Source organism: Carcharhinus amblyrhynchos, chromosome 6, assembly GCF_965287045.1.
Source record: "Carcharhinus amblyrhynchos chromosome 6, sCarAmb.v2.hapA, whole genome shotgun sequence".
Taxonomy (NCBI): Eukaryota; Metazoa; Chordata; class Chondrichthyes; order Carcharhiniformes; family Carcharhinidae; genus Carcharhinus; species Carcharhinus amblyrhynchos.
The window spans coordinates 95,365,122-95,437,210 of record NC_137329.1 but is presented as its reverse complement, the minus strand read 5'-3'; positions in this window follow the sequence as shown (position 1 = coordinate 95,437,210).

The following is a 72,089-nucleotide window of genomic DNA, read 5'->3' as shown; positions in this document are numbered from 1 at the left end:
GCCTGCCCTGCCATTCAATAAGATGTCCCTCCTGCAGTTAGTGCTCATTGGAGTATAATTTGGCTGTGGGCACATCCCCTCTGACTCTTCAAATAGCAGGAGGAGAACCCCAGCCATCCCGACAATTCAGGCCATGGTTTCACTCATGGGAAATCCTGTTTAACAAATTTATTAGAGTTTTTTGAGTAGAATAGATAAAGGAAACCAGTAGATGTAGTATACTTAGCTTTTCAAAAGGCATTCAATAAGGTGCTGCACAAAAGGTGAATAGGCAAGATAAGGGCTTCTGGAGTTGGGGTATTATTTTAGCATGGATAAAAGATTGATTAATGGATAGAAAGCAGGGAGGGGGCATGAAAGATGCTTTTTCAATTTGGCAGGCAGTGAACAGGGCTGTGTACTGGAATCTCCTTTATTTACAATCTAATTAATGACTTAAAGAGACATAGTGTAATGTTTCAAAGTTCAAGTGTGCAAAATTATGAGGGGCATGGACAGAGTGGACGGTCAGAAGCTTTTTCCCAGGGTGCAAGAGTCAATTACTAGGGGGCATAGGTTTAAGGTATGAGGGATAAGGTTTAAAGGGGATGTACAAGGCATATATTTTACACAGAGGTAGGTAAGTGCCTGGAACTCGCTGCACAGGAGGTAGTGGAAGCAGATACTTAGTGACTTTTAAGGGGTGTCTTGACAAATACATGAATAGGATGGAAATAGAGGGATATGGTCCTTGGAAAGGTAGGGGGTCTTAGTTCCGCTGGGCAACATGGTTGGTGCAGGCTTAGAGGGCCAAAGGACCTGTTCCTGTGCTGTAATTTTCTTTGTTCTTTGTTTGCTGATTATACCAAACTAGGTGAAAGAAAAGCAGCGAGAATGACACAGAAGGACTGAAGAGATTTAAACAGGTTATGCGAGTTGGAAAGAAGATGGCAGATGCAGTATAATATAGGGGATTGTGAAGTCATTCACTTTGTACAAACAAAATACTATTTAAAAGGTGTGGAACTTGTAAGTGTTGATGTTCAGAGAGACTTTGGGATGTGCTCATACAAAGAATGCAGAAAGTTAGCGTGCAAGTGCAGTAAGCAATTAGGAATGTCAATGTCAGCATGTTTGCCTTTATTGCAAGAGGAGTGGAATACAAGAATAAAGAAATCTTACACAGGGTTTTGATGAAATATCATCTGAAGTACTGCATGCTTTTTTGTACTCCTTATTAAGAAAAGATAAGCCTATCATCTAATCATAGAATCCCTACAGTGCAAAGGGAGGCCGTTTGGCCCATCGAGCCTGCACCAACCACAATCCCACCCAGACCCTATTCCCATAACCCCACAAATTTACTCTGCTAGTTGCCCTGACACTAGGGTCAATTTAGCATGGCCAATTTACCTAACCTCCCAGCCACCTGACGAAGGGACAGGCTGTCCCAAAAGCTTGCGGCTTTTGCTACAAATAAACCTGTTTGGACTTTAAACTGGTGTTGTGGGATTTCTTTCAGCTTTGGACTGTCAGGGGTATCCACATAGACATGGGGAGAATGTGCAAACTCCACACAGACAGTGACCCAAGGCCGGAACATACCTAGGTCCCTGGTGCTGTGAGCAGCAGTGCTAACCACTGTGGCACCGTACTGTATATTGGATGAAGTCCTGCAAAGGTTCACTAGATTGGGCCCTGGGATGAGGGAATGTCCTTTGATGAGAGGCTGATCAAATTGACCCCATACTTTCTGAAGTTTAGAACAATCAGAGGCAATCTCATTGGAACCTCCAAAATTCTGAAGGGGCTTGATCAAGTAGACACTGCTGCCTGGGGAGTCTAAAATATGGGGACAGTCTCAGGAAAAAGGGCAGTTTACTTAGGATTGAGGATGAGTGTGGTGGCTGTGGTGAGTGAAAGACTACTGGACACAGCAGGCTACAACCATGATATCCAGTCTAGAGCATTGTTCAGGGACAACCTCAGTTGTCTTTGTAAGTTCTCTTTAAGGCTCAGATGATGATCTTGATATCTGATTTTGTTGATGGATGTGCTTCACTTTAAGATTTGTCTTCTGCTGATGATGTTGCTTGAATGAGGGCCACTATCCATGGGAGAGGAAGCAGCCTTTATCATCTACAAGTTATTCACTGACAATTACACACCATCTCTTTAAGTAATTTTCTTCCTCGGGGAAGTCAGGGAAGGTTCAATTTCAAAGGATGAGTGCTTTGCTCTTCTCTGCTGCAACTCTGACCACTGCCCTGGCCATCAAATGTTACACACCTTGACTCAGAGAGATTCAATGCCTCACTCGTCCTGAAACCATAAAATCCTGCCTGAGGTCAATGGACCTTTCCGTGGTCCGCCTCTCGCCCACTCCAATCCCTGCTGTGGGTGAAATGGTAAAATTCTAGCCTGTTGGCATCCTGGATGAAATAAAAGTAGGGAGGTCTTGCTGCAACTGTACAGGGCACTGGTGAGGCCGCAACTGGAGTACTGTGTGCAGTTTTGGTCCTCGCATTTGAGAAAGGATATATTGGCCTTGGAGGGAGTGCAGAGAAGGTTCACTAGGCTGATACCAGAGATGAGGGGGTTAGCTTATGAAGAGAGATTGAATAGATTGGGTCTGTACTCGTTAGAGGTTAGAAGGCTGAGGGGGGATCTTATAGAGACTTACAAGATAATGAAGGGGCTAGATAGGGTAGAGGTAGAGAGATTCTTCCTGCTTAGAAAGGATAGCAGAACTAGAGGGCACGGCCTCAAAATAAGTGGGGGGGGGGGGTACAGTTTAGAACAGAGTTGAGGAGGAACTTCTTCACTCAAAGGGTGGTGAATCTCTGGAATTCTCTGCCCGTTGAAGCGGTGAAGGCTACCTCGCTGAATATATTTAAGTCATGGGTAGATAGATTTCTGATAGACAAGGGAATTAAGGGTTATGGGGAGAAAGCAGGAAAGTGGAACTGATCCACTTCAGATCAGCCATGATCTTATTGAATGGCGGGGCAGGCTCGAACCTGCTCCTGCTCCTATTTCTTATGTTCTTATGTAATCAGGCTCCATAGCAGTGGTGGCCCTATTCCAGCACCAAGCCACTCTGGAAAGAGGAGCCTCAGTTACTAGAGCCTTTTATACCCCAGAAACAGCCTACAACAACCTTTCATTTACACTGGCTCTCACATTGAATCTAGCAAAAGCCTTATAATATGAGAAAACAAGGCAAGGCTGGTGTGAGGAAAGAATAGGATGGCTTATGTTCGGTTCGAATTGTTGTAATAAGAGAGAAAATACATTGTATTTTGTGTTCAGTTATTCATGGAAATAAATGATAGTCATTCGGGAAAATGTGTGAGCTTATTTCATGCTTAGCTGGAGGTTATAAAAACTGACATGGTTGAATAGAGCTAAAGAGGTCTGACGCACTGTGAGGTCTTAGGATGGGTACTGGATTGAAAGATTTATAATTCATTGGAAGGCAAGGGATGAGAAATGATGACAATAATTGCAAAGAGAGATTTAAATAGAATATTTTTTGACAATTTATGCTCCGATGCCCTTTACTGCTGTAACTGCAGACTCATATGAACGATAATCTTCTCAGTGCTTCTGCCTCCAAATCAACTCCCCAGACACCTCCCTGTTCAGAACCTTCTGGCCTGTAAACTTGTGCAAACTGTCACTATGTGAAATACGGACTTGGGAGCATGTGGCTTAAGCCTCTAGATTTATTGGAACAGAGAGGGCTGCCCATTTTTGAGCTCCTATAATAATTCTCTGAAACACAGCTCTTGAAGAAACATATGCCTCGTTGTGCTGCTCCTTAGCAGCAGCCAGCAGAGATGTACTCAATTACTGACAAACTATCTGATTACTCCAGATATGGTTATTTGCTTTTGGGATGAGTGATTTCAACAAGGCAACATTATTTACTCCTCTTTAGTTGCCCCAAGAAGGTGATGATGATGAATCTATCCAACCTTTTGCACTAAGCTGCACGATCTGTCATGAATTGGGGAAATTTGGGCTTTTCAATCTTGCAAGGAAGCAGCAGACAAGAATCAAAAAGAGAAAGATAATAAATGATTCAGAAAAGGTGCTTTGAACCAAATTACAACTGAGTCCATGACCATCCGAAATCTACTCCTCTGTGCTGGCCAAGTGCTTAGGATGCCAAAGTCCTGACTACCAAAGCAAATCCTCTTCACCCAGTTCAAGGAAGGCTCCCATACAAGAGGAGGTCAAAGAAAATGCTTCAAAAACACACTGAAACCTCATGAAATGCCCCACAGACATCAATGCCTGAGAGACCCTTCCTCAGAAGAAACCTACTTGACGCAATCTCCTGATTGAAAGGATACAATTCTTCGAGGACACTCGACAGCAAGAGCAGGCCCGGCAAAGGAGCATGAGAAAGTGATACCAGCAATCTAGAGTCCAATTACCAAGATCACCTCCCGAAAACACCCGCCAAGTGTACAGTCAAAGATTTGGCCCCGAGATCAGACTTATCAGCCACGCAAGGACCCATAGAACCCACGTCCAATAGCACAGAGTTTCTTAGGTGGACAATCATACTCATTAGTGAGTGATCACTGAAGAAGAATAAGATCAACATGCGGAATGGACTTGAGGAACCATCCAGCCTTGCCTTACTCTCTTGACACTCAACACAACGGAACTCACTCTGACCTGCTGCCTCTTTTTCCACTTCCATAACTGCAGTGGATATCCCTTTTACATATGTAAATTAGATTTCTGCTAAGCTTCCATCACTTATAGTGTGGAACAGTGCAGGGCATCCTAAAAGGGGAGAGTGATAAGAAAGAGGTTGTGGTAAATGTTGGTACCAACATTATAGATAAACTGAAGAATAAGTTCTTGTATCAAGAATTTGGGGAGAGAAGCCATAGATTAAAAAGCAGGACCTTTATAGTTGTAATCTCTGGATTACTCCCAGTGCCATGTTCTAGAAAGTATAGAAAAATAGGGTGGACGAATGGGTGGCTCAAGAGTTGGTGCAGGAGGGAGGATTTTGGATTCCTGGATCATTGGGACTGTTTCTGGGGAAGGTAGAATGTGTACAAGTGGGATGGTCTGTACCTGAACCACAATGGGGCCAACATCCTTGCAGGTTTGCTAGTGTTGTTGGGAGGAGTTTAAACTACTTGATGTAGTTGATGTAGGCAGATGGACTTCAACGCGGATAAATGTGTTGTCGTCCATTTTGGCAGAACCAACGGGATGAACGAGTACACTATTAAGGGCAGAAGTCTGAGTAGTGTTGAGGAGCAGAAGGATCTTGGGGTCCGGGTCCACAGGACTCTTAAATCGGCCTCGCAGGTGGAGGAGGTGGTCAAGAAGGCGTATGGTGTACTGGCCTTCATTAATCGAGGGATTGAGTTTAGGAGTCGGGAGGTAATGCTGGAACTTTATAAGACCCTTGTCAGGCCTCATTTGGAGTATTGTGCGCAGTTCTGGTCGCCTCACTATAGGAAAGATGTAGAAGCTATTGAAAGGGTGCAGAGGAGATTTACAAGGATGTTGCCTGGACTGGGAGGCATGCCTTATGAAGTTAGGTTGAGGGAGCTGGGACTCTTTTCCCTGGAGAGACGAAGGTTGAGAGGCGACCTGATAGAAGTTTACAAAATGTTGAGAGGAATAGATAGGGTGGACTCTCAGAGGCTATTTCCCCGGTTTGAAATGGTCGCTACGAGAGGACACAGATTTAAGGTGCGGGGAGGGAGGTTCAGAAGTGATGTTAGGGGTAAGTTTTTCACTCAGAGGGTGGTGAGTGAATGGAATCGGCTGCCGTCAGTGGTGGTGGAGGCGAACTCGCTGGGGTCTTTTAAAAGACTTCTGGATGAGTATATGGGGTTTAATGAGATTGAGGGTTATAGATAGGTCTGTAGGTTGGTAGGTGATGTGGTCGGCGCAACTTGTGGGCCGAAGGGCCTGTTTGTGCTGTAGTGTTCTATGTTCTATGTTATGTTCTACTTTGGCAGGGGAAGGGGGCACAGAGTATTAGTAAAATAGAGGCACATCACACTATAGTAAAGACAGCAGGTCAGAGTGAGTTCAGTTATATTGAGTGTCAGGAGGGTAAGGCAAGGCTGGATGATCTTACTTTAATGCCAGGAGTGTAATAGGTAAGATTTAAGGGTGTTAAGAGTGTGGATTGACACATGGAATTGTGATATTTTTGCTGAAGGAAGGACAGGACTGGCAACTCAACATTCAGAGGTATAGGATCTTCAGAAGAGACAGGGGAAATGTAAAAAGGGAGTTGGTGTTGCACTTTTAATTGAGGAGTCAATTACTGCAAAAAGGAGAGAAGGTATCTTAGAAGGGTCTTAAAATAAGATTTTGTGGGTAGAACTTAGGAATATAAAAGGGGAAACTACATTACTGGGAGTGTAATATAGGCCCCCAAAGAGTCAGCTGGAAATAGAGGAATATATAGGCAATTCACTGAGGTGTGTAAGAATAATAATCAGGTGATTATACTAGACGATTTTAATTTCCCTAACATAAATTGGGATTATCATAGTGTAAAAGAGCTTAGAGGGGACAGATTTCTTGAAATGTGTTCAACAGAGTTTATTGTATCGATAGCTAGAGGATACAACAAGGGATGGAGCATTGCTGGATCTGGTTCTGGGGAACAAAGCTGGGCAAATGTTCAATGTGGCAGTGGGGGAGCATTTTATTAAAATAAAGTAGGACCCCTGGCCAAAGTTGACCAGGAATAGGCCCTTATGGGGAATTCTGCCACAGAGCAATGGGGGGAATTCAAAAAGGAAATGGAGACAGTACAGGTCCAAAATGTTCACTATAGGGCAAAATGTAGGAGCAGTAAATTCAGGGAATCTTGGATGTCTTGGATAATTCAGGACTGAACAAGGAAGAAGAGAAAGACCTTTAGGAAATCCAAAGGGAGCAATTCAGCTGCGGCCCGAGAGGAAAACAGGGAGTGCAAGAGGGAACTTAGGAAAGCAATTAGAGAAACAAAAAGAGGGCATGAGAAAGGATTTGCAAACAAGGTTAGGGAGAATCTTAAGATATTCATAAATACATTAAGAGGAAGAAGTTAACCAGGGAAAGAGTAGAGCCTATTAGAGACCAAGGGGACAATCTATGTGCGAAGCCACAGGGCATTGAAAGGGTGTTAAATGAATACTTCTCATCGGTCTTCACCTTAGAGAAGGAGCACATAGGTACAGAATTCAGGAAAAGGGTCTGTGAGGGCTTTCAGCAGTTTGACACAGGAAATGAGGAGGTATTGGAGGCTTTGACGGGCTTAAAAATGGACAAATCCCCAGGTCCAGATGAATTGCATCCGAAGGTTGCTGTGGGAGGCAAGGCAGGAAATTACAGGGGCTCTGATGGAAATTTTGAATTCCTCTCAGGGCGTGGGGCAAATGCTGAAGGCCTGGAGCGTGGATAGTGTGGTTCCACTTTTCAAAAAGGATTGCAGAGATGAACCAGGGAATTACAGACTGTTGAGTCTCATGTCAATGGTAGGGACACAGTTGGAAAAAATTCTGAAGGAGAGAATTAGTATCTACTTGGAAAGGCATGATTTAGTTAGGGATAGTCAGCATGACTTTGTCAGAGGGAGGTCATTCCTAATAAATGTGATAGAAGTTTTCTTAAAAGTGATAGAGTGAGTGGATAAGGGAAGCTCAGTTGATGTAGTTTATATGACGTTTAGCAAAGCCTTTGACAAGGGCCCATGCAGGTGACAGATTGAGAAGCTTGAAGTACATGGAATTCAGGGAAAAATGGTGAGAAGGGTCCTAAACTGGCTTAGTGATAGGACACAAAGAATGGTGGTAGAGGATGTTTAAGTGACTGGAGGCCAGTGTCCAATGGCATACCACAAGGATCAGTGCAGAATCCCTTGTTGTTTGTTATAAACATAAATTATATAGTTGAAAATGTGGGAGGTATGTTAAGTAAATTTGCAGATGACACCAAGATTGGCAGGGTGGTTAATAGTGAAGAAGAAAGTTGTAGGTTACAGGAAGGAATAGATGGGTTGGTCAGATGGGCAGAGAAGTGGTAGATGGCATTTAACTCTGATAAGTATGAGGTGATGCACTTTGCAAGAAGTAACAGGACAATTAATGAATGGTAATCGTCATATGCAAGGATATGGGACAAGTGCTGGAAAATGGGATTAGCACAACTTTAGTGGTAGGCTCAATAGGCTGAACTCTGCTGTACGACTGACTCTATAACCACAAAGAAATTCCCTATGAATTCTATGGATTAGTTAGCAGATGCCCCGATGGCCTATATTTATCTTGTGTTTTGTGAGTAAATTGAATTCTAACTCAAAAATAGTTTCTATAAAGTGCATCTACTCATGGTGGAAGATGAAGCTGAAGTTTATTCATTACATTAGCGGATCACAGCTTTATTCATCCACAATACCCTGTGATGGGTGGAAACATCCCAATACAAGATATTTTATTATAGTTAATACTAGCCCAGCTGCTCACAATCCATATCTTTGATTATCAAATAATACAGTCAATAAGCATCATGACTGAGTTGCTCCATGTGTGGGCCCAATTAATAAATTAGGCTATTCAGCTATTTTAATTTGGGCTACTTGCATATTCATAACATCATAAACCATACACTCTATCCATTGTACTGTCAGATTTAATAGTTCCATAATGATCCAGTGATATTTGTTGGCACATTGGTAATATAGGGGATTGAAGAACGGGACTGGATAGACTCAATTTCTCCAGTGAAAGCCCTTACCTCCTGTGGGAAGCCACTGTTTTATTTTACTTCATTCCACTTTTATTTTACATTTTTATAATAATTTCTATGGTGTATTTGCTTTAACATTTTCTCACAGGATAAATACTGCTGAAGTTTCAGGTGACACTTGTGCTGGGACACATCAATGTTACTTGTGCTGCTCTACTCGTCATACACTCACAGTGTGTGATTTAGCTAACCTTGCCAGAAGACCACTAACTTGTGCACAATGCATGATCAGAGGTCCAGAATAATCAGTGTTGACCACGTTATGTGATGTGTTTAATTAACCAATGAACATAAATGGGCGTTCTCTGGGGTAATGAATAATAATGCTGTGTAAAAACAATAGAAAGGAGAGAGATTGGTGAAATCTTGAGAGAGAGAGATGGCGAGTATTGCTAAAAAGCTAGTGTACATCTTGAATGAACTCCTAATAAACTTTTCCAAGACCAATGAGGTGTCAGTGAATTCTTGAATCTGACAATTCATTCTGTTCTTTCATACAGTGCAAAAGATCTCCTCCCTCAACATAAAATGCTTTGATTTGATTTGATTTATTATGTTTTAGCTTACAGTGAAAAGTATTGTTTCTTGCGCGCTATACAGACAAAGCATACCATTCATAGAGAAGGAAATGAGAGAGTGCAGAATGTAGTGTTACAGTTATAGCTAGGATGTAGAAAAAGATCAGCTTAGTGCAAGGGTAAGTCTATTCAAAACCCCGGCAGCAGCAGGGAAGAAGCTGTTCTTGAGTCAGTTGGGACATGACTTCAGACTTTTGTATCTTTTTTCTGATGGAAGAAGGTGGAAGAGACAATGTCCGGAGTGCATAGGGTCTTTAATTATGCTGGTTGCTTTGCTGAGGCAGCAGGAAATGTAGACAGAGTCAATGGATGGGAAGATGGTTTGTGTGATGGATTGGGCTACCTTCACAATCTTTTGCAGTTCCTTGCAGTCTTGGGCAGAGCAGAAGACATACCAAGCTGTGATACAAGTAGAAAGAATACTTTGTACGTGTGCCTGTAAAAGTTGGTGAGAGTTGTAGCTGACATGTAAAATTTCCTTAGTCTTCTGAGGAAGTAGAAGCATTGTTGAGCTTTCTTAACTTTGGTGTTGGCATTGTGTGTGTGTGTGGGCGGGGGGGGAGCAGGTTGTTGGTGATCTGGATACCTAAAAACTTGAAGCTTTTGACCCTTTCTACTTCATCCCCATTGATGTAGACAGGATCATGTTCTCCTTTACACTTTCTGAAGTCGATGACAATGTCCTTCGTTTTGTTGACATTGAGGGAGAGATTATTGTTGCCGCACTAGTTCACCAGATTCTTTATCTTGTTCCTGTGCTCTGTCTCATCATTGTTTGAGATCCGACCCACGATGGTGGTGTCATCAACAAACTTGAAAATTGAATTGGAGGGGAATTTGGCCACACAGTCATAGGTGTATAAGGAGTATAGTAAGGGGCTGAGAACACAGCCTTGTGGGGCAGCGGTGTTGAGGATGATTGTGGAGGAGGTGTTGTTGCTTATCCTTACTGCTTGTGGGGTCTCTGAGTTAGAAAGGTCAGGATCCAGTCACAGAGGAAGGAGCTGAGGCCCAAGCCACAGAGTTTGGAGATGAGTTTTGTAGGAATAATGGTGTTGAAGGCTGAGCTGTAGTCAATAAATAGGAGTCTGACACAGGTGTCTTTGTTATCTTGGTGTTCCAGAGTTGAGTGCAGGGACATGGAGGTGGTCTCTGCTGGGGACCAGTTACTGCAGTAGTCAAAGCTGTAGTGGATCCAGATAGTCGGGAGGCTGGTATTGATTTGTGCCATGACTAGCCTTTCGAAGCATTTCATAATGATGGATATCAGAGCCACTGGCCGATAGTCATTAAGGCACGCTGCTGGGTTTTTCTTGGGTACCAGGATGATGGTCATCTTCTTGAAGCAGATAGGGACCTCAGATTGTTGTAAAGAGAGGTTGAAGATGTCTGTGAATACCTCCGCCAGCTGATCACGCAGGATCTGAGTACACATCTGGTGCTTTGGTGATTAATTGCTAACATGTTTGTGCTGAAATGAATAGGAGGAAAATCTAGCAGATTTTATAAGGGGTGCATGATTTTTAATTCTGAACCTTAATCCCAGCATTAAACAAGAAAATCTAAGTTTAAGTTTACTTATTCATATCACAAGTAGGCTTATATTAACACTGCAATGTAGTTACTATGAAAATCTCCTAGACTCTGGCATCTATTTGGGGAGAATTTAGTATGGCTAGTGCTCCCAACCAACACGTCTTTTGTACAGTGGGAGGAAACCATAGCACTCGGAGGAAACCCACGCAGACACGGGGAGAACATGCAGACTCCACACAGTGACCCAAGCCAGGAATCGAACCCAGTCCCTGGCGCTGAGGCAGCAGTGCTAACACTTTGTCACCATGCCGCCCATAGGGAAAGGGTTGTCTCAATGGTTATTGAAATGGCTGTGGTATGTTTGCTGCCAGAGCATGTGAAATTAGTAGTTTTCAGCACTTTTTATCCCACAATAATAAAATCTGTAATGAAGTTTAGTTGAACAATCTGCTTTAGCTTGGTATGATATTTTAATGAGCTTTTAAAGAAAAGAAATCCTTTTTTTTCCTTGTGGAGAATAAAAATATCCAGGCAAGGATTAGCTTTCCCATTAAATTGCACTTAATTCAATGATAGAACAACTAAATTACTGAACAAAATGCCTATTGAACATGGATTGTTGCACTATCGGATCAGTAACAACAATGGTTGGAGATGGGTTCTTTGAACCACTGAACCAACTACCAGTGTATTCATTCTTTCAACTCTCTGGCTTAATTAAGGGCACAGCAGCGATAATTCTACTGGAGTAATACTGTAGGTGAAACAGCTGGAGGTGATAAAAGCCTTTTTGGATAAACCTTGCATTGCTGAACCACATTTTAACGGTGGTTTAATTTAGTAAAAGCTCCAAAAGCAATCCACACATTCATTTTATGTGAGCACTATGGCTGGGCCAGCATTTATTGTCCAACTGCCCTCCATTTTAGGAGGCATTTGCAAGTCAACCACATTGCTGTGGATCTGGAGTCACATATAGGCCAGACTAGGTAAGGATGGCAGATGATTCCTCTACCCTAATGGGCATTAGTGAACCAGATGGGTTTTTCAGACAATCAACAATGGCTTCATTAGACATTTAACTCCAGATTTATTTGTTACTGAATTCAAATTTCACTAACTGTTGTGGTGGGATTTGAACCCGGGTCCCCAGAGCTTTACGCTAGATCTCCAGATTCCAGCCTAGCGACAATACCACTATGCCACGATCTCCCTTCTGCTTGAGGAATGCTCTTTCCATGGCATTTCCACTAATTCTAATTCTTACAACCTATGTTATCAGAATTTATCTTCCTTGGAAGGAAGGAGGAACCTCGAAAACGTGAAGTTGAATGATTTGAGATTCGATGTTGTGTGATTTAAATCTTTCCACTAGGTGGCAGTGAGACTTCCTAAAATCTTTCTGGGAGCTAACGGTTTTTTTAGAATTATACTGCAGGTGTAAGGGAGTCTTTACAATTCTGATGGCCGACTTCCAAAACATCCTTCTCACTTCAGGCATTGATTGCCCTGGTGCATTTCCAGAATATTTTTGTCTTTTAAATTTTTTTTATACCCATGATTGGATCAATTCTTCTCGTTTCCAGTGAATAGGGTGTTGGCCCTGCAAGATATGATATTGTCAAGCAGATCAATGTGACTCAATGTTACATTGTCATTTAGTTGGCTCTTACCATTTAACAGCTGCTACTGTGAATTGTCACTCTCCCCGAGGCTCATTCTCGATGTTCTGGGAGCAACTTTATAAGTTGTAAATTAGCTGACCTTGCTCAAGAGAAGGAATTCCAAAGATGAAGTCAACATCAGATTTGCAACTATCACAGTGCAATTGTATCAGAGCTGCAGCATTACTTCCTTTGCCGTAACGGTTTAGTACTGGTTAAGGTAGTGGACTGGGTGACATGGTGACATAATGGTTAGCGCTACTGCCTCATAGCGCCAGGGAACCAAGTTCAATTTCCACCTTGGGTGATTGTTTGTCACCCAACTGCACATTCTCCTGTGTCTGCGTGTGTTTCCTCCTATTTCCTCCCACAGTCCAAAAGATGTGCTGGTTAGGTGCATTGGCCATGATAAACTCTCCCTCAGTGTACCCGAACAGGTGCTGGAGGGTAGCGACTAGGGGATTTTCACATTAACTAATAATTTAACTTCATAAGCTCATGTTGGAAATGTCTCTCGACTCAATAGTGATGACACAGCTATCACTAGAGGGCAGTAATACATCATATTCTGACCCAGCACTGTGGTGGACTGGAGAATGCTTTCCACAATTTGATCAATGACACCACTGTGACACTAATGGAATAGTTATATTGCCTAAAGCTTCTGGTACTATGGCACATTTCCCACTTATGTTGTCAGGTACTTTCTAAGTGGCTGGAGCAGGAGAAAAACTATCGCACATGATTAATGAGCTGCAAAAGAGAGAAAAGGGACCAAGGAGAGATAAAGCACTATATGCTTTGGATGAGGCTAGTGGAGTCACTCAACCTGACATATCTCTGTTTCCAGAGGCACTGGTGGAAAGCAGTTCTTGTTGGCAGACCTTTAATATAAACAAAGTTGGGGGGGGGGTCACTTAACAAAATAAAGTACATGCAATGGAAACCATTTGCTGGTTTTTCCCCGTGTTGCAAACTGCTTGACTTATGTCCTTTCCTATGAGTTTCTCCACATTTCTCCAGGCCTTTCTCTCTGGGGCTGCTTTTGGTAAGCTTTAGATTAACTAAAGGATTATTTTTGGATCCTCTCCTGCATGGTGGCACAATAGTTAGCACTGCTACTTCACAATGCCAGGGATTGGGCTTTGATTCCTGGCTTGTGTCACTGTCTGCGTGGAGTCTGCACCTTTTTCCTGTGTCTGTGTGGGTTTCCTCTGGGTGCTTCTGGCTTACTACATATCTGGAATTCCTCACTCTTCGTCTCATTTGAGATATCATTTTTACTATTTATCAAAGGTATCATCCATTTTCATATGAGATCCTGGAAGAAATTTTATAGAGAATAGTTGCAAGCCCCTTTGTAAGATCATTAACTGAAGTAACTTTTTCTAGGAATAATGGTAATAATGTTACTGTGCTTGGGCCACTGTGAAAAAGCATTCCTGCCTTTCTTAATGTGAATTGAATTGGAATAATAATATTTTAAAATTCCACGCCCAAGAATTTGCAATTGTAATGATGGTAAAACTGTCAGCACTTGCTATCATTCCTGTATAAAACTGTAATGACTTCAATCAGGCCATTAAGGTTGGCTTTTTGGAGTATGAACTCCCTGATTAAGGATCAAACAAAAGAAATCCCTGATTAAAGATCACTAAAAAGTGTCCCTGATTAAGGATCCAATTGATAGGCCAGTCAGGGAGTCTTTGCCTTGTACTTAGCCCCGACTGTCAGTTCCTCAGACAACCCCGGAGACAGACTGCTAACTCTGTGTACTGCTGTTAAGAGTTTGTAAATAAAGGGATTTTGGTGAAGGGATTGCTGTTTCCAAAGACTTATTACAAAAACTGACATTGATTTCTGCATCCATACATGCACAGTTAAACATGGAAATATGGAGGTTGCTATCAGTGGTATGTTGCTCCTGCAAGGAGTGCACTGTTGCAACCTTCACAGGTATAATCAGTGCAGAATCAATGGTTTGGTATGAACGGCAACTTTTTATGTATTATTCTCATTGTAAAAAACATTGAAAATGCTAAATCTTGTGAATGAAACACTTGACTTGTTCATGCCATACCAAGTTGCAATCATTACTGAACATTTTTTTTGATCCTGAAAAACAATGTTTAGATAAAGCCTCACTTCTCTCAGAATAACATTTAAAAATCTGCAATTTTTCAAATAATAAAACATAATCTTATTTTTATAAGTTTTTGTTTTTGATGTTTCAGCTTCCAACTTAAGGGAGATTAGAGAAAGGATTCATGAGGTTCCTGGTGTGAGGAACTCCAGTTGAGTAGATAGGATGGGGAAGGTGAAACTGTTTACCTTGGTGAAGAGAAGGTTGAGAGGAGATTTGATAGAGATAGTCAAAATCATGAGGAGTTTGGACAGACTAAATAGGGAAAAAAAGTTCCCACTGGTATAAGAACATAAGAAATAAGAGCAGGAGTAGGCCATCTAGCCCTTCGAGCCTGCCCCGCCATTCAATAAGATCATGGCTGATCTGTCGTGGCTCAGTTCCACATTCCCGCCCTCTCCCCATAACCCTTAATCCCCTCGCTTATCAAAAACCCATCAACCCGCGTCTTAAAAATATTTAGCGAGGCAGCCTCCACCACTTCAACAGGCAGAGAATTCCAGAGATTCACCACCCTTTGAGTGAAGAAGTTCCTCCTCAACTCCGTTCTAAACCACCCCCCCTTTATCTTGAGGCTGTGCCCCCTAGTCCTACTGTCCTTTCTGAGCGGGAAGAGTCTCTCCACCTCTATCCTATCCATCCCATTCATCATCTTATATGTCTCAATGAGATCTCCCCTCATTCTTCTAAACTCTAACGAGTACAAGCCTAGTTTATTCAGCCTCTCCTCATAGCTCAACCCCCTCAACTCTGGCATCAGCCTAGTAAACCTCCTCTGCACTCCCTCCAAGGCCAAAATATCCTTGCGTAAGTGCGGCGACCAAAACTGCACACAGTACTCCAGCTGCGGCCTCACCAATGCCCTATACAGCCGCAGCAAGACCTCCCTACTTTTATATTCAATCCCCCTCGCTATGAAGGCCAGCATCCCATTAGTCTTCCTGACCACCTGCTGCACCTGCAGGCTGGGTTTTTGCGACTCATGCACAAGGACCCCGAGGTCCCTCTGCACCGTCGCCTGCTGCAGTTTTTTGCCACGTAAGTAATAGTCCTTCCTACCATTATTCCTACCAAAGTGGACCACCTCGCACTTGCCAACATTAAATTCCATTTGCCAGTTCCTGGCCCATTCGCCCAGCCTATCTAGATCCTTCTGCAGACTCTCCACACCCTCCGCGCAATTTGCTGTTCCACCAATCTTGGTGTCATCAGCAAATTTCGTCACCATACACTCGGTTCCCTCCTCCAGATCATCTATATAAATGGTAAATAGCTGAGGCCCCAGAACCGACCCCTGGGGAGGAATGAGAATTAGAGGTCATTGACTTAAGGTAATTGGCAAAAGCAAAAATGAGGAGAATTAAGATCTTGAATGTGCTCCCTGCAAGAATGATGGTGCCAGGTTCAATTGAAGCACTTAAGAAGGAATTGGATTGTTTATTTAAAAACCAAGCATGTTCAGGGCTATGGGGAGAAGGTGAGGGCATTAGGTGAATTGTTCATTCAGGGAGCTGGTGTAGACATGACAGTCAATGGTCTCCTACTATGCTGTAACAATTCTTTAATTCTTTGATTTTCTGATGTTCCAATTTTTATTTCTTTTTTTGGAAAATGTTTAAAAAGTGAATTGCAAGCTTCTTACTTCCCACTTTGGCGTCTGTTAGAATTCTGCAATCTGATTGACTGATTGATTTGCTCGATGATTTCACTCTTGTTGGACACTGCAGAGCCCTGCAGAGGGTGTCAGTTCAAAGTCACATCAGAATCAGGGAAAATTGGTACTCCAGTGCCTGCCAATTCTTTGTGTGCTGACTTTTGATGGCTAGGATGAATGCCATCCCTTAATCACTAACTGCAGAATATGGACAACTAAGGTAGTTGATCTTGAATAGGTCAATGGAAATTGGAATTCCCTTTGGTTCCATATGAATGTAGTTATGAATCCCTAATCAGAAGGAATGCTGAACTGGGGTTGCTCCAGAATGCAATTAGATCTGGGAAACCTATGACTTTTCCAATGGTGGCCAAAAAAAAGTTACCAAGTTCTCTAAGTGCACCTCGCAGTTTCTAGGATCAGCTTAATGGAACGTCCACATCATAGTTCTCCTTGACTATTGCTCTACCACCTAAAGTACAAAAAGGAAAATTGCACAATATTAATACTTCAATCTGATAACCAGCAAAATCTTAATTATCTTTCAATCTATCATGGCAATTGTCCTGCAGCCTTGGAAAAGCAGCCAGCATAACTAAGGATGCTGTGCACCCCGGATATACATTCCTCCACCTTCTTCCGTTGGGAAAAGGATACAAAAATCTGAGGATACACACTAACCGACTCAAGAACAGCTTCTTCCCAGCTCCAACCAGACTTTTGAATGGACCTACCTCGCATTGAGTTGATCTTTCTCTACACCCTAGCTATGATTGTAACCCTACATTCTGCAGTCTCTTGTTTCCTTCTGTATGAATGGTATGTTTTGTCTGTATAGCGTGTAAGAAACAACACTTTTCACCGTATACTAATACATGTGACAATAATAAATCAAATCAAAATGAAATCAATGGGGTTTGTCGATTATCGGGTTCCCTAACCAACATGATGGGCCGAAGGGCCTCTTTCTGCACTGTAGGGCTCTATGATTCTCTGTGAATTCAAACAGTAGATAGACAGAGCACCTTTTTTTTAGAGGTTCTTTGACATGAAAATGGTACCTGTTTCTTTCTTCTGAGTGACTGGAATGTAAGTGGGAAAATGGGCAGATGAAGATGTCAGGACCTGTATGGTGAAATGAGACACAATACGCAACATTACAGCTGGTTTAGATAGGCATCCTATTGACAGTGACATCAATCTTCAAATTCAATACATTTTCAAGTTAATCTCAGTGTTATGATGGTATATTTCAGAATACCACCACAACTGACAGTACGAATGTGCTTAACAAAATTACTGAATGTTTAATTCATGGATTTACCTATTATGTGTTTCAATGGAATAATAATATCATAAATTAAACATGAAAGTATTCCCTTTCAATTTTCATTTGTAAGTAAGAAATAAATAAGATGGCATTTTTACTATTATAAATGTAAATTTGCATTCAATCATTTGGAGATCTGGGTATAAATATCAAATTTTGACATTGATAACAACACTGGTTAAAATATTAAATGTAAATTTGCTCAGAAAATGTTCTGCCCTCTGCCTTGGGTCTTTGCAACTGACAGTGATTTATATTTTGTTTTAGAGTGAGATATGATTGCTCTGAGTGAGAAGAAAATATCTTTTTACAACTCGTAGCAGTATCAGAGTAAAACAGTATTAAGAATTGCTGAGGGATTATTAAAAGCAAAGAACACATCAGGCTCCTGTTTCCAGGGTAAAAGCCAGCCCCTGTTGTCCACCCTCTTACTGAGGGACCTAGAACCAGGGGACGCAGCCTCAGAATAAAGACCAAGCCATTTGATTTGATTTGATCTGATTTGATTTATTATTGTCACATGTATCAGTCAGTGACCAGAAGGTGTGCCTCAGGGATCGGTGTTGGGACCACAATTGTTTATCATTTACATAGATGATTTGGAGTTGGGGACCAAGTGTTGTGTATCAAAATTCGCAGATGACATTAAGAGCAAAGCAGAGCAAAGTGTGCAGAGGACGCTGAAAGTTTGCAAAGTGACATAGATAGTCTAAGTGAGTGGGCAAGGGTCTGGCAGATGGAGTACAATGTTGGTAATTTTGAGGTTATCCATTTTGGTAGGAATAACAGCAAAATTACCTATTATTTAAATGGTAAAAATTTGCAGCATGCTTCTGTGCAGAGGGACCTGGGTGCCTTTGAGCATGAATCACAAAACGTTGGTTTGCAGGTATAGCAGATAATTAAGAAGGCAAATGGAATTTTGTCCTTTATTGCTAGAGGAATGGAGTTTAAAAACAGTGAGGTTATGTTGTAGCTGTATAAGGTGCTGGAGAGGCCACACCTGGAGTACTGTGTACAGTTTTGGTCTCCTTACTTGAGAAAGGATATACTGGCACTGGAGGGGGTACGGAGGAGATTCACTAGGTTGATTCCGGATTTGAGAGGGTTGGCTTATGAATGTCCAGGGTGCATGGGGGTCTTTGATTATGCTGGCTGCTTTTCTGAGGCAGTAGGAAATGTGGACAGAGTCAATAGTTGGGAGGCTGGTTTGCGTGATGGACTGGGATGAGGCCTAATTTCTTCAGTTAGGGGGACTTTAATCGTTGGAATTCTCTACCTTTGAGGGCTCAGTCATTGAGAACATTCAGGACAGAGATCAATAGATTGCTACATGCTAATTTTTATTGATTCATTCATGAGACATTGGCTTCACTGGCTGGCCAGCATTTATTGCCCATTCCTAGTTGCCCTTGGAGGGAAGTTAAGAATCAACCACATTGCTATGTCTTTGAGTCATATGTAGGCCAGACCAGATAAGGATTTCCTTCCCTAAAGGACATCAGTGAACAAAATGTTTTTTTCTGACAATCGACAATGGTTTCATATCATCAGTAGATTCTTAATTCCAGACTTTTTTTATTGAATTCAAATTCCACCATCTACCATTGCAGGTTCCAAACCCGGGTCCCCAGTACATTAGCTGAGTTTCTGGATTAATAGTCTAGTGATAATACCACTAGGCCATCGCCTCCCTATCAGGGGATAATGCAGAAAATGATGTTTAGCTAGACAATCAGCCATGATCAAGCTGAATGCTATAGCAGGCTCGAGGGGCTGAACAGCCTGTTCCTGCTCCCAATTTCATTGTAGAATGGGGAACAAAATAAAAACAGGAAATGCCGGAATACTCAGCCAGTCGGGCAGCATCTCTGGAGTGAAACAGAATTAATGGGCTGATTCTGTGGTCCCAATTCTGGATTGCTCAGAGCAGGCAGGAGAAAAGTCTGGTAGCCAGAGGGTGGATCAGGAGGTCCCAGCCCATTTCCACCTCCAGCTATTTTCAGGGGTAGGGTGGGAGCTTTGCATGCTGCTGATAAAATTGCCATCACCATTCTAGAAGCAGGCATTTCAGAATTTCTACAATCTTCATGAAAGCATTTTGTTACTTTTGACAACTAGCAAGCTGTGAAATAGAAGTACAGCATTGTAAAAGTGGAAAGATCTTTAGACACATTGGAGTAGATCACTCACTTGATAAAGTGATATTCTGCATTGCACAATTTGGACATTATAGTCCAATGTGAGATTTGCCAAGATTTTCATTCATTCTTTAAAGAACAGCTCAGATAGCTATTTGTTTGAAAGCTTTGACAACCATCTGATTTCACCTGTCTCCAAGGGCAAGTATGGCATCTATACTGCAAGGTTTGTTTATGCAGTTGTGCTGAGAAATATCAATTCAGTAGTTTGGCTGTCTTCCAAACTGTTAATGGATTTTGCACTGCAGATTTTGTTTACACAGCTGTCCTTGGGAAAATGAGCTTGTTTATTTTGACAGATCTATGAGTTTCTAAAAGGATAATAGTTTTCAAGAGCATATTCAAATAATGTTTGATTATTTTCACAGATTTATGAGCTTTCCAAGGACTTCCAAGTGCAGTCAATCAGTTCTGTCTATGAAATGGATGCTGCGTGATTGGACAGGGGATTAAAAAGGTGTGAGTGAATGAGGAGGCGAAGGCATGACAGGGTTGAGATGGTGAGGAGATAAGGGATGAGGGGATGAGGGACTGGAGGGGGCAATGTGGATGGAGGTAGTTGAAGGAGTGTGCAGCAGGTAAAGATTACAGCTGCAACAAAATTCAGATTGCTTAACTACTTATAGGACAGGCTGTTCCACTTTATCAGCACACTTGACACCTGGAATTCATATTCAAACTCTCTAGAATCAACACAAGGACTGGGATTTTACAAACTTACTTGGGAAGGCATATAAAATCCTGCTCATGGACAATGAAGAATTCCACTCTGCGAACTTTGGGCATTTTCAAGTGGTGTTTGATTTTTTTTGACAGAGTTATGAAGTTTTCAAAGACTCCCAAATGCAATCAATGAGTTCTGTCCATGAAGTGGAGTTGGTAAAATTCTGGCCAAGAACTGTACCGGTTGACAGAGAAGGCCAACTAATTAGAACTTTCTGAGAGTATCACAGGGTTAAATATGGGGCCTCACCAGTATGTTCAATATTCTGAAATCAAAAGAAAAATCATTTCACATTGACCAAATATCTTATGGAGAAGCAACTTTAGTTCCATCGTTATATGGTCCAAATTTCTATTCCCTTAGAGCTGCAAGCTTTCCCATTAAAAGGTAAGATAGTGAGGCACATAGAACAGTAGAACTAAGAATGTTGTCTAGTATGAGGAAATATAAATATGAGGAAAGACTTAAAAATCTGGAATAACTGTAAAAAATGTTGGAGACGTTCAGCAGGGCAGGCAGTATGTGTGGAGAGAGAAACAGAGTATTAATGGCCCTAATATATACTAGGGTGGGGTTTCAACTTCAGAATTGGGGAGGAGTCCTGGTAGGAATTCCTGAAGTCCAAATTTCACCAAATGCCATAGAGTTTTAGTGCCATGATATGTCTATTGTTTTTTTAACAGGTTCCCTGTCTGGAAGCTTGCCTGATTGACTTAGGCATAGAATGCTGCAGAAAAGCCTTGAGTCCTCTGGAGCAAATAAGATGAGTGGTTGTTATAGATAGAGACAGCAGAGCTCAGGGTTGGGTACAGTGTGGTATAATGGTCAGGGTGTGATCCTGGTTGGGGTGGGGGAGACGACTAAGATTGAAAGGAATCAAGAACAAGTTGGAGGGAATCATAGAATCATAGAAACCCTATGGTGCAGAAGGAGGCTAGTTGGCCCATTGAGTCTGCACCAACCACAATCCCACCCAGGCCCTACCCCCATATCCCTACATATTTACCCACCAATCCCTCTAACCTACACATCTCTGGACATTAAGGGGCAATTTCAACATTGCCAATCAATGTAACCTGCACACCTTTGGACTGTGGGAGGAAACACACACAGACACGAGGAGAATGTTCAAATTCCCAGTGACCCAAGGTGGGAATCGAACCCAGGTCCCTGGAGTTATGAAGCAGTAGTGCTAACCACTGTGCTACTGTGCCGCCGACGGCTGTTGGAGATTTGGAGCTGAGGTGTGAATTGGTAACCAAATCAATCAGTGGGGTTTGGGGTAAGATTGGGAGGGGGTCAAACATTGGGGGGAGGAGTAGAATTTTCCCCCAAAAATTCAAAGCGTCACAAAATTCTGAAAACCGGATTGTTTCACTCTGGTTTTTTTGGGAGCTTCCCGATACAATTTTCCCACACACGTCAATTGTTTTGGCAGTCAGAACTTTCATGCCAGTAGGGTGCAGGGCGGAGCTTAAGCTCACCAGGGAAGCCGGCTGCAGACTGCGAGGATGTGCCCTGATCTCCCATATAATGTGTATGAGTGTGCACAGTATATAGGAGATCTACCAACCACCTCCCCTGCTAACCGTCATCACCCCCAGGCACCCCCAATCCCATCCCCCCCACAGATGCCCCTGATTACCACCTCCTCCCCATGGATACCCCCCCCTCCCCCGACTGATGCAACCCAACTCCCACCCCTGCCGGCCACACCACCACCTCACTCCCGATGCAGAAACTCCTCTCTTCCCTCCCCTCCTACCAATCTTCCCCCCACCCTACCCCATTTAGCTCTACTCTTATCTGGCTCCACCCCTCTCATGAGGCTCCACACCCTCAAGCCCAACCCCGCCCCGGCCATTTTTATTCCCTGTGGGCAGTTCCAGGGTGCCCAGTGGACAGTGCCAGGATGCCAGGTTGGCACTGCCAGGAACCCAAGCTGGAAGTGCCAGGCTGATACTGTTCTCGGGGCACTGCTTCCCTCTGCCCCGACCATCAGGTCAACCCTCCAGTCCTACCAGGGAGACAATCACATCAGGTGAGGATGTTCAGTGATGAGGTCAGAAAGCTAAGTGAATCCAGATTATGGTGTTTCAGGCTCACTAATCAGATTTAAATCAGATCATAAAGGGGCAAAGCCGAATATGTCAGTAAAAATGGGAGGATCGCGAACGGCCTGCGGTGGGTGTGATTTGTGTTTTTACCCTTCTGCTAAAATATCCTGCCCCCTGTGCTACTTGATCAGCACGTTAGGGTGGAAAGATCGTGCTGGGGTTTCTTTGATCACAAGAGTTGTCTATAATCATGGTGATGGGGCATCAGTGACGGAGAAATTGGGGGGAGATTGCTGAGGTGGGGGTTATTTATAGGTTTATCTGTTGGGCCTGGAAGAAACACCCCTCCTTCCCCTGGACCACAAGCAGCACTGAAAACATTCTTACCTCATGGACCTCTTTTCGCCTTCAATTATTTGACCGGTTTCCTGATGTCTGGGAACATGGTGGTTAACAATAGGAATGAAAACAATCTCACGTAGCGTTCTAGCCCTCATCCCGCCTCTCTGAAAACTGGAAATTAGCGGATTTAAGGTGGGTTCATTTCCTTTGAAAATTGGAACATTTTAACTTCCCACCCAAAGCAAACTGATGCTGCCTGATCTGCTGGAACTTTGTGATTCAGATTTGGGAGCCCTCCCAACTGAGTCACAGCTGTCACTTAAAGAGACTGGCTGTTCTCTCTCTCTTTTCTATCAGCAAGAAGGAGCAACCTGCAGTTTCCAGGGAGACCAAGCTAGCACGAGTGTTATTCAATTACAGGACTACCCCTCACACAACAACAGGAATCATCCCAGTGGAATTGTGAATGGGGCAATGGATTTGGTCAAGATTTTCCCAAACCTGGTGAGCAGGGTGGAGATCCAACTAGAGACCCAGAGGAGGAGCCAAGGCTCAGTAAGGACAGATGGACAATCAAGATCGGCTGCCCGGTCCACGTGAGGAACTCTGGGGACAACCTCAGATGGGTCCCCAGGAGAAAAAATGCCCTGTGTCTTACAAGGGCCAAGTGGAGGGCAAAACTGTCAAGCAACAGCTGGATGATCTCAGAAGTGTGGAGCTCGTGACAGTACAGGCCTCATTTCCAGCCATGAGGTAACCACTGTTGCAGCTCAGTTGGAAGTTGACCCCACACTTGCCCCTCCAAGTGATGAGGAGCTGAATTCTGAAATGGAAACAGAAGTGACCAGTGCTCCTACTGAAGTCAGACTTCAAGAAGAACCAGTGTTGGCGGCTCCATCGCACTCCCTTTATGAAGCAAAGGTCTCCGATCTGCTTCACACCCCCGATCCGGTCCTACTTCCCATCAGTCCCAGACCAATTGTCAAGTGATGGAGAAGAACCTCCCCACAATGACGGGGGGGTGGGGTGGTAGGGGAAGAAATAGAATTGAGGGAGGAGGGGCATTATGATGACCACTGGGGATCATCAATAAATCTAATAAATCTCCCTGGGAGGCCTTGTTGAGTATGAGCTCCCCTATTAAGCGAGTGAAGGTTCGCACAATAGGGAATGAGCAGGGGGCAGTTTAAAACGAGTTGGATTCACTCAGGCCGGCTGTCGATAGACTCAGAACCGATCTGCCTTCTGTAACTGTTGAAATGAACTCAGCCATCACTGTAAATAAAGGCTGATTGGTTACTGAAGACTGGCTGCGGTGAGATTATAACAATGAGCTTCCTTGTTTAAAATGACCTGAAATTTTTCCAGCACAGTAAGTATGCTGAAAACCCATGTTCCAATGAAAACATATTGTGGGATGTTACACTCCTCTGGTGATTCAGGCAGTGCTGTGCCTTTCTATTTGATAAATATGAAGCCCTGTACATGAATATCTGCTGCTAATAATCTCTTAGACTTTTAGTGGGAATTTCTATATTGATATTTGGATGTTCGCTGAGACTAGATGGGAATAACACAGTGATAAATAGTCAATGTCAATTTGTATAATAACTTACTTAAGTTAACAAGGACAATTAATGGCTTTGTAAGGTCTTGATTTTTGAAAGCTTTTTCAAATGAACAAAATCCAGAGAGACCATCAGGGACACTTAAATCAATTTTACTCTGTATTGTCGAGAGGCACAACGCAGAAGCATTTAGCTCAGCTTTGTCGAGGTCTAATTCCATGTAACTGTGCATTGTTTATTTGACACATGAACATGTTTACTTAACCCCCAGTTGGTTGAAGTGCATCACCAGTACAGTGAAGCACGCACTTAACATTAAATTCTAACCAATTCAGTTGTTGAGGACTTAGCTCTATCCACAAACATCATCTTGCTGCGATTTTCTAATATTTTAAGGAATGACCGCATGAAGACAAATCGCTGGCTCTGTGGTCCAGCCACTATGGCAGCTTTCCATCATGAAAATTCGACTGGTTTGTCAGCTTACAATCCATAAGTTTATTTACTTGCATGTGTTGTATAAACAAAAGTGCCTGCCAGTGGTACTGTGCTTGCTGCGCAATCTACAAGATTTTGTTTTAATGCTACTCTTCTCCCTTGTTCCTTTCCTGAAGGCATTGGCTCCTGCCAGAGTTCCTCAGACGCAGCTCACTACCTGGTAATTCTTTCAGATGGCTATCCTTCACGTGTGGTGCTAGATATGTGGTGGCATGGTGGCACAGTAGTTGGTACTGCTGCCTCACAGCGCTAGGGACCCGGATTCGATTCCCGGCTTGGGTCACTGTCTGTGCGGAGTTTGCACATTCTCCCCGTGTCCACGTGGGTTTCCTGCCACAGTACAAAGATGTGCGGGTTAAGTACATTGGCCATGGTAAATTGCCCCTTAGTGTCCCAGGATGCATAGGTAAGAGAGACTAATAGGGTAAATATGTGGGGTTACGGGATAAGGCCTGAGTGGGATAATGGTCGGTGTAGACTCGATGGGCCGAATGGCCTCTTCCTGCACTGTAGCCATTCTATGATTCTATTCTGTTCTATGATTCTGTACTGAGGGCTGTGTTGTTCCATGGAGCTGGAATGGAGGCTGATAGGAAAAGCAGGGCAAGTGCATAACTCCACCTCTGATCCGCTATCAGTGGTTTTCATGAGGGCAGGCTTGAACATAGGCCTTGGAACTGATCCAAGCCCATTAAGGGGCTGATTGAAGCACTCCGTAAAAGTCCACTTTCCAGCCCTCTGGGGCTTTACTGGAAGCAGCAGGGCTTCCGGAGTATTCAGCAGTGTAAACACAACGAGGGCCGGTGCGCAGCAGGTTGAATGTGAGTCAGCAAACAGAAAAACTTGCATGGAGGTTAGCAGCTTGCCCATCTAATATGTGAAAAAGCTCACTGCCTGGAGCGAGATCTTGCAGGAGCACATCAAGGGACAGGGGAGGAGGCAGAAGGCACCTCAAGGGGCTAACATTGCCCTAGCATCGCCTGGGCATTGAGTCATTGAACAAGAGCTGTGCGAACCTCAAGTTGGCCAACAGGAAGGGTGCAGCTGGCAATGTGTTCAGCAGCCTGAACATGAGGAAGAAACCACTGACATTAGGAGACTAGAGGAGAGGGCTGAGAGCCACCAAGGAGAAAGAGATACTACAGTACAGAATATACTGGAACAGGCAAAGCTATTTGGACATGACAGAAAACCAGTGCCTTAGATTTCTATATAATTGGTTCCTCCTAAGGCTCGGGTGCAGACCTTTGCAGCATCTCACAGTTGGCTGTACACTGCTGTATTTTGTAGGTGGCGCACATCTCCTTGCCAAGGCTCGAGGGCAGCTGGAGCCTCGCAGATTTGGAGGGCACTGGGTTTTGCTGCCATCGCTCTATTCCCCTAAGTGCAGAGCATTATTGACTGCACACCTGTGGTCTTCGAGGCCCCACTGAGTGTCCAGAAAGGTTCATTATCACTCCCTGAATATGCCGCTGGACTGCAGCCGCAAAAAGAGCTTTTTTCATACGTACGCACTCTTTCCTGGAAATTGCCATGGCATTTCCATTCTCCACCAGTCAAGCCATCTACAGTCATTCTATCTGTGGGTGGTGTTTAGGGCTAAGGGCTATTCTTTGAAGAGATGATTTCTCATCAAGCCACAAGTACAAATGTGTTACAGTGAGAGCCATCTGCTCACCAGAAGCCTCACTGAAGGGCTGGCTGAAATTGTTGGATGGCACCCAGCAATACACACACGTCTGGAATGATCTGTTGCTTCTTTACATTGTGGCCCAGCAAAGAGGAACAACAGAGACAGTGGAGGTCTTCTTTTTATTCATTCATTGGGTGTGGGCATCATTGGCTGGGCCAGCAATTTATTGACCGTCCCTAATTGAGCTTGAACTGAGTGGTTTGCTGGGCCATTTCAGAGTCAACCACATTCGTGTGGATCTGGAGACACATGTAGGTCTGACCAAGTAAGGAGGGCAGACATTAGTGAATCAGATGGGTTTTACAACAATCAACAATGGTTTCCTGGTCATCATTAGACATTTTAAAAAATTCATAAGCACCATGTGGTATGGTGGGATTTGAACCTGGGTCTCACAGCATTAGCCCTGGGTCTGTGGATTACTAGTCCAGTGACAATACCATTGTGCTATCACCTCCCCTGATCGCAGCAGAGCAGAATGTGGGAGAGGATGAAGGCTGGGATGCAAAGGGGACAAGGGGGTCTACTTGGGCCTGGTCACTATAGCAAGCTATGATTGTGACAAATATTCTAACCCAGCTAATTATTTCAAGGTTTGAGGGACTTACCACAAGGAAGTGAATGCTTCAAAACATTGCCATGGCCTCATGGTCGACATCCTCATCCTCAGGACCCTCTCAGTCTCAATCCCTTCGATATCCTTTTCATTAGAGGAGACATGCCAACCCTTCATCTCCTCCTTGGTTCAGTGTTAGGTTGCCAAGGGCACAGCAGGTGACCACCATGTGTGATACTCTCTGTGGATTGTATTGCAGGGTTGCACCAGACCAGTCCAGGCACCTCATCTTCAGCATCCTTATGATCTGCTCCACTAAAGCATTTGTTGCAGCAGGAGTCTCATTGTATCTTGCCTCAGCTGCACTCTGTGTCCCCCACACAAGCATCTTTAGCCACAGCCTCAGGGTATAGCCCTCAACCCCAAGGAGCCAACCAAAGCAGCCTGTGTGGGCTCTGAAAGATTTCAGGGCTCTGAGCATGGCTGAGAATGTAAGAGTCATGTACACTCCCCGGAGTTCAAGTGATTTAGACCTTTTTACGATATTTCTCACTTACACTGCCAAACCTGCCTGATGCAAACAAGCGTGGAAAATCCTGGCCATAGATCCAGAGACACCCTTCCTCAAAATGACTGTGATTCCAGTACATTACTCTCTCTGTATTATTTGTACAATGCAGTCAGTACTCAAATGATGCAGAAAGGAGGAAGAGCAAAGGTCCACCCTCTATCTTTTGTATACTATATTTGGAAGCAAACTCTGAGCAAGCAAGGTGCAGTCTCAGACTGACACGCATTGCATAGGCTTTCCTTTGAGTTCTTGGCTTGTTATGAGAATGGACTTTCCAGGGTGGGATCTTCCATTCCTGCCCACCAGCAAAGGGTCCGTTGACTTCAAGCAGGAAATTCTGGTCCTGCGGTGGGTGGAGAGGCAGCAGGATTTTTTTTTAAACTACCTTCCAGACACTTGCCAGGACTTTGAGCAGAGTTCAAGCTGGAAGCCATGATGATGGTTGTCAAGGTGAGCCTTTTATCCCGCATGCTGTGGTGTCAGCCCACCTTAGTAAGCAATGCCTATTTGGGTGACAGACCAAGATCATTAATGTCTTGACCTAGGAAATGCTGTATTCAGTACTGCTTTTCCAGTGGAAGTTCATGATTTAGAATCGAACCTGCCTCCTGTTTCCTGTTGCTGTTAGGAAAGTCCTGTCAGGATTGTCAATAGACTATTTCGCTGGAGGTGTCACTATATCTGGCTTGGATCCTGTCTTTATTCAACACATGCACATATTAGAGGACATGTGACTCCATAGCTATCAGGAGTAAGCCTCCCAGCTTATTATCCACTCTTATCTGAGGGATGGAGTTCCCAACTGCACCTTCAGAATTAATGCCCTGATTAACATCGGCTAACAGTAAAGCTAGAGATTGAACTTATCACCCTCAGTCTGTATGGCTCAATTGCACATTACTTTTACCATTTAAAACATCAGGGGAGCTAATTAGCGATTTTTTTCAAATGGTTGTTGAATCCACATGGATTTCACACTCACATCACTTTCTGATACAGTTATTTTATTATTTTCCTTTTAGTTTTACTTTGCTTAGCCATGTACGCTGCCTAAGGCTCAGAGGTGACAAGGCAGATGCCTGTTACCTGCCTCTTTGTTTGTGTTGTGCTGTCATAGGGCAGCAGTTAGACTGAGAGAAGAAGGGTCAACTGGGCCCCTGAATCTTCATCATCCTCTTGTAGCCAGAGCATCAGCAGTAATGGTTTCTCTTCTGTGACCATTCTGTTACCTCCATAGTGGCCAAGGACCTCTCAGAGACTGACGTTGTATAGTCAGACTGCCTGCCGTTGCTCAGCAACAATTTACAACAGATGAACTCTGGAAAGACCAAACCACATCTTCAGCCCTGGTGCCTACCCCATACCATTTTTGCTAATTCCATCCTGCTGCCTGACCATTGCTTCAACTGAAACAAACTGTTCTCCATCCCAGCACCATATCTGAACCTGAGCTGATCTTCCCCAACTTCATTTCCTCTGCAACACGAAGGCCAGCTTTACCCACTCCCATAACTCTGATTGTCATACATTCTACACCTCAGCCCATCCGTTGCCAACATCCTCACTCATATTGTCAGGCTCAATTCCTAAGCCACCGTCATGTAAATTTTTTCTTATTCATTCAAGGGACATGGGTGTTGCTGACAGGCCAGCATTTATTGTCCATCCCTAGTTGCCCTTGGAGGGCAGTTGAGAATCAACTGCTGTGGCTCTGGAATCACGTGTAGGCCAGACCAAGTAAAGATAGCAGATCTCCTTCCCTAAAGGACATTAGTAAAACAGATAGGTTTTTCCCAACAATCGACAGAGGTTTCATGGTCATCAGTAGATTCTTAATTTCAGGTTTTTTTTACTGAATTCAAATTCCATAATCCACATTCCATGGTGGGATTCGAACCCAGGTCCCCAAAACATTAACTGAGTTTCTGGGTTGTCTGGTAATATACTCATTGCTGCCTCTATCCTATTGTGCCCTATCTGGCTGCCCATCACCCCTGTCCTCATTGATCATTAGCTCTGGGTCTGTCATTCCCACAGATTTAAAATTTGTTGAATTCACTGCACAGCCTCATCTTTCTCTATCTTGATAACATCCTCCCACATTACAATTTTCCATCTGCCCATTTCTCTGACTCTGGCTTCTTTTGCATCCTCAGTTGGGAATTTAATAAAAGCTTACTATCATTTGGTCTTCTGCTTCCTTGCTTCAAAATGTTTTTTTTGTCACACTGTGTTGAATGGAGAAATGGAGGTTCCTTACAATATCAAAGGACATATTTTTAAATTTCAGTGTTATGCTCCATATAAACCCCTGATCCCATTCAACACCTTATTTGAACTGATCTGTGGGGTTGAGCAAATTGTGCCAGATCAGAGGGGGTGACACACAGGGAGGTTTCCATTGTTCCCTTTGGTCTGTTGTACAAACCAGCGAGTTCCTGCGGATTGTTCTTACACAATGTCAGAGACGAGGAATGGCTTTCCATTCAGATGGTGTAGAAAACGCCTGAGTTTTTATTGATTTGAGCATTATGATGTTCACAATAATCTTTTCTTACTGATTGAGGAGAAGAATTCTTTCAGAAGATATTTAACTGGTGAAGGATGATAATAGTTACCTACGATTCACGCCTGCTGGTAACAGTATGCTGAAGTTCTCTCTCAGGCATGGTTATAATGCTGTAACACAGCAATGGAAAGTTCCACTGCAGTTGTGCTCATTCACACCTCATCTTAATCATGTGACCACTGCCACTTCTTGTGTTTTATAACAAGATAAAAATTATTACTTCCACAATAACATGTTTTGATTTGACTTAATTTATTATTGCCACATGTATTGATATACAATGAAAAGTATTGTTTCTTGCTTGCTATACAGGCAAAACATACATTCATAGAGTATATAGGGCAGAAGGAAAGGAGAGAGTGCAGAATATAGTGTTACAATCATAGCTAGGATGTAGAGAAAGATCAAGCTAATGTAAGGCAGGTCCATTCAAAAGTTTGGGAAGAAGCTGTTCTTGAGTCATAGAATAACAGGAACACCAGTGTACAATGTTATCTTAGCATAAAAGAAAATATGACAATATCACAAACACTGGTGATAAGAGAGTAGATGTGAACAGTTGTTTTTCAGACTTATTTTTATACATTCAAGAGGTGTGGGCCTCACTGGCTAGGTTGATACTTATTATCCCTCCCTAATTGCCCAAGAGAAGGTGGTACAGAGTTGCCTTCTTGAATCACTGCAGTCCATGTGGTGTAGGTACACTCACGATGCTGTTAGGGAGAGATTGGCAGGATTTTGACCCAGTGACAATGAAGGAATGGCAGGCAATACATTTCCAAGTCAGGATGATGAATGGATTGGAGGGGACTTCCAGGTGGTGGTAGTGAAAGGTGTACAGTGGGTTTTCCACAAGGGTAGGTACAAGGACTCAGCTCTTCATGATATACAGTGTATTAAAGAATAATTAAAGTTAAGTTCATTTATTAGTCACAAGTAGGCTTACATTCACACTAATGAAGTTACTGTGAAAATCCCCTGGTTGCCGCACTCCAGCACCTGTTCAAGTACACTGAGGGAGAATTTAGCATGGCCAATGCACCTAACCAGCATGCCTTTGGACTGTGGGAGGAAACTGGAGCACCCAGAGGAAACACACGCAGACACAGGGAGAATGTGCAAACTCCACACAGACAGTGACACTAGCTGGGAATTGAACCCAGGTTGCTGGTGCTGTGAGACAGCAGTGCTAACCACTGTGTCACCATGCCACCCCATGACTTGCATTTGGATTATGAGGGCACAATTTCAAAATTTGCAAAACCTAGAAGCATAGTGAACTGTAAGGAGAAGAGGGAGATAAAGAGGAATTAGGCAGGTGGGCACATAGCAGATGAAATTTAATTCAGAGTAGTACTAAGTGTGCAGCACGAGAAAACGCAATATAAATTAAAGAATTCAATTCTAAAAGGAGTAGAAGAACAGAGAAACCTGAGGGTATATGCGCACAAATTGTTAAAGGTGGCAGGAAGATAGAGAAAGCAGTTATAAACTGAATTGCACATGTTTTGGGGACTTGTAAATAATGGCAGAGAATGTAAAAGAAAGGAGGTTATATTGAATCTTTATAAAACACTGGTTTTGCTTCATATTGAATGATGTGTGCAATTCTGAGCACCACACTGCAAGAAGAATGTGAAGGCTTTAGGAAGAGTGCAGGAAAGAGCTATGGGCATGTTTCCAGGGATATGGGACTACAGCTGGCTGGATAGATTGAAGCTCAGGTTGTTCTCCTTGGAGAAGAGAAGGTTGAGAGGGAATTTGATAAAAGCTAAAATCATGAGAGGTCTAAATGGAGAGGAACAGTTCCTGTTGGTAGAAGAGTCAAGAACCAGATGACATAGATTGAAAGTGGCTGGGAAAAGAAACAAAGAGAACATAAGGATATTTTTCTTATACAGCAAGTAGTCATGATCTGAAATCCACTGCTTGAGAGTGTGGTGGAGGCAGATTCAATCATAGGAACATTGGAACAGGAGTAGGCCATTTAGTCCTTCGAGCCTGTTCTGCCATTCAGTGAGACCCTGGCTGATCTATGGCCTAGCTCCATATAACCACCTTTGGCCCTTATCTCTTAATACTTTTGCTTAATAAAAAATTATTGACCTCAGATTTCTAGCATCATGAAGGCAATTGGATGACCACTTGAAAGGGAAAGACAAATTGGAATATGGGAAAAAGACCAGGGAGTGAGTCTACTAAAATTGCTTTAGCAAAGAACTGGCATGGGCTTGATGGGCCAAATAGCCTCGTTCTGTGCTGTGACTACTCTGGGATGCTGGAACTTGATTCTATAACAACCTAGTGATTTCTGGAAATTGATATCCTCTTTATTAACTCTTATCTCAATATATTTCAAGGTTATGAAGATCAGTGTATCCTATGAGGAGAGCCAACTATACTCCAGACAGATTCTTTGTAAAGACCAGATAATTGGCTAAACTGTTGGCCTCCCAAGAATATGACTGGAGTCAAGTGTTTGTGGTACTTATAGCAAGCTCATATTTATATCAAGGTTTTCAAAATCAGGAGCAGCTGCATCTCAGCTTTCTACATGAAAACAAAACTTCTGCAAAGAATATCATCAGCAAGGTTTTTACAGCACTTTTTCTGTTTCCCAGATCATAGTGCTGTTTTGTGCACAGATGTGGTAAGTTTACCGTTAATATTCAAGAGCTGTAACTCGTTCTCGCAGGGTGCACCCTTATATATGAGTTAGTGGCAGTTGAAAAATAAGTAGTTTTGTGTTATCTAAGATGAAAACAATATACTGCGGATGCTAGAATCTGAAACAAAAACAGAAAATGCTGGTCTGACAGCATCTGCGGAGACAGAATAGAGACAATGTTGATCTCTGACAAAGGTCATCCAGACTTGTAACATTGGCTCTATTCTCTCTCCACAGATGCTGTCAGGTCAGCTGAGATTTTCCAGCATTTTCTGTTTCTGTTTGTGTCGTCTAAACTCTTTTTACTCTGGTTCATTCAGATTGAGGTTGGGTGCTATCCATTATTAAACAATTCCCAGTAGTAAGATAATATAATGCAAAACATCTTGGCTGTCACTTGCACATTATTAATCTTTTTGCTGCTCCATAAATATCACATCCAATGGGACATCATTTAATTAATGTTTGCGTGATAATATTCCATCAGTAATAGTGGATGGCCCAACATCCTAATTTCAGAGCCTTTCCACAGAGCTTCCTTGCTATGAACTCAGCTACAGAGCGATCTCGCTAGTCTTAACTGCATGTTTTTTCCACAAAGATTGCAAGTTAAGGAGCGTCTTCCATACGGAGATGCCCAGATCTATATTCCTCCTTCACAGTTACTATCTCAGTGTATAAATTGTTTGAGATTGAAATGCAATCATGGACTAAAGGTCCTGCCTGGCTTGCTATAATCTTGTGATCTCAGCCCTGAGGCACGGACTTGGGGCAGCCATGTACATGCAGTTCTAAGAGACATGGGGTGGGATTCTCCCAAAAAAACTCGAAGTGTCGAATACACATAAAAACTGGAGTTAAATCCCACTGTTTTTTCAGCGGGGCTTTCAAAATGAATCTCCCACACGCTGTGCACTGAGGAACACACGAGCAGGAATCTTATTTAATATCAGGAGACGGGTGATATTCCTGCTGGAGAAACCGGCAGCATAGTGTTGAGCGGGTCACCGCACACGTGCCGATTTGTCAGCACCAAGATTGGCGCATACGCAGTAGCCCTGCACTGCCGGCCTCCTGATTGCTGGCCAATTAAGTTGCTGGCCAGCACAACAACCCACCATCGCTGCTCCACCAATCTCCCCACAGCTCAATCACTGGCGTCCCAAATGTATCCAGGCCCTCGAACCCTCCCCCCTGATCTTGACACACTCCCCCCTGCACCTCAGACCTGATCTCCCCTCCCCCAGCAGTCCCAATCTCCTGATCCCTCATTCCAAACCAGTCGCAATGCCCCCCCCCATCCCCACCCCCACCCTGACACACTCCCACAGCCCCTCTTCCCACCCCCCCACAGCCCTGACTCATGCCCCCCCCTCCCTCTGTCCCCCACTCCTCCACAGCCCTGACCACCCTTTCTCTCCTCCCTTCTCCACAACCCTGACTCCCTCCCCAGCAGCCTTCCCTCTCTCTGTCTCCCCTTCCCCCACAGCCCTGACTGGCAGCTTCCTCCACAGCTGGCAGGTCTTCCCTCCCTCTGTCCCTTCCTTCCCCGCAGCCCTGACTCTCCACCTGCAGGCCTTCCCTCCCTGTGTCACCGCTGAGTGCAGAGTGGTAGCAGGACCCCGTACCCCAGTGATTGAGAGGCTCTGCTGCTATAGGCTCCCACCCCTATTAGACCACATCCTTTGGCACCACTTCATGTCCAGTAGGCAATTCCAAGGTACTCCGTTGCTCCTTGGGCAGTTCTGGGGCCTGGCTGGCACTGCCAAGCTGGCAATGCCCTGGGCACATCCCCCTCTTGCCCCCAACCTCCTGGGGGGCCTCCATGGTTCCCCTTCCCTCCAGCAAAGGTGTCCTGCCAACTCCACGCAAGTGGGGAGCTATTGTAAGCCCCGCTGGAGTGATCCATTCCTGGCAGGGACAGATACTGTAGCAGGTCCAGAGACTTCAGTCCTGGGCCTGCTGATAGAATGAAAATCTTCATTTCAATAATTAATTCAGCTCCACGTCAATATCTTGCACGGAGCAGATGGCATCAGAAATCTGGCAACCGGAGACTTTGAGGCTGTGGCACCCAGCAGGAAGACCACTACACAGCCTCTGTTTGAGTCTCTGTGGTTGCTGAGCTGATAAAGCAGTGCAGTGGGCTGGGAGAATCACCCCCATTGTACTGGAGGCAATGCACTCTTTGATCTTTGACACGGGGGGAAGGGATTTCCTGCCCCACCCATCACTGGAATCGTAGCAGGGAGGGACCGGAACATGCAAAGATCCGTTGACCTCGGAAGGGATTTTCCGGTTTTGGGGCGAGTGCAGCTGGAAAGTCCAGCCTATGGTGTCAGAAGTGGAGCTGAAATTGAGTCTTGAAGAGCTGGAGGATCATCACAGCGACTGAAAGAAGAATGCAGAAAATTCAGAACTAAAGAAAGTTGCTGTAAAAGCCACCGATATAGAAAGCAAACAAGTTACAAATGGATGCTTCACAAAGGGTGTTAATTTTCGTCTCCCTGCTTCTGTTGCAGAGAAGATGATATGCGGGAGAATTGGCAGACTTTCCACTGTTAGTAGCAAAACTACGAACAGCTTTTAATACTGTTGGGGAGAGATTGCTGCAAACTGTATTCCATCCAAAATCTATCAGAAGCGCAAAAAAAAACAGATGGCAGAGTTCTGAATGTATACTTTGAACCTAAAGTGAACATAACTTATGAATGCAATTTGTTCAACATTAGAGCTCAAGGTGAGAAGCTGATAAATGTGTGACTGCAGTAACACAGCTTGATGAATCCTGTGAATTCAGCCAACTAAAAGATGATCTTATTAAAGATGGATTGTCCATGAGATCCTGCAGTGAGAGCAAGTCTATTAAGAGATGAGAAATCTACTCTCAAGAAAGCGATCAACCCATGCAAAAATGTCAGCTAGAACAAATGTAGGATAGAACAGACCAGACTTTGCATTGAGCTGATCGGGCAGAACAATCATGAACAAAGGGCAGGGTGCAAATACTGTGGAGGACAATACACAAAGGAAAAGAAGAATTGTCCTTTGTTGAATTGTTCATGGCGAAGCAATGTAAGAAGACAAATAATCTTGCACATAAGTGTTTGGTTGGTAAGAAACAACTGCTGTCTCCCAGCGCCAGGGACCTGGGTTCAGTTCTGGTCTTGGGTGACTGTCTGTCTGTGTGGAGTTTGCACATTCTGCTGATGAGCTTTCCCTCCCTTCAAGGAAGCACCTGATTTCTGTCTTAACATTTCCCAGGCCAGTAAAGAACCTGATTTCAACACATGTGCTCTGGTTTCCTCCCATTGTCCAAAGATGTGCAGGTTAGGTGGATTGGCCATGCTAAAAGTGCCTTAATGTGCAAGTTTGGGGGGGATCACAGAGTAAATGCGTGGGATTGCAAGGTTAGGGTCTGGGTGGGATGTTCTGTTTGAGAGTCAGTGCAGACTTGATGGGCTTGCTTCTGCACTGTAGGGATTCTATGATTCGGTGTAAGATAATCACTAGAGAGATGGCGACTGAAGAGTATGATAAATCACTATAGACCATACAACAGATTGGATTTGTTAAGTCTATAGTTGATAAATGATTTGTGACTGCTGGAATGATGACCACAGAAGGGGAGCATTAAATGAATGTGAAGTGTAAGATAGACACTGGTGCGGCTTGCAACGTCACAATCTTTGCAGACCTGTGCAAAGTGACTCAACATAGCAATCCAAAAATGAAGCCCTCAAAAATAAGGTTGAGATATGATGGCACAATCCTCACGGCAAGAGGGCTAATTAATGAGAGACCAATACCATGGCAAGGCCGAAGAACTAGAGTTCCAGATCATAAACAGTAAGCAAAAGCCAATCATGTCAGCAGGACAAGTCTAAAGCTTGGACTGATAAACCTGAATATAGCAACAGAGAATGACAACATGTTATAGCATACTAACCCATTTACCACAGAATACAGCCTGGAGGAATACAAAGAAATATTTATAGGGTTTGGATGTCTACTTGCTGAATATCATAAAAGTAGATGAGAGGGTTAGACCAAATCAGTTTCTGCCAAGAAGAGTTCCAAGTGTCTTCCAGTCTAACCTAAAAAAAAAGGGAGATAACTGGAAAAAGTGAGTGATCAGGAAAGTGACAGCACTCACAGAATATTGCTGAAAAATGGTACTTTTTCAAAGCATTTAGTCTTGCACTCGTTGGGACAGTCCTAAGAATAGCGATGTCAAGAGCAATAACAACTGCATATTGTTTGAAAAGAGAGTGCTGATTGGTTGGCAAGTAGTCTCTGATTGTCATGGAAAATGCACCAGTTGATGGTACCTGACAGTTAATTGCCAACCATTGTTTGAAAATGTAAAGCTGGCAGCTGCCTGGCAGCTTTGCAGTTACTTGCAATTGCCCTGCTGAATTCAAGATTTTGGCCTTGGCCAAAATGTCTGTTTTCACCAATACACATGTTCTGTACTGCCAATGATTATTTGAACTCCCTAGCCGCATGGTAGCAGTGAAACAATCTGGAAACTGAGAGCGCATAGACTCAAAGGATCTAAAAATAACATTCATGAGCTCTCGCTACCCTGCGCCAACCATCGAAGGAATTTTGCCACAACTCTTAGATGCAAAGGATGGTTACTAGCAAGTGCAGCTGAATGGAAATAAAAGTTTTACACCTACATTCATGATGCCATTCAGGATATACAGATGGTTGTGTGTGCCATTTGGGCATTCCCAGATTGATGTCATTGCAGATAGCATGAGATGATCAATGACCTTCTCAGAGTAGAAGACTTAGTGGATGATCCCCTAGTCTATGGATTTGGAGGCACAATGAAAGAAGCCACTGCTGACCATGATCAGAATCTACTGCGACTGTTAGAGGGAGCTCACCAAATGAACCTGAAGCTGAACAAGAAAAGAACTGCGATTGAAGATGCCTGAACTCAAGTACATAGGGCATGTAGGGACAGCACGGTGGCACAGTGGTTAGCACTACTGCCTCACAGCATCAAGAACCCTGATTCAATTCTGACGTTGGGTGACTGTGCAGAGTTTGTACATTCTCCTTGTGTTTGCTTGGGTTTTTTGTGGGTGCTCTGGTTTCCTCCCACACTCCAAAGATGTGCAGGTCAGGTGGTTTGGTCTTGCTAAATTGCCCCTTAGCACCAGGGAGATTAACAGGGTAAATATGTGGGGGTATGGGGATGGGCTTGTTGTCAGTGCAGGTTCAATGGGCCAAATGGCCTTTTTCTGCACAGTAGGTGTTCTATGATTCCATGTACTGATAGCAAACGTTCTTCATCTGATTCTAACAAAGTAAGACAGCAGAAAGTCAAGTCTTGGAGCAGCCCCAGTGCAGTGAGGATAATCAGTATCACTTGCATCTGGGGCATTAATGTAAATTGAATGATGCTATGCTCAGATTGAGAAAGCATGTCTGGCTATTGTTTTGCCCATGAGTATTTTCATCAAGACATGCTTGGGATAGACAAAAGGGGATTCTGACCACAAGCCACTTCAAAGCATTTTCCTCAAACTGCTCTTATCTGTTCCAGAACATCTGCAAAAGAAATGTTAATTCGTTTACAAACCTAGACATGGCATACAAGCAAGGGAAATGGATGTACATTACTGACATGCTGTCAAGACCGATACTCCTCATGAAGAAAGTTGAGGATGTTGAAACAGAATGTGAAATCTTCCTGATTCAACATGGAGCTGCAGCTCAACAAATCACCAATCCAGCAGGGATATTGAATCTGACAGACAAGAACCTTCTAAAATCAAGCAAACTATCCAACTGATGGAACTCTGCAAGTACAGCAAAAAGTAGCAATGAAATGAATGTCTGAGAGCATCAAGAACTCTTGTTTAAAGGAAAGAGTCATTATCCCTGAGGAGATGAAAGAGGTGATGCTGAAATGCATCCACACCAGCTACTTAGGAATCGAATTGAGCCTGAGGAAAGCAAGAGAAGTGTTTTACTGGCCAAACATGAGTGATGAAATCAGGGACCATATCAGCCAGTGCAATAATGCATACCAAGCCAAGCAAGCTACAGAACCGCTGATGAGGGATGACATTTCATGGATGAAACTGGCAGTCAAGCTCTTCACTCTAGTAGTCACCATAGACTACTATTTTGACAACTGGAAGTTTGGCCAGCTGACGTCAATGACTACTGGGTGACATTATAGAAAGCACAAATATAACCATGCTGCAGCCAAACTACCCCTCCAGTAGCAAAACAGCTACTGAATCCAGAAGCTGCAACAGAAGTGAGTGAAAAAGTCAAAGTGAAATGGCAGAAAGCCAAATTTTATTTTGCCAAAACTGCCAAACCATTACCAGAGTTGAGCATTGGAGAGCCGGCCAAGATAAAAACTTTCAAAGGAGTCAGCCCAAGTAGCAACTTGGGACGTGCATAGAGCAGTTTTCACCTCGGCTGTTTTTGGTGGACATGAACAACCAAATATTCTGGCACTACCACAGGCTTATACCAACAAAGGGAGAAGTTGTTCCTTCACTGCAGGTGGCCGATCAGGAAGCTGGGATCTTGCCAGCTGTATAGACTACAGAACGACCACCACTCCTAGAGGTCTACCAGTTTCCAACAACGGAAATAGGAAAACAACAACAGTTACCAAGGCAACGTGTATCATGGAACCGACACTCTCTGGGGAAGGAACATCACCAGGTGAACAGTCAGTGACAATACCCATGCATACCATTGAGAGACCTACATAATTTAATGATAATGTACACAATGCATGTGCAGAGACTAATGAGAATAGTGAAGAGTTTGTTAATTCGTGACAACAGTGGGTGTATAGTGGGTGGCACAGTTACACATAATGCATGTAAATTTGTGCTTTGTTTGTTATCAAAAGGGAAATATTTGGGATTGAAATGCGTTCAGGTAGTAAAGGTGTCTTGATGTGGTCATATGACTTCTTCTATGTGTCACAGGCTGAGGGTGGCCATGCTATGTGCAGTTCTAATAAATACATTGTACTTGAAGCGACGTAAGTTTTAGTTTATTTATTAGTGTCACAAGTATACTTACACTAACACTGCAATGAAGTTACTGTGAATTTCCCCACATTCTGGCACCTGAGGGAGAATTTAGCATGGCCAATGCACCTAACCAGCACATCTTCCAGACTGTGGAAGGAAACTGGAGCACACAAAGGGAACCCATTTAGACACAGGGAGACATGCATACTCTGCACAGCCTTTGACTCAAATTGAAACAGAATTGAACCAGGTTCCCTGGTGTTGTGAGGCAGTAGTGATAAACACTGTGCCACCATGTACCCTTTCAGATCATAACATAAATCTTCAAGACTTTCATTAGTGGCACAGTGACCTCTTTGTTACTTTTGTTTATTCTCAGGTACCTTTTTCCTCTGCACACCTTGACTCTAAATACTGATCAAGCAGTTGAGGCAACTTCCTTATTGCATTCTGCCCATGTGGAGGAATTGGACTTTAAAGAGTAACACAGAAACAGCTGACACTGTTTCAAAAGAACTGGGAAAAAAAACAGCTCGCAAAATGGAAACTGCAAAGGAAACTGCCTTGAAAGCACAAATTTGACCTTGTAAATTGAGCCCAATCTAATCCTGTTTTCCAAAGCTGAATAGATTGTGTCAGTCACAGTTGCAGTATTCCACAGTGGCACAGTGCCTGTGCGAGTACATGATAAGCAGCAAGGAAGAAATGGTAAAAGCTTTTTGGCTCTCCTATTGCTCAGTCTGCATCAGAGCCACACAGGTCAGGAAAGCTCTGGGTTCGATTTCTCCACCTCTCCTGATTACCCTTGTTAGTGCTTGATATTGATGGATTAGGAGGCTGTTTAGCACAATAAAAAGAAACACTGTTCGGCTATATTTCTAGTCACTGGTTACCATATGTTTTAAAAACATAGCCGTGGTACAGGGGCAGACAGTCAGAATAGACGACTCTGTCGATCATCCGCTGCCTGGACCTGCTGATGGCTCACCTCACCAGGTGCAGGAGGTCGTCCTCCTGACCCGCTCCTCACCGCACCAGGAAAGAAACTCAACAGCTCAATTATTGTTTCATGAGTAACGAGAACAATTCTGAAATCTGAATCACTTTGAAATAACCTCATCTGGAAATGTTTCTGCCCAGTCCCGAACCGGGAACCTACCATGTGTGAGACGAATGTGATAGCCACTACACTACAGGAAATAGCCACAGGACTCATCAGGTGGTTCATACTCCAGCAAGCCAACTTCATTAGCCTGGCTGAAGTCATCACAGCGTGCCTCACAACAATTTTAAATTATTCTTGTACACGCTTATGAGCATTGCAGTGCTTCATGTCCCCAAAGGACAACAGGGCAGCTCTGCATTCAGCCAATGTATGCAGAACTTCAGTGCACAGTCCTCCCAGCTCTACCGGAGGAGGTTGAAGGCAATTTGCACAGATTCATGAATGTGTGTTCCAGCAAACCTGCTAGGACTGTCACTGATATCTCCTGGAGGGAGGTGGTACCTGCACTGTATGCTGACTCTCCTTCCCAGCACAGCACAATGATTTTGGAAAGGATTCAACAACCTCATCATAGCTGGCAAATTGTGTCTGTTCCCTCTGCTTCCTCGCCCACCTTCGATTTAACCACATTCTTCACCCTCTTAAAAAATACATATAAAAAAGTGTAGTTCTGAACTGCAGCTATGCATCTCCCCTAATACACTGGATTGCAAAACATAAAACTCCTGTCTTCACTTTGTATTCACACTCCCACCTCTTCCCTCCTGGAATATCTTTTTAAATACTCCTTAATCATTAGCCTTGCTGTCAATTATTCATCCTTTTGCAGGAGAAACTGATGCCTGTTGCCGTCTAAAGGCCACCAGAAGTGTTCCTCTTTCTTGAAACCCTTCATGAACCAAGGCATGCTATTCATGGGGAGTTGCTCAGTAATTGCTATGACAGATACCAGGGGGTCACAGTATTTTGTCAGATCCAGGTTAGTACCTACTGCACCCTGGCAGCTTAATAAAGCATCATACGTACTCAGTTTTCTATACTCCCCTCTGTCTCCTTGATCTTGAGGGGCTAATATCATTCATTCATTTTTTTCCATCACAGAAACAGTCCCTCCACTGAGTCTGTACTGTCAGATTATTATCTCATAAGTAGCTCTTTATGAGTTGTAGTTTTCTTTAACTGAAGCCAAAGGGTGGGATTTTCCAGACTCTTGTGGAATATTTTCCAGCAGCCGGAGTGGCCTGCCATTGGCCAGTGGTGGGATCTACCGATCTTCCTGCCGATGTCTGCGGGGTTTTGCATGCCCTGCATCTTTTGCCGCTGGGGATCATATCATGGGTCATCATCATCGGCGGGTCTGGAAGATCCCTTTGGCAGGAAGGAGCAGAAATACTTTGTCCCTATTACAATATCTGTACCCTCAGCATGAGCTCCAACAGCAACTCCTTCCTTGCCTATTGTCTCAGGCTGAACCAGACTGCTTGCAACCGCAGTGATGTATTTGACTCAGAGCTGAACAATGGCCTTCATTCTCCCCATCATAAAAACACCTATTTTCAGATCAGTAACATTGCTGCCTCTACTCTTAGCTCAGCCTGTCTACCATTGAAAACTTCACCTATATCTTTACCTTCTCTAGACTGTTCTGTCCCAGTGCTCTCCTGCCAGTCACTTATCCTTCATTCCCTAGAGATTTCAACTCAATCCAAAAATCTATTGCCCATCCTGCTTAACCATTATCCTTGTTCTTACTGACATACATTTATTTATTACTGTCACAAGTAGGCTTACATTAACACTGCAATGAAGTTACCATGAAAATCCCCACTCTGGCGTCTGTTTGGGTACACTGCGGAAGAATTTAGCATGGCCAATGCACCTAACCAGCATGTCTTTTGGACTGTGGGAGGAAACCGGAGTACCCGGAGGAAACCCGCAGACACAGGGAGATCATGTAACAGTGACCCAAGCCAAGACTTGAACCTGGGTCCCTGGCGCTGTGAGGCAGCAGTGCTAACCATTGTGCCACCATCCTACCCACATTGGCTATAGGCACATCAACACCTCAAACTGAAAAATCTCATCCTCTATTTAAATCCCTCCTTGGCTTCTGTAACCCTTTCTGGAGTGGGAGCTACCACTGGAGGGGATGCCTCAGGCAGTCAGGCCCCGTACTTCAGAATGTCTACTATAAACACTTCTTCATCTTTTACATCCCCTTTATGGACCTCCAAGCATAAAACCCCTTTGTCTCATCTTTTCTTCTTTGGGTTGGTATCCACCTTTTCTGTAAGAAGCCCTGAAGCACTTGTCAATGCTCTTTAACATTAAGAGGAAAGTGTGCCAATTCGATCCTTCCTCACACTACATGAAGCCTTGTATTTTTGGCCGAAGCTGTTTCAAAACTGTGGCAGTTCCAAAGATGATCTGGAACATATGGAAAATGAGGGATGGGTGAACTGGGAATCCTCAACTGCTGTGCACACCTTCTTCATCACCTTGTGTACAGAAACAGTCAGTAACGTTTACTTGGTTTTGTTAATTCCTCCATAATAAGAAGATGCTGCTGAGTGGTACCCCAAATGAGCACTTAATGTGAGAATGACAGTAGCACTCTCCAGTAATTACAACTAGGTTCAACTAAATACTCTGCTCCTTGTCAATTGCAAGCCGACAGTATGTTGTGAGCAGCTACATCTGCAATGCAGGCATGTCTGCTCGTCAGTCGCTGTCGTCACACGAAAGTGATTTAATCATGGAGAAAAATGTGCAAACATCAAGCTGATAACATACCTAACTCAATAAAGCTCCCATCTGTCCAGCTGTTGACTCTTGTCAGCGGAAGTGACTGTGAATCTTCATTGCATCTGTTCAATAGTTCTATCTCCTCCCTTTGGAAGCAACACACAATTGCATTAGGCTCTCTTTCTATTCCCTTCATAAAGGTTTTGAATGATATTATTTAATGGAGAAAGGGGTGAAAATAATAACACTTCCAAAGTGTTTGATTGTACATCAGCTACAGTTACAATGCAGTCCATCATGGTACCAGTCCCTCTATGTGTGCATCTGGGACTGGTCAACAAGTTCACTCTGTTCTGGTATGATATGGATTTCAAGGTGGCACCTGAACATGTACAGCATACAAAGGGACACTTCACTTTCACTGTCTCATCAACCCAGAACCCTCACTGCCACATCTGTCAGGGCTCAGCCTGAACTATTTCTGTTTCATTACATTTGGATTTGGTGCTGGTCTTGAAGGATTTTATAAATAACAAAAACAGGTAGGTAATCAGAACAGATCTTGTATTTGCCAGAAGTGTTTCCCTGAATGCAAAAAACAGCCTTCAGTTAAGCCACTCCAGTTGCTCAGTAATTTGGTTTTAATGGGATGCAAGGAAGCTTTGCCACTCCAGAGTGGCAGCTCTCAAACACTTCTGACCACTTAGATGGGGTAAAAAGCCCCCTGTGGACCACCTACTCATTCTACCCTGTCACAAAAATCTCATTAGAATAAATGGGAACAGTGGCACTGATTTTGATGAGACACCAATGAGGTGATAGCTGGTTCCAAGCTGGATAGCTTCAGTTGGGATCTGCATACAGACCATTTATTTTCCTTATTTTTAGCCCGACCAGTGTTGAAAAAAAATGTTATAACAGGAATATAAATATTGCTTATAAAACTTTCTTGCTATTTCTCATGCTTATGATGACCCATGCTATACCCAGGCAAGCTGATCCAGTTCTGTGATGCCTCATGAGTGATGGGAATGAGGGTTCTGGTTATTTTCTCTCATTCGGCCTTTGGATTGGTACATTGACCAGTGGTCCATGAATCACACCTTAAAGAATCACTGCTCTTGGGGGTGGGGCGATGGGGGGGGGGGGGGTGGATGGCAGCAGCTGATGAGTCTTCCCTCTCACCAAGGAAACACTTTAGTGTCCCAAAATGTGTAGACTAGATGGATTAGCATGGAATACGTGTGGGGTTATGGGGATACAGCAGTGGTTGGTGGGTGGAGAAAGGGTCTGGGTAAAATACTCCTGAAAGTCAGTATATACATGATGGGCTGAATGGCTTCTTCTGCACTGTAGAGATTCAATGACAAGATGTAAACCTGTATCTTGCCCATCCATGGTACATGTGTCATCTCCATTTCATAGCATTAGGTTGTCCTAGAATTTTCTTGAAATGGCTTACGCTGGTGCTGCACTTTAAAAAAGTCCTTTGTGCTCAACAGGTACCTCCTAGAACGGGATACATACAAGTTTCCAGTGTTGGCTCAATAGGAGGGCTATTGACACAGACATTGGTATAAAACTGCATAAAAATCTAAACTGCCAGTGAATCTCATACAGCTTTAAAAATATAGTTTAGTTTGCACCCTTCTTAGGGACCAGATCAGAAATTCCAAAATTTATTATAAAATTAGCCTAGACCCCAACTTTTCTTTCTGTTTTAGCATTGAAGTGATCATATATTATTTCGCTCCAGGTGTGATTCAATTGATCCACTAGGAAGCCTTTATCAAAACAAAATTTAAGAACACGGTTAGGATATAACAAACAGAATTAGCATAACTTTTACCAACTAAAATAATTAAACATGACAAGCTGTAATTCTTAACAGCTAGCAATTTCTATAGTTCCAATTGTAAGAAATATCCCATAGACATAGATCCCCTTTTAAAATCTGTATAAGAACAGATATGCTCACATGGATTCTAGTTTTCCAGCCTTTTAACACCCCTGGACAGAGATCCAGACAAACACCTGTCTTCTGACTCTCAGACAACTGCCTCCAGAGAATCATCCACCCCCGAATAGCAAAATTTCAGAGAAAGAGACTTATTTATTGGCAGATCCTTGTCTCCAACTCCAGAGAGAGAGAAAGAGAGACACTGGTCTCTAACAACTCCAAACAGCATCTAAGCTTGATTTATCTGTGAAAGCCTAGCTCCACCCAGTCATGTGACTTTGTCAATCAACCTAATCAAGCCCCACTCTGTAAAACCCCAGGAAAACACTAAAATAACACAATAGTATTAGTTCAGATTAAAACAAACATTCTAACACTAAGGAACAATTATGCTGCTACAGTAAAAACAAAGAATGAAACAAACTGCCAAAACAGAAACATGACTAAAAAACATTTCCTAAAGGCACAGTATTGTCTTGTTCAGCGTCAGAGGAGGGCCAAGTAAAGAACAAAGAATAAAACAAACTAGAACAAAAACAAAAAATAAAACAAACTGCCAAAACAGAAACATGTCTAAAAAACATTTCCTAAGGGCACAGTATTGTCTTGTTCAGCATCAGAGGAGGGCCAAGTTAGTCAGACAGTAACTGCTTTTAGCACCCTTCACTTCATTCTTAAATGGCTGCATAGTTAAACAAGATTCCTATTATAGTTAAACAAGATTCCTATTATAGTTAAACAAGATTCCTATTATACCAGTACAGGATCACACACATTCAAACTTGATCAATGCCCAGACAGCTACAAGGCACAGCACCAAGTTGGGAGGACAAACACAGAACTTCACCCATTTTGACCTTCGAGCCCTCCTTGGGAGTGGAAAGGAGGCATTGAAGATAGGATGGGCAAACTCTGGATGTAGTTGCTATCAAGTCAGCCAATTGATCACTCCTGTTACTAGGACAAAGCTGATATTGTCACTGATTACCAACTCACTCCATTTAAGATCTGCAGAATAGTCCACAAGACTTTCCAAGTAACACAGGCCACATTTTTGTATTTCATTCCTTGTCCACTCTCAGCACCAGCATACTCTTCAAACTCCTAAATTAATATAACCTGCACATCTTTGGACTGTGGGAGGAAACCGGAACACCCGGAGGAAACTCTTTATAGACACAGGGAGAATGTGCAAGCTCCACATAGACAGTGACCCAATCCAGGAATCAAACCTGGGTCCCTGGCGCTGTGAGGCAGCAGTACTAACCACTGTGCTGCCCTACCCTAGGAGGCAGTACCTTGGCCCTGCCCCCAGCACTGCCTCCCAGCACTGCCTACTGGCATCCTGACACTGCCCCAGCACCTCCCCTGGCACTCTGGCTGCTGGGCAATGCTGAAGACAGTGCCAAGGGAACCCCTCTGGGGCACTCCATTGGCAGGGGTTTCCTGTGATTGTGGGAAGGGGATTCCTTTTGTGTGTATGGGGGAAGTGCATCTCCACATACCTTTTAAAGGGTGCTTGATCTTAGAATTCCTGGTATTGCTGGCTTTTACCAGCCTGTCTACGAAGCCTGATGGCATGGGCCATGCTTGAGCGCTGCACAACGTGACGAGAAAAGCCAGCTTTGCATCCAGTGAGCAGCATACTGGTTTCCTTACCTCAGCCAGCAATCCATGCAAAATAAGGAAAATTCTGCCCAGTATCTCTGATCTCTCTCCACAAATACTGCTTGTTCTCTGAATGTTTCCAGTGTTTTCTGTTTGAATGTGTTCAAACTAACCCTTCACAATATTCAAGATCCAAAATTCTGGCCATCCAGCTATCTTTACAATTGCCCTAAAATCCATTCCTGATCTCTTGCGTTTCTCCAATTTTAATCTCTCTCTCTTTAGGTTGAAAGCTCCGGAATTTTCTCACTAAATCTCTTCACTGCCTCCTATTTCCATCCTTAAGAGCCTCCTTAAAACTTACTTCTTTGACCACATTTCTTTTTTCATGGGGTTTGGCGTCAGACCTTGTTTGATAGTTTACTTGCAAAGTGCATGGGAACATTTTTTTCTGTTTTAGGTGCTGCATAAATGCAATTTGCTGCCGCTGTTAAACTGTGCTTAAATTGCATTCAGTGCAGTAAAGTGAGGAAATGTTTTGCCATCGGTTATCGCCTATAGATATTTAGATAAGGTCAGTGGGTAGATTGCTAGAGCCCCAGGGTACAGGAAAACTGAGGGAAATCCTTCACACATGACATTTATTGTGATATGATGACAGTTTACAAGCAGGGAGATTAGATGTATTGTATTTACCCTCCCAATAAATCCATCCGTGTGCACTCTTACCTTCAATAAATAATCCATGTTATTTTTTCACCAATCTTTTTGTATGATTAATATGTTTACATCGAAGAGAAGAGGAACGTAACATGGTGGCAGCATGGCTTTTGAAGATTTGACTGAGCAGAGTACAAGCCTCAGCTCCCTCACATCCAGCAGAAGAATCATGAGAATGTAAAATAAGGATCAAAACTCACCATGTGTGAGGAGTCGGAAGTTTTTTAGGGTTCTGAAGACTGTAGCTCTGTTCAGGGATTGCATCTTGTTCCGGCTGGCTGGGTAAAATTGTTCAAATCTGGGATAGATGGACAGATCTACGGACAGGAGAATTAATTACTAATGCAGTTAGATATAGCAGACTGGGCTGGGAAGAAGAATCTATCCAGGCACAGTTCAGAACAGCTCGAAGAAGCCAATAAAAAGACTTTTTTCACGGCTCGCTTTCATTTTTTAAAGTCTGCAATCATTATCCCACTTAAATCATTGCATCATGGTCAGTACGACCAGGAAAACCAGGTGTGCCTATGCTTCATGAACCGCAGCAGTTCAAGAAGGCAGATTACCACGGCTTCTCAAAGGCAATTAGGGAATGGTCAAAAATGATAGCCTAGCCAGCAATGTGCACATTCCAAGAATGAATACATTGAGAAACTCAGAAGCAGCTCAGCAGCAGTGGCACGATGGCACAGTGGTTAGCACTGCTGCCTCACAACACCAGGAACCTGGGTTCGATTCCCAGCTTGGGTCACTGTCTGCGTGGAGTCTGCACGTTTTCCTCTCGTCTATGCAGCTTTCTTCCAGGTGGTCCGGTTTCCTCCTACAGTCCAAAGATGTGGGGGTTAGGTGGATCGGCCATACTAAATTGCCCCTTAGTGTCAGGGGGAACTAGTTGGGTAAATGTGGTTATGGGAATAGGGCCTGAGTGGGATTGTGGCTGGTGCAGGCTTGAAATATGAGTATAAGCTAGCTAGTAATTTGAAAGAAGATAGGAAGAATTTTTTTCAATGCTATAGAAGGTAAGAGAGAGTCAAAAATAGACATTGGACCGCTGGAAAATGAGGCTAGAAGACTAATAATAGGAAACAGAAATGGCAGAGGACCTGAATAGTTACTTTGCAGCAGCCTTCATGATGGAAGGCACCAGAATTCCCGGAGAATGAGGAGTCACGGCTGAGTGTGGTGTCCATCATTAAGGAGAATGTTCTGAGGAAACAAAGGACTGAAGGTGGATAAATCACCTGGGTTGGATGGACTTCACCTCAGGGTTCTAAAAGAGATAGCTGAGGAAATTGTGGAGACATTGGTGGTGATCTTTCAGGAATTACTGGAGGTAGGGAAGTCCTAGAGGACTGGAAAGTACTAATGTAACACTGCTGTTTAAGAAGGGAGGGAGGCAGCAGGTGGGAAATAGGCTGGTGAGCCTGACTTCGATCATTGGCAAAATTTTAGAGTCCATTATTAATGATGAGATCGTGGAGTACTTGGAAGTGAAAGATAAAGTAGGACTGAGTCAGCCTGGCTTTGTCAAGGGGAGGTCATGTCTGACAAATGTGTTAGAGTTTTTTGAGGAAGTAACAAGGAATAAAGGAGAACCAGTGGATGTGATTTATTTAAATTTCCAAAAGGCCCTTGACAAGGTGCCTGTTTATATATTGTTATATAGACTGCTAAATAAGTTAAGAGCCAATGGCGTTAAGCGTAAGATCCTGGCTTGCATAGAGGATTGGCTGATTGGCAGGGGGCAGAGAGTGGGGGTAAAGAGGTCTTTTTCAGGATGGCAGTCGGTGACTAATGGTGTGCCTCAGGGGTTGGTGCTGGGACCACAACTTTTCACAATATACATTAACGATTTGGAGGAAGGAACTGAAGACACTGTTACTAAGTTTGCAGATAATACCAAGATATGTAGAGAGACAGATAGTATTGAGGAAGTAAAGGGGCTGCAGAAGGACTTGGACAGGTTACGAGAGTGGGCAAAGAAGTGACAGATGGAATACAATGTGGAAAAGCGTGAGGTTATGCACTTTGGAAGGAGGAATGGAGACATAGACTATTTTCTAAATGGGGAAATGCTTAGGAAATCAGAAACACAAAGGGGCTTGGGAGTTCTTGTTCAATATTCTTTTAAGGTTAACGTGCAAGTTCAGTCAACAGTTAGAAAGGCAAATGCAATGTTAGCATTCATGTCAAGAGGGCTAGAATACAAGAGCAGTGATATAATTCTGAGGCTGTATAAGGCTCTGGTCAGAGCCCATTTAAAGTAATGTTTGGGCCCATATCCAAGGAAGGATGTGCTGGCCTTGGGGAGGGTCCAGAGGAGGTTCACAGGAATGATCCCTGGAATAAGGAACTTGTTGTATGAGGAATGGTTGAGGACTCTGGGTCTGTACTCGTTGGAGTTTAGAAGGATGAGAGGGGATCTTATTGAAATTTATAGGATATTGCGAGGCCTGGATAGAGTGGACATGGAGAGGATGTTTCCACAAGTAGGGAAAACTAGAACCAGAGGGCACACCTCAGGCTAAAGGGACAATCCTTTAAAACAAGGAAGAGAAGGAATTTCTTCAGCCAGAGAGTGGTGAATCTGTGGAACTCTTTGTGTCAGAAGTTCTGTGGAGGCCAGTTCATTGAGTGTCTTTAAGACAGAGATAGATAGGTTCTTGATTAATAAGGGGATCAGGGGTTATGGGGAAAAGTTAGGAGAATGGGGATGAGAAAGATATCAGCCATGATTGAATGGTGGAGAAGACTCGATGGGCTGAATGCCATAATTCTGCTTCCATGTCTTATGATCTTATGATGGGCTGAATGGTCTTTTTCTGCACAGTAGGATTCTATCACCATTGCAATCAAGCAGTAATCTATGATCAGCTAAGGCAGTGACCATTATGGGTACTGCAAATCAGAGCTAGAAGAGCTGGAAGAAACTTGCAGACTTGTCAAAAGCTCCAGAGAATATTAAAAATCCCACAAAAAGTGAAAAGAGAACCACAGGTTTTCTAACAACCAGTTGGAAGGCAATGAATGTCCTATCTGAATTTACTATGTTCTGACAATGCATCAAGCTGTGTGCTCTGCGCCTCAATGTTCCTGAACCAAACAAACGAGCTATCAAAATTAAAATGGCTGTAGGCAAAAAAGTCCTCCACAAAGTGAATGCATTAAGCTTGTCTGATGGCCACCTTAAAATTCCAGGCACAATATGGTCAACACTTGAAGATCAATTATGAGTGAAGATCAATTTCAGAATACACCGTGTGGAATTAATTTAGGCAATGACCGATAGAGACTATTGACTAATTCATAAGCAGATGCAGAGACAATTAGCATGATTGCAACTTTGTGGCAACACAGATAGTGACAGAATAACTGAGCTAGTGGTAGCATCTACTCCAGTGGATAGGTTCCAAAGAGATCTCTTTGACCAAACCAAACATTACACCATGAAAAAACTACTACAAATGGATGCAAGTACCAAGTCATACTAATGGGTCGACAGAATCATATTTAATCTAAAATGAGCTCAATAGCCAAAACAGGCAAGTCTAGTAAATGCGGGCAATGTGGCCTCATACATGTGTCCAAAAATGGCACAGCTTTTAGTGCTGTGTGCAAGGCATGTGGCATCAGAGGACATTGGAAGCACCAATCAGAAAACAAGAGCCAAGACAAATGGTTCAACATCATTAGAAACCATAACATGAAGCCAAACAGGTAGAGCATTCTAAACAACGAAGAATGTGAACCAAACTATATCAAGACGAGATCTGCAAAGTGTCCAGCTAAGCTCTGTGGCCAGCTGATGAGGACGACAGGCGATGAACACATGATGTGAACCAACATTTATCATCAGCTTACACAACAATGTTTGAATTTAGTACATGTATCCATTCTGAATATTTGAATCACTTCATCACACTGCAGAAATAATGTGGAATTGCTTTGCCAGAAAAAGGGATGAACCATTCCAGACATCGCTCATCAATATTCCCAGATGTATGTGTTGCATTAGTCAAAAAACTGGAAGGTTGGAGATGCCCATGACTGGCATGTGAGTAATGAGGTCCCCAACCTGAACACTGGATGGAAAGTTCAAGTTCAACACTGACTGGTGGCACCTGGAATCCAGCAGAAATGGTCAGCATTGTCTAGAAACAAAATCATCTCAAGTCTGGACACCAAAGACATGATGCTGCAATGCAAAAGATGCCAAAATCAGAACACCACCACAAATAGAATAACCGAGTAAAATTATTGGAACATGGTTTAAAGTGCAATACAACCATAGCAACCCCAAACCAAATTTCAGCAACTTCCAGCAAAGATCAGCATAACTAAAGCTGGACAGATGAGCAAATCACCAATACACATCAGAGATTTGAAAATCATTTCTCTTTGTTAAAGCACATTCAGACACAATTTTATTTTGTTTTGCTGTCATATAAATAGGTTGATTCGTTAAAAGTAAACTTCTAGTTGGAAGAAAAGGGATGTTGTGTTATGATGATACGTACTTTTAAAGGAGCTTATTTTAAACTATTATCAACAACTTTGTAAGATGTGATGTATTCGTTCTATGACTTGAGTATGCAATCAGTGGAGACCAGATGTACTATACTTAGCCTTCCAGTAAAATGATATGCACATGATTTTATCTTCAAATGAATATCCCACAATATTTGTTCACTGATCCTTGTATGTGATTGCCAAGTTTACATCATTGACAGGAAGAATGTAACATCTTTCCTCATAAAACAGTTGTCAGCGCTATTCCAGCACAGCACATGTTTATTCATTTTAATGGGATATAGGCATCGTTGGCTGAGTCAGCATTTATTGCCCATCCCTAACTGCCCTACATTTCAGAGAGCATTTGAGGGTCAATCACATTGCTGTGGGTCTGGAGTCATGTGTAGGCCAGATCGAGTGAGGATGGCAGATTTCATTCCCCAAAGGGCATTAGTGAAGCAGATGGGTTTTTACAACAATTGACAATGGTTTCATGGTCATCGTTAGACTTCTAATTTCAGATTCAAATTCCAAATTCAAATTTCACCATCTGCTGTGGTGGGATTTGAATACGGGTCCCCAGAGCATTACCCTGGATTGCTAGTCCAGTGATAATTCTACCGTGGCACCTCGTCCCCTCATTCTCACTGTTCCTGGCACAGGAATGAGTGAGAAGATTTGCTTCATTTTCTTTAGCTGTCAAGTGAATGCTGTCTGCAGTCAAACATGACGAGTCAGTCCGCCATTGGCTTGGTCCATGATTATGCTGATGAGTGCTTTTCATTGGATTGGCCCATGATCATGCTTGGCAAAGTACTGCTGTGGTTTGCCATGGGCTTCTGCGGTATGTCTGACTAAGAAACTTTCCTGCTCCTGTGGTCTACCATTAGGTGTATTGGAAAGATTTGCCTGCTGACGGTCAACATGTTTGGCCATGTTATAAACACGCCTTCCATGGCCATCAGATCCTGAAGGGAAATTGAACCCAGAGCTGCTGGCCTTGAGGTAAGGATGCTACCATGGCACCACAAGACCTCCTTAGAGGATGCTTAAAACATGTTGACAAAGCAAACCAGAGATGAATAGTGATAAAGCTGCCCTCTCTGAGCAGGTATTTTGTAGTGAGTTATTCCTGTCATTGTAGCTATATTTATAAACCACATCCAAAATAATGGTTGGAATAGCAACTAAGAATGCAAGCAATGGAAATCTTGAGAGCACCTCATCTTGAATTCCAACTGGGAAACATAAAATTCACTTGTCATTGAAGTAATTATTTGGTTTGCGTTCAGCTGAGTAATGCGGCTGAGTGTGGAAATTGCCTGAAGCCTGTCTGTGTGATAAGCTGAACACATGCCCAAAGAAAGCAAATTGAACCATAGAGGAATTGAGTTGTTGGTTCCATCTTATTTGTAAAATTCTGAATAGTCTTGTTTTCATATGCATATCAGAAAGTAATTTGTCCACTTCAGCTCAAGTCCAAACATTATTTTTGCCAGCAATTGGTCCATAGTCCTGACTTATGGTTTGATCTCTATTGCTGTGTAATTAGTTCTCGGCTGACTAGCTCATTCAGCATTCCAATCATCTCTTTATTGTCTGCCGTGCTCTTATCATCCCACTTACTGCTGCCTGCCAAGTGGGTGTTCGGCAAAAGGGTGGGAAATTACCCTCAGATTTAAAGGGAGTGGTGCACTTAAACATAAATGGCCATAAGTGGGGCTAAGTACTGTTTGCATCTTTATAAAGCTTGAAAACTGGCTTTGCACATTCATCAAGTCGCTGAATAGAGACATTATGAGGGAAAAGTTAAACTAAGAAAGGGTAAATTCAATGTAGACATGTGAAACAGTGTGAGGACAAGCACTGGAGTGTAGTAGATTATCAATGGCTGGTTAAATAGTCACACCACATGGCATTGATATGAGAAAGATTGGTCTGTTTGGCACTCCAAGACATTCTTCCCAGAGCACAGTGCTGTAATATGACTTGTGGTGACAGTGCTGTATATGGCATCCGTGGTACCTGGGAAAGAAGTAGAAGATGATAGTATACCTTAAGCTAAGATTATGGAGCAGCATCATTTACTACATGGAAGCCTCAAGACAATGGGAGTTTGAATTTTTTATTGGGCTCCACAGCCCTCCATCATACTGGGAGTTTGTGTTTTGCCTGATAAAGAACAGATCTTTTGCATTAATCCTATACGGCAAAGACTCTCAGGTTAATGGTCAGGCTATTGTATTGAGCACATTATCTAGGTTGGTACTTCAATGCACAGATGCATCATAGAAAGTATTCTTTCTGGTTGTATCACAGCTTGGTATGGCTCCTGCTCTGCCCAAGACCGCAAGAAACTACAAAAGGTCGTGAATGTATCCCAATCCATCATGCAAACCAACCTCCCATCCATTGACTTTGTCTACATTTCCCGCTGCCTCAGAAAAGCAGCCAGCATAACTAAGGATCCCACGCACCCTGGACATACTCTCTTCCACCTTCTTCTGTCGGGAAAAAGATGCAAAAGTCTGAGATCACATACCAACCGACTCAAGAACAGCTCCTTCCTTGCTGCCATCAAACTTTTGAATGGATCTACCTTGCATGAAGTTGATCTTTCTCTACACCCTAGCTATGACTGTAACACTACATTCTGCACTCTCTCCTTTCCTTCTCTACGAACGGTATGCTTTGTCTGTATAGCATGCAAGAAACAATACTTTTTACAGCATACATGTGACAATAATAAATCAAAGCAAATCAAATCAAATCAAATTGAAACAAGGAGTGCTCTATTATCCAAAGATGAGACATAAAACTGAGGTTTGCTTGTCTATTCAGATCCACGTAAAAGGTTCTTCAGCTTTGCTCAAAGGAAACCCAGTAGTTATTAAGACATTCTGGCCAATCCTCAACAATGAAAACAGATTATTCATTCATTTGCTATTTGAGAGACATTGCAATAGTGACTTAAAAAAGCCACTGGAAATAAAATGCTCTGTGATATCTTGAGGATCTATTCATTAAGTTAAATGAACACTGTCGACTTCCTTAGTGACTCATGAAAGGTGTCTGCTGCCAAGCCATGGAAACCAGAAAGTTAGCAATTTGAATCCAGATCTACACATAGTTGAGCAGTGTGTCATTTGAAGAACCACAGTTGGCTTCAGCATCAATACTCGGGGGGAAGGGGAAAAAAAAAGAGCAATCTATAGGAAACAAAGTTCCAGACAGGAGTGTCATGAAGCGTTTCACCAGGACACAAAGGCAGATGACCAACAGCTTGGTCAGAGTTAGATTTTAAGGAATGTCTTAATGGAGAAAAAGAAGGATAGAGAAGTGAAGAGATTTAGGAAAGGATTCTGATTGAATTGATATGTGCTTTGGCCCATGTCCTTGCCAATTTTCCTCTCTCTCTCCTGCTTCCTTGAAGATGCTGTTGGGGTTTGGCAGCATGGACCATGGCTTCCAGTACTTAACTGAAGATTAACATAAATAGCAAGAGATATTAAGCACATTAGTAAACCATTCTTTTCAGCATTATGTGAGGAGCTATGCAGGGAATTATAACTCAAAAGGATAAAAAATAGTGGTGTGTGCAAAAATGAAGATTACAGAATGGTTATTTTCTGGAAGTAATTATTAGGGAATATCATGATCCGATTATTGTAGGACAATTAACATCACAATGTATTTAATTTGTAAGAAGGACATGCTTGATAGGTGAAAGTGACTGAAGACTAAAAAAACCCCTGGATTTCTTATGGTGGTGAAGGAGGAGAATGAGGAACTTTCTGGAACAGTCACAATGGCCTTCAATCATCTGGCTACTGGAAACATTCCACTTCATTGGAAGCAAACAAAAAATAACATTGTTCTTTAAAAAGAGGGATAAATCTGATCTAGCCAAGTACAAACCCATGAAATTGAAATCAATAACAGATGGAAAATACTGTCAGGATCAGTCTGGGAGAGTTCCTGTATAACAACTGTTTAATCATGAACGGTTGTTATGTGAGAATGGATAAGAATTTGGATAAAGCAATAAGATGCAAAAGTATCATTGCAAGGTGCAACGTCAGATAGGGAGGTACAAGTGTTGTGGTGCTTAGGCCTCTGATGTCTCTTATCTGTACAAATGACCTAGGTACAGAAACAAAATTATAAATTTGTCAAACTTGGCAGCTGATTTCAGATTATCGCCCCAATGTTAAAATTACTCCCAGTAGGCCCGATTCTCCCATTTTGGGACGAAGAGCCCACGCCGGTGGGAAGGCAGGAGTTTATCTTGCTGGCCCTGGCAGTGTCTGGCAGGTTGGATTCACCCATCTGAAAGATGCTAATGAACCCATTTTGAGCAGTGCCGGCCAGACCCGTTGTTCCGAGAAATTTGCTGTTTGAGAAACATTGCAATCGGCACTGGAAATAAAATGCTCTGTGATGTCTTGAGGATCTATTCATTAAGTTAAATGATCAGTGTCGACTTCATCAGTGACTCATGCGAGGTGTCTGCTGCCAAGCCATGGAAAACAGAAAGTTAGCAATTTGAATCCAGATTTGTACATACTTCAGCTGTGCGTCATTTGAAGAACTTCAGTTGGCCTCAGCATCAGTATTCTGAGGGTACAGGGAAAAACAAGAGCAATTTATAGTAAAAGAAAAATCCCAGATGCCCCACAGAAACGTCATGAAGCATTTCACCAAGCCACAAAGGCAGGTGACCAACAGCTCGGTCAGGCCACCATTTTGAAAGGGCTCCCCGATCCCTGTGCTCGAAGACTAGTCCGTCTCTCGAAAAAAAAACAAAACGGTGCCCCTGCACTGACCAAGGGGAGCTCCAACAACACTTCACCAAAGAGGGCCACCTGCCCCTCACCCACAAAAGCTCTGATGCAGAATGGATTGCAGCTATGCTTTAAAAGCCCTCCACGTGACTAGAGGGCATGGAGGTTAAGGTAACCTGGGCACTTCAGAATTTTCACAGCTGACAGGCACGAGTGCAGCTGTTGATCATAGGGCTGCCTGAAATCGCCATGCCAGGGGAGATCTTCAGGTCTGCCACAGCTGGGAGGGGGGTGCAATCCAGTCACGCCACTCCTTCTCAGCAGAGAAACGCGATGTCAACCCCAGCCCAACCCCCAGGCCACTTGAGGGATCCTTTCCCTGCAGCCTGGCACCAGTAGAGGGGTGAATGGTGTGAGCAACAGGTAAAGATGCTGTTAACACATATATCTGTGCACCATAGAAAAATAGCATAAAGTTAGGTAGACTGGATATAGTCAGGCACATTGATAACCCACATTATGGAAACAACTGTGATTTTAGTCACAAACATAGGACATAAAATTCGCTGCTGCTAACAGGGCAATAGTCAGGGACAATAAAAAGACTGCCTGTGGTGTAGGAATAACACCAGATGTGTGGGTCCAAGTTATAAAAAGCAAATGGTATTCAAGATGTGTTGTTTCTACAACTAAGCATAAAAGGGGGAAAAAGGTCACTGAGATAGTTGGGACAGCAGTGATTAAGTTGGCAAAGGATTGATTACCGCCAATCTGAACTGGACATGTAACAGTGTTGGATAAGATGAATGAGTTTGCTAATGCACTCTTGTGATAACAGGAGACATTGTTAGATGGGGAGTAGAGGGGATGGAAACTTGGGGTACCTCGAGCCAATAGGGGAATGACAACACATAGATGGGACAGGGATCACCAATTAGGGGAGAACAACACATTGCAAAGCCATTACAATGCTTGTAAAAAAGTATAAAAATGTGCTGCAAATCGATGTAAGGTGTGCCTATTTTATTGGACACCCGGTCTTGCAAGAACGTTAAATAAAATACCTTGCTCCTTCTGAACTTGACTTGACTAAATTGTTTGACTGTGAGCTGCGTTTCTCACAATGGTCACTGAACTTACCTCCTTGAGCCTCTCAGAGCCCAAGGCACCAGGATGTTCATGCCAGGATGCCAGGGGGCAGTGAGCTACTGGCACTGCAAAAATGCATGAACTGAAGGAAGGGGGGCGGGGGGGGGGGTGGGGGGTGTAGGGGAGAGGGGTGTGTGGGTGGCGGGGGGGGGTGTGGGGGGGCCTGAGGAGGAGGGGGCCTGAGTGGGGGGGTGGTCTGATGGTGAAGGGAGACTGAAGGGGTTGGGTCGCACTACCCTGATGCCTGCATGGTGTGAGTGTGTGGGGCGGGGGGTGGGGGCGGTGGGGAGGCGTTGTTGGGAGGAGGTGACCTGTAATTTGAGTGGTGGTGGGAGGATAACCCTCTTTTCTGAGGGGTTGGTCGTGCTTCCCTGGACCTTCAGGTTCAGCGCACCATGTCCATGCTTGTGAATAGTAACTCTAAAGCCAACTTGATTCAGTTCCTGCTGGCGGGCAGGGTGGGAGGCTGGCGTATTGGCGGTCAAATCCACTAATGACATTCAAATTAGCGGGTTTTCATAATTACCCCATTCACTGGGACATCAGAATTCCCACCAGCCATCTGAGGATGTCACAGAATCTGGCCCAGTGTCTGTCAAGAACTTTTGACTCTGCAAATACCAGATGGTCAAATTTAATTTACGTCACTGGCCCCAATATCAAAATGTAAGCTCCAAGGGCAGAATTCTCTGCTCTGCCCAATGGGTTCTAAGATGGGGTTGCGGGGTGCGTAGCAAGGGAGGTGCAGGGCAAGAAGCCCTTCTGACTGCAGGCACCTTCCTCTTGGGGCCTGGTGACCTCTGAAAGTCCCTCCCCCCTCAACATACCCTTGGAGACTGCAATCAATCGCCCAGGCCTTTTCTACATCACGACCATCTTGACCCCTGCTACTTACCATTCCTCTGGGTCCTGGCACCTGGTTAAAGTACGACCAGTTTATTTGATAGTAAACCCACAAGCTTTCAGAAACGCTGCTCCTTCGTCAGGTATGTGGAAAGTTCTGATCAGAGAATCCACACACGATGGAAGAGCGTTTCCGAAAGCTTGTGGGTTTACTATCAAATAAACTGGTTGGACTTTAACCTGGTGTTGTGAGACTTCTTACTGTGTTTACCCCAGTCCAACGCCGGCATCGCCACATCCTGGCCCTTGCAGTACCTCTCCTGGCCAGTACAGCGCTCTCCCCGGAATCACTGGAAAGCTGCTGGCCGATCTGATTGGTTGATTGCTGTCCAAGGTGGGATTTCCTCCCTGAGATGGGCACAAGTTCTTCCTTCTGCAAATCAATGCTCATTAGAGTGTGAAATGGCATTGGGTCTGCTGGAGTCAGTGGGGGCCAAGCTCACCCCTCCCAAAATTCTGACCTAACATTGTTTTTGTGATAGCTTATGTAGCTTTACAATTAGTGACAGATGAAGCTCACTATGCTGGGATATTTTATCTGTTTTCTATAATGTGTGTTAATTTAACTTTATTTATTAATGCCACAAGTAGGCTCGCATTAACGCTACCATGAAGTTACTGTGAAAACCCCTATCGCCATACTCCGGCTTCTGTTCAGGTACACTGAGGGAGAATTTAGCATGGCCAATGCACCTAACCAACATGTCTTTCTCTCTTGTGGGAGAAAACCGGAGCCTCTGGAGGAGACCCACGCAGACACAGGAAGAACGTGCAGACTATGCACAGACAGTGACCCAAGCTGGGATTCGAACCCGGGTCCTTGGTGTTGTGAGGCAGCAGAGCTAGCCACCTCGCTGTCTGTTTCTATTCCTCATGTTGCATGTTTCACACTGAAATGAGGGATCACAGTACAATCTGTAGATCATACTGTGGCTGGCAGCTTAAAACAACAGCGATGGGGAGGATCTCAATTTGCTGCAGTGGTTTCACTGGTTCACATGCAATCCGGAACATCAACAGTCAAGCTAGTCCATAACATATCTTTCCTACATCTGACTTGTTAAATTGTTTTTAAAAACATTCATCACTTCTGACTTGTCCTCCAGTTAAATTGTATAAGAGCTGCTCTTCCTGGGCATTGGAGGAAGAATTCTGTCAGACCTGATTGTGTAATATCTTGCAAATGTCACCATCATTAACAGCTCAGCATCGAGACAACCAGAAGGAGCTGGGGATTTCTTCAAGGAGCTCCATTTACATATGCATGAAGAGCATTTTGCCTTTAATTTCTCTGCAAAATGAAACTAACCATGAACTGAAATCATAATACAGAACGAGGTTTGCCTGTGGGCATCACTCATTCCAACCATACAGGTTTCACACTGAGTGAGGAGACTCTGGTGACAGTCAATGTTTTATTCTCTTGCTTTGTATAAATTCAGTTATTTGTTAAACAGAAACAGAAACTGTGTAAGAGATTTTAACTCATTGAAAACCTATTCACTTAGAGAGATAAAATTTGCCCTCCTGATTTTCCACAGTGGTCAGCACTGCTGTCTCACAGCGCCAGGGGCCCAGGTTCAATTCCTGGCTTGGGTCACTGTCTGTGTGGAGTCTGCACACTCTCCCCGTGTCTGCGTGGGTTTCCTCTGTGTGCTCTGGTTTCCTCCCACAGTCCGAAAGACATGCTGGTTAGGTGGATTGGCCATGGTAAATTCTCCCTCACTGTACTCGGACACAGGAGTGTGGCAACTCGGGGATTTTCACAGTAATTTCATTGTAGTGTTAATGTAAGCTTACTTATGGCACAAATAAATAAAAACTTAAAAAAAAAGCTTGAAAAATAAGTAAACATTGAGGGGCCAGCATATTTACCTATTGTGCAGCTGGGCCATATGGTGGGTCAATGGTTAGCACTGCTGCCCCACAGTGTTAAGGACCTGGGTTCAATTCCAACCTTGTGCGGATTTGCATGTTCTCCCTGTGTCTGCGCAGGTTTCCTCCAGGTCCTCTGTTTTCCTCCCAAAATCCAAAGGTGTGCAGGTTAGGTGGATTGGCTAAACTGCCCCTTAGTGTCCCAAGATGAGTAAATTAGGGGATTAGTAGGATAAAATATATGGGGTTATGGGAATAGGGCTTGGGTAAGAGTCGGTGCAAACTCAATGGGCTGAATAGCCTCTTTCTGCACAGTAGGGACTCTTTGATTCCATGATATGGATCAGGAAAATTTGCTCTCCATCCATATCAGGTTATCTGATTTCAAGTGGGGCAGTGGCTGGGGTAATATAACTCTCCTTGGCCTCTCCTTGTGGCTAGGGAAGAGAATATGGGGTCAGGTTTTTTGTTGGAATTCTAGTGACAACTGCTCGAAATGCTCTCATGTGGATGTTGGCTGAGGGTAGTACAGTTGCAAAATCTCCTCCCAACTTAATAAGCTACTGATACACTGCAAAGGCTCACATATAAAACATAATCCCTTGAATGAGATGCCAGAGATAGCCGGATGAGGGGGGAATAGGTGGGCTGACTGGTGTCTATGTAACTATACCCCAGGACATAGTCAAAACCGCCAGGAAGTAAGGGAAGAATACTTATTAACAGAAGAAATATGGTTCCTCTTAGTCTGTAATAAGTAAAAGCATTGCTCATTGAAGTGCTGCAAGAGTTTCATGGACCAACAGATCCCAGGTTCAGCTCCCTGTCGGTTCTGATGTAGATGAGTAGAATTAGGCAGCACCTTCAGTGTCCTGGATCAGGGAGGAAAGAATCAGCAGTTCCTCATCACTGGTCTGTGTTTCCTTTGGAATGATGTTGGGTGATGGCAACATTAGACTAATGTGTAATACTTTTCACAGTTTGAATAAACTAATGAATGTCTAGGCTCATTAATGAGAAATAAGTTTAAATGACTTTGTACAACTGGAAGATTTGCCAGGAATTAAGGAATGTAATTAGAGGTATACGCAAATAAGAAGGATATTGATACAGACGTCTCCAAAACATAGCTGGAAGCAAAACATGGTCAAGAGCTTGAGTAGAAAGAGTTGATAATGTTATGCAAAGATAGACATACAAAGTAGTGTGTGAAACTGGCGTAATGAATTGTGTACAGGGGAATATAAAACTTCCAAGAATTGACAAATCTATGACAGATGGATTTTAAAGCAGATAAATGTGAGTTCATCACTTTTTGACCACAGAAGGACAGACCTGAGTATTTTTAAATTATGAAAATTGAGGAATGGTGGAGGTCCAGAAAGATAATGGGTTTATGTACACAAATCACTTAAATGTAGTCAGGTACAAAAGATAATTTAAAAAGTTAGTGGAATGTTATCCTTTACAATTAGAATATAAAGGAAAGGAAGTTTTGTATTTCTTATCTACATGCTGCCTCTTGCCAACATCATCTGAAAACATGGCATCAATTTACTTAAAGTAAAGTTTCATTACCGCAATACTTGACTGTTTGAACACACTTCTCGCCGACCTTCTACCCTCCATAAACTTGAAATCATCCAAAGGTCTGCTGCCCATATGCTAACTCACATCAAATGGCATTTATCCCTGAATCCTCTGCTTGCTGACTTACATTGGCTCCTGATTAAACAATACCTCCATTTTGAAACTCCTAACCTTATTTTCAAATCTCTCCCTGGCCTGTCCTCTCTGCTTCTCTATAATCTTCTCCAGTTCTTCAACCCTCCAAGATACCTGTGTTCCTCTAATTCTGCTGCCTTTGTATCCTCGATTTTAATCGTTCCACTATTGTTGACTGCATTACCACATTTGGACACCAAGATCTGGGATTTCTTCCCTAAAACTCTCCATGTCTCTATCTTCCTTCCCTCCTTTAAAACTCTCCGCGGTTGCAAAGCGGTTAGCATGCTGTCTTACAGCACCAGAGATGAGAGTTCAATTCCAGCTTGGGTGGGGTTTGCACATCTCTCTGTGCCTGCGTGGGTTTCCTCTGAGTGCTCTGGTTTCTTCCCACAGCCCAAGGATATACAAGTTAGATGGATCGGCCAAACTGAATTGCCCCTTAGTGTCCCAAAATATATATATAGCTTAGGAGGGATTAGCAGGATAAAATATTGGGTTACAGGGTTAGGGCCTGGGTAAGAGTCAGCGCAGATTTGATGGGACGAATGGCCTCCTTCCACACTGTAGCAATTCTATATCTGTTTGATCTATGTTATGGTCATCTGCCTTCATATTATCTTATGTATCTCGTGTTATTTTTCCTCTGTGGAGGACCTTTTTGTTACATTAAAGGTGCTGTATAAACACAGGTAGTTATTTGGATTCCAAGGTCCTAAACTTTGTAAGTGCTAAGAGAAAATGAGGAATCATTACAATAAATATTCGGTGAGGCAAGGACTGATCCAGTGTTTTAGTTCACTTATTTCCAGTTTTACTGAGTGTTGCTGGCTGTTGCTCTATGTTTTACTGTTTATGACAAGCAGATCATGACATTTAAACCTAGAAAAGACAGTGTGTGTTTGCCGCTGATTAACCTACTGTTTTCCTCAGTATTTGATCTTTCAATGTATTCATACAACTGGGTTTCATGTATTATTTTCCTGTAGCCATTAATCAATTTATTTTGAAAGGTTCAATGGCTTCAAATAGCAAACAGTGGAATGTTTTATTTAACAAACATTCATTCCTAACCTGTACCCACTGAGGGGGATAAGATGGATAATGTTGGATATGCCTGGGCATCTCCAACCCATCAATATTCCCTGTCTTGCTTTGCTCTTTAGAATCATTCCTTATTATTGCAACACATGGCAAATTGCAATTAGGTTTTATACGTTCAAACAACGACAATTTCTGTTTAGAGATTGCAGTAAAATACAATACTATTGAAGTGGGATAATTTTAAATGGAAAATAATTCAACTCATTATGCTGCCTGTGAATTACTTTCATTTCTCACAAGTTGCAAGGTCAGTTCATAGGAGAATATATTTTCATAAGTACTACCCGCTCAACCTTAGGTATTATCTTCTTTGTTCTTTGCTTCCATTGTGTTTACTATATTTTTAGTAGGGGAGGGGTCACATTATGGGAATAAAAGTGTTCTCCTCCTTGGAACGTGCATTTAATACACCTCCAGAAATATAGTGGATGGAATACTAATTTCTCCACAATCGATGCCAATGCAATTAACTCAGAATCAGCTGTTTATGTGGAGCCATTTCCACTGCCTTTTCCAATTCATTTTCAGAGTTGGAAGCTGCTACAGGCCCTGACCTTTCATCTCTGAAAATTGTGTTTGGATAGCATCCCAAACAAATGGTATGGAACTTTTTCCCTGCTGGAGTGATCCAATGGGTTACATGCTATTTATACTATCCTTCTGGGATCTAAATAAAAACTAATCCAAAATAAAGGATCTTTGATTGCTATACCTCTTAACTATCCTGATTTTAAATGAAATACCTTTTCACAGAATCATAGAATCCCTACAGTGCAGGAGGAGGCCATCTGGCCCATCAAGCCTGCACTGACAAGAATCTCATCCAGGCCCTAGCCCCATAGCCCCATGCATTTACCCTGTTAATCCCCCTGACAAGGGGCAATTTAGCATGGCCAATCCACCTAACCTGCACATCTTTGGACTGTGGGAGGAAACTGGAGCCCCAGGAGGAAACCCACACAGACGGGGGAGACAGGGAGAACATGCAAACTCCACCCAGACAGTAATCCGAGGCTGGAATTGAACCCGGTCCCTGGTGTTGTGAACCATTGTGCCACCGTGGCACCCATGTCATGTCATTGATCAATTTAAACCCTATCCTCTGGTCCCTACTGCTTTGAAATTATTTAGCTGTGTGGGTGGGGCAGTGAAAGTAGAAAGAAAGTATAACGTGTGTTTAATCCCTCTTTTTAATTCAAACATGATCATATATCTGATAATTTGGTGATTTAAAACTCAGAACACATACAAAGACAGTTAGGGATATTAGTTAATGTGTAAAAGAAACACGAAAAGAAGAACAAAACAAATGGAAATGAAATTCCTTTAATTTGAACTTTTATTTATGAAAATTAAAATGATATACGAGACTTGCTCAAAATTCTTACTTGTGCGTTGTGACATAAAGTGACTGATTGGACCTCAGTGAAATGAATTTGTACCCTTTCAATCTATTTCCTACGGCTGCCATCCACTGAACTAAATCGTGTCTAATTTGGTACTCTTAATCAGAAAACCATCTAAATAAGCCCTTGCGGGATATGGAAAACGTTTCTCTGGGTCAATAGGGAACCATGTGTGAGGTTAAGGGTAAGATGCATGGCATGAAAAAGAAAATGAAAAATCACACTGCTGATTGTAATTAAGATCAAGATGTTCAATGGATTCATGCAGACGGATATTTTAAAAATGTTTTTTTGTCAGTATTGCTCCCTGCCCCAGCCCTTTACTTTTGCACTACTCTGTGGAGTAGGACATCTTAGCATAATGCTGTGTCCACCCATGCTGACCCAGCCAGAGTTCATGGGGTAGGAGGAGGTTTCTACAATTTTAATGTCTACAGTGGGTTGGAAACTTCTCTGAGACATCGGCAAAATCCTCTCAAGAATATGTTGGAGTTGCTTCCACAACCTCCACATCCTTTACTTCAATAAACTTGTGAACGGTGCGGACAAGGTGCTCCCCTGGGTTTTGCCTGAAGATATTTGGATCTTTGTCATTCGTTACAGCAGCAATGGGCAGCTGCAAGGTGGGCTGCAGAATCTGTGGACTAGTTATTCATTTTTCCCTTTACACCTCTGTGTAGCACAGTATGGTATTTAAAGACCTGTACAAATAGGAAGTTTTTTTTGTGTCAGTATTCCCCCCAGCCCTCTACTTTTGCACTACTCTGTGGAGTAGGACATCTTAGCATAATGCTGTGTCCACCCATGCTGACTCAGCTTGAGTTCATAGAGCAGGAGGAGGTTTCTACAATTTTAATGTCTACAGTGGGTTGGAAACTTCTCCAAGGCATCTGCAAAATCCTCTCAATGGCATCACAACCAGATCCAAACTTAAGTTCACACACATGCACATTATCCGACATCGGTCACTATATTAATATCACTGGCAGAATGCCAATACTTACAATATTTACAATCATTAATCATTCACAATAGTACTCTTTTGTCTTCGCCCACTGTGAATATTTTGCTAACTCTGAGTCAAAATTAATTGTGGCCATACTACTTGAACCTTTGGTTCAACTCCTTTATATTTCTACTTTAGGCAGCTCATGGACAAAAGACAATTGAACTGGATTTAGATTTCAAAACATAATGCTTGCTGCTCTTACCTAGGAACCAATGGGAAACTTGACACAAGCATGTTGCATTTAGGGTACACTAAAGTTTCTGGGGACAATCTTACCAAAAAAATTCAAGTGTTAAACGAGTGTGAAAATGAGAGAGAATCACGTTCATTTTTTTGGGTGAGCTCTCAGATGCTATCTTAGAGAAAAAAGTGAGATTGATTCTCCTGGGCACAAGGCTGATTCCACCGGCAGAACGGGCCGATAACATCGCGAGAGATGAGAAACTGGGTACGAGGCTAGTTTTTTCACCCCTTGCCCGATCTTGCCAGCTCACCACGTCAATCGACCAGCACGATGAGCTGTCAGGATCACCCCCCCTGACCTGGTGCATTGTTGGAAACTGATGGCAATATTGTACCCTAAATGCAACATGCCTGTGTCAAGTTTCCCATTGTTTTCTAGGTAAGAGCAGCAAGCATTATGTTTTGAAATCTAAATCCAATTCAATTGTCTTTTGTCCATGAAATGCCTGAAGTAGAAATATAAAGGAGTTGAATCAAAGATTCAAGTAGTTTGGCCACAATTAATTTTGACTCAGAGTTAGCAAAATATTCACAGTGGGCAAAGATAAAAGAGTACTATTGTGAATGATTAATGATCGTAACATTCATTAAGACTCAATTATTCTTCATCTAATTATTCCCAGCCACCTTGACATTTCGACATAGCTCAAAGCACAATCCTATTGTTCCATCTTCAAGTAGGTTACTCTCTGAAAGGTTCAAATGTCAGTCTGAGAGCACATTTGTTCACCACTGAGTGAGGATATGAACCTGAGGCAGTTTTCCAGGTATTTGAATGAACTGGATAGTGCCGAGCTCAGAACTCAAGAAAAATGTTACTGCTGCTTGTGACTTTAAATAGATGGGGGAAAAAAAAGCAATTTCGTTTAGTTAACAATCTCTCAGCGTATAGAACTTTTCTCTAAACAAAATCGAGAGAAGTAGGAACACCATTTAAATGCTTTCCTAGATAAAAATTAATACATCCATCACACAGATAACTTGATTATTTTTTCTGGCTGGCTGAACAAGTGCTGAATCAGAGAAAGATTAGATATGAGAAATAGAGAGTCCATACAATCTGTCAAAGAGGACAGAGGGTAGCAATGGAAGGGTGTCTTTCTGAATGGAGGGCTGTGACAAGGGGCGTTCCTCAGGGATCAGTGCTGGGACCTTTGCTATTTGTAATATATATAAATGATTTGGAGGAAAATGTAACTGGTTTGATTAGTAAGTTTGCAGATAACACGAAGATCAGTGGATATGCGGATAGTGATGAAGACCATCAGAGGATACAGCAGGATGTAGAACAGTTGGAGACTTGGACGGAGAGATGGCAGATGGAGTTTAATCCTGACAAATATGAGGTAATGCATTTCGGAAGGTCTGATATAGATAGGAAATATACAGTAAATGGCAGAATCCTTAGTGTATTGAGAGACAAAGGGATCTGGGTGTACACAGGTCACTGAAAGTGGCAATGCAGGTGGAGAAGGTAATCAAGAAGGCATACGGCATGCTTGCCTTCATGGGCCTGGGCACTGAGTTTAAAAATTGGTAAATCATGTTGCAGCTTTATAGAACCTTAGTTAGGCTGTACTCAGAATATAGTGTTCAATTCTGGTCGCCACACTACCAGAAGGATGTGGAGGCTTTGGAGAGGATTTACCAGGGTGTTGCCTGGTATGGAGGGCATTAGCTATGAGGAGAGGTTTGCTGTCACTGGAACGACGGAGATTGAGAGGCAATCTGAGAGAAGTCTACAAAATTATGAGAGGCATGGACAGAGTGGATAGTCAGAAGCTTTTTCCCAGGGTGGAAGAGTCAATTACTAGGGAGCACAGGTTTAAGATGTGAGGGGCAATGTCTAAAGGAGATGTACAAGGCAGATCTTTTATGCAGAGAGCAGGGGGTGCCTGGAACTCGTTGCTGGGGGAGGCGGTGGAAGGGGATACGGTAGTGGCTTTTAAGGGGCGTTTTGACAAATACATGAATAGAATGGGAATAGAGGGATATGGTCCCTGGAAAGGTAAGGGGCTTTAGTTAAGTCAGGCAGCATGGTCAGTGCAGTGTTAGAGGGCCGAAGGGCCTGTTCCTGTGCTGTAATTTTCCTTGTTCTTTGTTCATTGTAATGAGGTGGGAAAACAAAAAAAAATCCTTGCTTGGGAGGAGGAAAATCAGAGAGTGAGTCAACCCGGGGTCATTGTCACCCATCCTTTCAGCAACAGCTTACATTTCCAAAAACATAAGGGGGAGAAATTTGTGAAGGTGTGATAAATTTTGGTTTGGCCATACATATTCCCTGATGTACAATTTGCAAAGTTCATTTATTTGTGTGACAAGTAGGCTTACATTAACACTGCAATGAAGTTACTGTGAAAATCCCCTAGTTGCCACACACCAACACCTGTTCGGGTACACTGAGGGAGAATTTAGCATGGCCAATGAATCTAACCAGCATATTTTGTGGACTGTGGGAGGAAATTGGAGAATCCAGAGGAAACCCACACAGACATGGGGAGAATGTGCAGATTCCGCACAGACAGTGACCCAAGCTGGGAATCAAACCTGGGTCGCTGGCGCTGTGAGACGTTAGTGCTAACCACTGTACTAACCACTGTACCACTGTACCACTGTACTGGTTCACTTCCCTAGGGATACAAATGTCTTCTCACCTGACAATGGTGTGTTGCCCACTCCCAAATAGTGTAACCTGGACTGTAACAATAGGAGCACTTTGTGATTTGAACTGAATACTGTACCTTTCCCATGTGTTATCAATATACTTCTCCAATATCTGTAAACACTGACTGAGAAACATGTAGTGATATGAGACCAAATATGAATCATTGCGTTGATTTATTTTACAGATGACAAGTGAATTTACAAATCAAATTCTACCTCCTTCAATCACTCTCACTTCTCTACATGAAAAATCGGATGAAATAATAAATCATTTGCCCAGTCCTGAGCTGACTTGTTTATTTTTGGCTTTAACTTTGTTTGTAAACTTAAAATGGATCTCATTTTTAGCAATCAGCTTTTAGTATCATCTGCCAAACACAACCTCTCACCTTCTTGTCTCTACTACAAACCATCTTATTAAACTGACCATATCTTCTCCACACATAGGAATGAAAGTAATAGGGCAGGAGTTTCTATTTACTGTACCTCTGTAGCTCTTGCAGCTAAAGAGATCAAGGGATATTGAATTTGATGATCAGCATTGAACAAAATGAATGATGGAGCAGGCATAAAGTGCCAAATAGCCTACTCCTGCTTCTAACTTCTATGTTTCTAAGTGGACGTTTATTGATTTTAGCCTTGCATATACTCAATTGCTGAATATCCACAGCCCTCTGGTGTTGAAAATCTTAAAGGATTATTGAAGAAATTTCTTTATCATCTCAATCAAAAATGGCTGCCCCTCATCCTGAGACTTTGGCTTCTAGTTTTAGCCTGAGATTGATAAGCTAAGGCAACAGTCCACACCTAGATCACGGGACTGTCCGATAGTACTGCAACTGTGCCAAGGGTTCCAGCGAAAGTAATTCAAAGTAAGTTGCTAATGATCGGTAGCTAGAGGTGGGTATTTATCGAGAAGTGTGGCTGCTACATTAGAGGAATCCAATGCATGAAGAGGTGTACGGGAGCAGCTCAAGGCAAATGTACAGAAGTTAATTCACTAAATTACTGCAGTTTGGACTTACATTGTGTTTTTCCAAGTATATCCACCAGCACTTCAAAACCGCAATTCCTTTTTCACTTGAGTTTTAAAATTCTATTTGCAAAGTCAACTTTTCAAATCTGATATTGGTGCTAAAGTTATTGATAAAAGAAGCAGATGTTGGCAGCTTTGTAAACCCATTAGAAGCTACTTGGTGCACTGAAAGAAATTTGCTGGAAATCTACTGAGATGAGGGAGGTTGAATAATTAATGTTTCCTCTCTCTCTTAGGTGATGTTGGAGGAACAACTGCATCTAACTGTGGAGAACCACACCAACCTCAGAGGGCAGCTTACAACTCTGGAGAACGACCAGCACAGCAATCAAACGCACCTTCCAACTGTGTACATAAACGCGTCTTGGTCAAACTTCTGGTGACTTTAGAACGGGAAGGGGGGATCACAGCACATGTGACCAGGAGCAGGTGAAGGAAGCAGAGATTACTGGGCAGCCCCATCAGAGGATGAGAGAAATCTCCAACCTCATTCACCCAACTGAGATAGAGTCTCAGGGGCCATCTACAAAGTGGGTGCTAGTGGAGCTGTTACAGGAGAGGTACCATGTGGCAAAAATTCCTGAGGCAGTGTGATCCCTTGAGATGAAAATGGAGGAGTCCACTCATGATATGATCACCACAGTGACTCAAGAATTTGAGCCCTCCATTAAAAGACTGTGTCATATGCAACATTCCAGTGAGAGTTGCAGTAGCAACAGGCTGTTATTAACATGGCATTATGTAGTGAATGTAATGATTTCAATCAGACCATTGAGGTTGGCCTATTGGAGTATGAACTCCCTGATTAAGGATCCAATTGATGGGCCAATCAGGAAGTCTTCGCCATTGTACTTAGCCCAGACTTTCAGTTCCTCTGACACCCCTGGAGTACACTGCTAACACTCTGTGTACTACTGTTAGAGTTTGCAAATAAAGAGATGTTGGTGAAGGGACTTCTGCCTTTGAAGACTTATTACAGTGAGTCTGTGTGACTCATCTTCCGAGCTGATGCAATGTAGAAATCTGATGGACTTTATTTTGTTGGAAAGGTGGGTGGGGGGAACTGGGGCACATGGAGCAAAACAGAAGGTCAGGGATAGGTTGGAGATCATGAAAGATTAAATGATAGTATTAAATGATAGATTGTTAGTAGCGGCATAAAGGTCTGAATTCCAAATTGCAGGATGTGTTCATAGCAGAACAATGGTCAATGCTTTCTGTAAGCAAAACATGAGAACAAGATATTAGATGAGGAAAGCTCAATACAAAATAGAATGGAGGACAGAGTTCATGGTCTGAAGCTGTTGAACTCAGTGTTAAGTATAAAGTGCTTAATCAGAAGATGAGGTGCTGTCCCTTCAATTTGCATCTGCAGTATTTTCCTTTATTTTTAAACAATGCCCTCTAATTCTTGATTAACCCATAAGGGGAAACATCCTTTCAGTATCTACCCTGTCCAGCCCCAGTAGAATTTTAAATATTTCAGTAAGATGA